Source organism: Nuphar pumila, chromosome 16, assembly GCF_984573655.1.
Source record: "Nuphar pumila chromosome 16, dmNupPumi1.hap1.1, whole genome shotgun sequence".
Taxonomy (NCBI): domain Eukaryota; kingdom Viridiplantae; phylum Streptophyta; class Magnoliopsida; order Nymphaeales; family Nymphaeaceae; genus Nuphar; species Nuphar pumila.
In genome coordinates, this window is record NC_143264.1 from 84,578,327 (window position 1) to 84,639,993 (window position 61,667).

The following is a 61,667-nucleotide window of genomic DNA, read 5'->3' on the forward strand; positions in this document are numbered from 1 at the left end:
TTGAAGTGCATTAAGAAAAATAGGCATCCAATTTCGTAACAAAGAGGTCTAGTCAGTTCTTACTACATTTACTCAAAATGTTACTACATTTTTTAACTCATTCGTAAGTTGCCTGATGCTTTTAGGTATGTGAGATTTATTAAAGAAGCTACCAAAAGATCATCTCCAAGATAATTCACAAAAATAATAAAAATAAAGTAAAATACGATATACCAAGAGTCTCCAATTATTCTGTTTTTAAACAACAGTAGTATCATCCAATATCTATAAGAATGCATACAAGATCAACGACCCTGGAGGCAATGAACAATCAAGAAAGTTGATGGGTTACTACTTTTACCTTGCAGCAGGAGAATCATACACGACAGAAGCCTGCGTATGTCCATCAATTATAAAGTTGTTACTATAAAAAGAGCTAGATGCTTCTGATTTCTGTTGGACACTACTATCTGAAGAAACCCCAGCAGTGAAAACTTCATTGCACAACGCGATGGCTTCCTTTAGTTCACTTACTACCCTGCCCATATTTGGCCTTTCCATCCCCTTATCTTGAGTGCACTCTAGTGCCAATTCTGCTACCTTCCAGAATGAACCGGCATGATCATACCTCCCATAAAGGTTTGGATCTGCAATTTTCACATGATCGCCTTTCATAAGGTTAGGACGCACCTGCATAATTCAAATATGATTAGCACCAACTGCTAGCAATCGAGAATCATAAATCAAACATCCAACAGTCATAACGTTTAACTATGAAATTGTCAAATAGTAATTTGTAATTTGAAAGAGGTGTTTTAGATTTTCAAAAAGAGACCTTGCTTGCTGAAAGGATGCAACTTTATGTCTCTTTGAAATTTACGAAAAGGTATTAGGTTTCTTTTGAAAAAGTGTAAATATATATTTTTTGGGCTCTATATAAAGCCTTCTGTTGGATCATATTTCAGATCACATCATTTTACAATCAACATCATGACATAAATCAATATATAAATCAACATGATAATCACGATTAACAGTCGATCAAAATATGAACAGAGAGCAAACATGTCAATTTTCACATAATACCAAAATCCAGACAAAAGCAAATAACCAAACAGATGCATAGAACATAATAGAAACAACAAAAACATATTAATATTATGTAATAAGCTAAGGCGTATGAAAGTACTTTCCCTTAGAGAAGATTCACCCCCACGTACGGTGCAAATAGGGTTCAGCGTCCTTCTCCCAAGATACAATAGCCTCAACAATTCAGATCGGTACACTCCGATGATCGATCGTCCTTCGAAGACAACCTCTCAGAACCACTGTTGCAGAAAACCCCTTTCTAGGAAAACTCAGGAGAACGAGAGAGAAAGATAGCAGGAGAGAGAGAGAGAGAAACGAAGAGTCAGGCGACTTCATATGTGTCTGTAACCCTAGCCTTAACCATATTTTTATAACCCACGAACGATTACAAAAACGTGAAAGAGAGTCGTTACGGAATACGAGGGGTCGTGACCCGTTAACATATTTATCCGTTAACCATTTCTCATAGCCCATAATCTAATCCAAATAAAAGACAAAAAAACAGGGCAAAAAGATCATTGGACTTTGATTGGATATGACCCTAAAGGGCCAATTACCCGAACCTGGCTCGGCTCGGTACGGTGCGGCGCGGTGGGCGATCGAGCGTGTGTGTGTGTGTGGTAGTCATCCCACTCTTTTGTTCTTTGAAACAAGTGTAAGAGCTCCCATGTAGGTTATAAAGCCCACAACATTCTTGAAACTCTTCAATATGGGACTATTCCACATCATCAAGTCCAAACTTACTTTAAAAAAGAAGTGGTCCCCATTGTTTTCCATTATTTGAATTTCCTCTTCTTTTCTTCTTACACCCAACATTCTCCTACAGATTCAAAAATTGAAAACATGAGGAAACCAAGATGCAAGATGGAGTAATCTACAGCAGGACATATCATGCTTTCAGTAATGGTGCCTTTCAGTTTGAACCACTACCTTAGTTGACCAACTTTACCCCCACATGAATGAAGTGAACTAAAGACTTGAACTTGAACCTTTGATGTAGAAGTGCCCATTAACAACACGATAAAGGTTCTGATTGTAATATTTAGGGGCGGCGTATTAAAGGTCATGCGCTCGAATCCTATTTCATGAGTGACTTCAGGAATAACCCAATTCTTTAAACTGCAGCCAAACAATCACACTCACATAGGTGGGCTTCTCCAGAGATGCACTGCTAACATCTCGCCTAGAAGGCTTTGAATTCATTCAGAGTTTTCACTCTTCCTTAACTTACAGTTACAACACCTTTCCAGAGTAATCAGAGGAACATACACAGATACATAGTATCACATTAAGAAGGTGCTATCTAGTTCACCCTACAACTTGTTATTATCACATTGAACCTACTTTGTGGGATCTCCACTCAGATAGGTTGGGTTGCTATTGTAGATGAATTACTGATGGGTTTCAGTCTCATCCTCTTTCTGAATTTCATGACTAATGACTTATCTAGTTCTTTTGTTAATGGATCAGTTGTGTTCTCTTTGGATCCAATATAGTCCACAACAGCCACTAACTGAGACACCAATTCCCTTATAGATTTTATTCTGACTTAGATGTGTCTTCTCAACTTTTGATTATATTTTATGCTTTTGATTTTTGCAATTATGACCATATTGTCACAATGTACAGATATTACAGGAATTTGTTTGCTCATTAAAGAAAGTTTCTCAAGAGGTCTCTTTAACCACTCAGCTTCCATTCATGTGATATCTAAAGCACAAAGCTCAGCCTTAAAAGTAGACTGTGACAAGATAGTCTGTTTTACTGATCTCCAGGTGACTGCGCTGCCACCCAAGGTAAATACATACCCTGTTACACCATAACTCCTAGAGTTCATGGCTATCCAGTTCCCATCACTATATCCCTCAAGTACAACAGAGAATCTCTTGTAATGCAAACTCAAGGAAATAGTTTCTTTCAAGTATCTAAGTACCCTGTCTAATGCCTTCCAATGAGTGCGATTTGGACAACTTGTGTATCTACTTGATTTTGTCACAGAGAACAAAATATCCGGTCTCGTGCAATTTGCAAGATACATCAAACTTCCAATAATCCGGGAATACCTTAATTGAGACACATGTACACCAGTCATATTCTTATAAAGAGGAATAGAAAGGTCATATAAAGTTGCTACAGATCTCTCTTGGTTATAACCAAATTTCTCAAGTACTTTCTCAACATAATGAGATTGAGAAATAACTATACCATCAGCTGAACGAGTTAGCTTTAAGCCTAAGATCACATTTGCAATACCCATATCCTTCATATCAAATTTACTACCAAGAAACAACTTTGTCTCATTCATAATTCCCATATTGGAACTAAACAATAGAATATCATTTACATACATGCATAAAATAATACATGCATCACTTTTAACTTCGTAATAAACACATTTATCAGATTCATTGACAACAAAGCCAAATGATAAAATAACATTATTAAAGTTTTCATGCCATTGTTTAGTGGCTTGTTTTAGTCCATATAATGACTTAACAAGTCTACAAACTTTATTTTCATTACCAGGAGTCACATAACCCTCAGGTTGATCCATATAGATCTCTTCTTCAAGATTGCCATGCAAGAAAGCGGTCTTCACGTCCATTTGATAGACTCAGAGATTATAAATGAAAGCCAGTGCAATAAGCAACATAATTATAGTCATCCGAGTAACCAAATAATAGGTGTCAAAATAATCTATTCCCTCCTTTTGTTTGAACCCCTTGACAACCAGCCTCGCCTTGTATTTATCAATGAATTCATCTGGTTTTAACTTCTTAAAGATCCATTTGCACCCAATAGTAGAACTACCACGAGGAAGGTCAACCAATTTTCAAGTGTCATTAGAGACAATAGAGTTCATTTCACTCTTTATGGCTTTTTTCGAATGCCTTGCTTTGGGTGAAGTCATTGCATCTTGGAAAGTGGGAGGATCATCCTCGATAAGGTAAGTGATATAATCACTTCCCAAATCCTTGGTAATCTATGGTCTCTTGCTCATTGATTTAACCACTTCCTTAGACTCAATTGGTCTGGAGTGGGAACAAGAAGACTCAACCTTTACATCTGTCATCCTTTCTACATGTTCGAGAATGAAACCAGAAGTTGAAGGTATATCTAAAGAAGAAAGATTCTGAGGTATACCAACTTTCATGGAAAATACATCCTCAAAGAATGTAGCTTCTCGAAGCTCAACAATAGAGTTTACATCTATACCAGATATCTAGAGGGAAAGTCGGTCACTGAACAAGCACACGAGTTTCTGTTGTTGCTCCACAGTTTGACTGAGGCTTATATGAAACCTCCTGAGAAGTTTCAAGTTATGACCATCATCAAAAAAAATTCTAAGTCTTGGGTAGACTTTGGTATGTCTCTCAAGCACCGTAGAGGGAAGATCTCCCTGGATGATCTTATGGTAGCCATAGCCATTGAAGAAGAGCATAGGAGTCAGAAACAGGTTGTTATGCCAACTGAACAATTTAAAGTGAACATGATGATCGGATCTTTTAAAGCCAAGAGACAAAAACCGAAATCTGCAATGAAAAACCAATTTAAACCTAAGACCAAAATCTAGAAGAAGGCAAAGAACAAACTGTGGGCAGGTTGGGCACTGGGATAAGGAATGTCCTTCCAAGAAGGCCAAGGCTCATGAGACCACAGATGGAATGTCTCAAGTCAATATGGTGACTGAGGTTGTTGGGACCAGTACTTGGTTTGTTTCTGTTAACCCACAAATCTATCATGTTTATGAGCCAACTGAGTGGTTGGTTGACACTGAGGCTAATATGCACGTTTGTGCTGATAAGTTTGTCTTTGTCTCATACTAGGCTGCTGCAGGCAGATCCGTGACTATGGACAATTCAACGACTGCAAAGGTGTTAGGGATTAGATGCATGGATTTGAAGTTTCTTTCATGACGAGTTCTATCTTTACACAGAGTGCACCATGTGCTTGTATTTAGAAAGAACATTTTAAGTGGTTCATGTCTAGTTAGAGAGGGTTATGAATTCAATTTTAAATGTAATAAAGTTGTTATTTTGCATTCTGGAACATTTATTGGCAAGGGTATTTAGATGATGGTTTGCTTAAACTTCGAGTTGAACATGTTTGCAGTAATAAATTAGAGAATGATGCTTTGTTTGATTCATTGTCTAATATTGCTTATAATATAGACTCATCTGACTGGTGGCAGAATAGATTAGGTCATATGAATTTCAATTCTGTGAAACGTATGATAAACTTGAAGATGATTCCTGAGCATTCCATAGATAAAACTAAAAAATATGAAATTTGTGTGCAAGCAAAACAATGTAAGAAACCATTCCATACAATTGTTAGAGATTCTGAAATATTGGATCTGGTGCACACAGATATCTGTGAGTTTAATGGAGTGTTAATTAGAAATCATAAAAAGTATTTTATCACTTTTATAGATGATGACACTAAATACTGTTATGTGTATCTGCTAAAATCAAAAGATGAAGCTTTTGATAAGTTTCTTATTTTTAAGAATGAAGTAGAAATACAAACTGGTAGAAACTTAAAAGATTGAGGTCTGATAGAGAGGGAGAATATACATCTAACAAACTTGATGAATATTGCAAATCTGTTGACATAGTTCATGAGTTTACTACTTCATATTCTTCTCAATCTAATGAGATTGTAGAAAGGAAGAATAGAACCCTAACAGACATGATAAATGCTCTACTTGGGAGTTTTGGATTACCTACCTATATATGGGAGGATACTCTGAATACGACTTGCCATATTCTGAATAGAGTTTCTCAGAAGCACAAGGATAGTAGCCCTTTTGAACTCTAGAGAAATAGGAAATCTAACTTGAAATTCCTTAAAGTGTGGGGGTGCCTTGCAAAGGTACTTGTCTCAAAACACAACAGAAAGAAGCTGGGTTCTAAAACTGTAGATGTTGTCTTTTGGGGTTATGTAGAGAACAACTATGCCTACAAGTTCTTAATAATTAAGTCTCGATATTTCAGAAACTTGGCAATCGAGTACTTCTCAAGACCTTGGTCTTCGGTATTGTACTTTTTGTCAAGTTCATCCCATAGAGCTTTAGCAGTGGTAGACGAGAAACAGTATACATCGAACAAAGTGTTGAACAGAGCTAATAGAATGCAACCACGGCATATACCGTCATTCTCTTTCCACTCTACAACCGCATTAACCACAGTAGGATCATGGTCAGTCTCAGAAACTGAAGGGCATTCGAGTTCCAGAACAGATAGCAGACCTATCGTCATGAACCGGATTTTCATGCATTGTTGCCAACACTTAAAATTTTGATCGATGATTTTTTCAGGCATACCAGACATGTTCACTTTCGGTATAAACCTTGATACAATCGACATGCTTAGAATCTTTTCTAAGACTGTTGGATCATATTTCAGATCACATCGTTTCACAATCAACATCATGACATAAATCAGTATATGAATCAATATGATAATCACGATTAACAGTTGATCAAAACATGAACAAGGAGCAAACATGTCGATTTCCACATAATACCAAAATCCAGACAAAGACAAATAAACAAACAGATGCATAGAACATAAGAGAAACAACAAAAACATGTTAATATTATGTAATAGGCTAAGGCGTACGAAAGTACTCCCCTTAGAGAAGATTCGCCCCCACATACGGTGCAAATAGGGTCTGGCGTCCTTTCCCCAGGACACAATAGCCTCGATGATCCGGATCGGTGCACTCCGACGATCAATCATCCTTCGAAGACAACCTCTCAAAACCACTGTTGCAGAAAACCCCTTTCTGGGAAAACTCAGGAGAACAAGAGAGAAAGATAGCAGTAGGGAGAGAGAAAAATGAAGAGTCAGGCGACTTCGTATGTGTCTGTAACCCCAACCCTAACCACGTTTTTATAACCCACGAACGGTTACAAAATCATGGAAGAGACCCATTACGGAATACGAGGGGTCGTGACCCATTAACGGATTTATCCGTTACCCATTGCTCATAATCCATAATCTAATGCAAATAAAAGACAGAAAATGGGGCAAAAAGATCATTGGACTTTGATTGAATATGGCTTTAAAGGGTCAATTACCCGAACCTGAGCCTGGCCCAGCCCAGCGCGGCGTGTGTGTGTGTGTGTGGTAGTCATCCCACTCCCTTGTTCTTTGGAACAAGTGTAAGAGCTTCCATGTAGGTTATAAAGCCCACAACATCCTTGAAACTTTTCAATATGGTACTATTCCACATCATCAAGTCCAAACATACTCCAAAAAAGGAGTGGTCTCCATTGTTTTCCATTATTTGAATTCCCTCTTCTCTTCTTCTTACACCGAACACCTTCATCCTTCTTGTATTAGTATGCAACCTCATCTCATTTGCTCAATAAAATATTACTTCTTTTTTAGTGCATTTGTGTGTAAGTGAGAGAAAAACTTTTAAGTTCCTCTTTTTCTCAACCTTATTTTTGTTGGCTATAGTCATATTTTGTTGCATCAATTAGGGTATTCAAAACCCAACAAGTGATATTAGAGCCAGGTTGAAGGAGACCACACTTACATCTAAATCATGGCAGAAAAATTGAACAATTATGTCGCCAATCTCTCCCAACTCTAACTGCCCGTGTTTGATAGTGAAGGCTATGATTTTTTGGTGTCTTAAAATGAAGACTATATTTGCCTCACAAGAGCTTTGGGAGATTGTTCATGGCGGTTACGAAGAACCAACTGATGATGCAATTCTTACATTATGGACCGCTCCAAAACAAAAAATTTTTAAGGATAACAAGAAGAAGGATATAAAAATACTTCTATATATCCAACTTGGGGTAAGCAATGCTATCTTTTCCCGAATCATGAATACAAGTTCATCTAAAGAAGCTTGGGATATTTTAAAGAATGAATTCCAAGGCTCGGAGAAGATTATCTCCATCAAACTTCAAGCACTGTGGAGAGATTTTGATACATTGTCTATGAAAGACAATGAATCCATTCAAAAGATTTTTACCAGAGTTGTTGGGATTATCACTCAAATAAAAAGTTATGATGATAAAATTAAGGAGAAAAAAATAGTTAATTTTTTTTTAAAAGTTTGTCATCGAAGTACGATTATGTCATAGCAGCAATAGAAGAGTCAAAAGATTTATCAACTCTATAATTACAAGAATTGATGGGATCCCTCGAGGCACATGAGAAGCGGATTGGAAGGACCGAATCTCAAGTGATTAAGCATGCACTCCAAACAAATCTCAATATAGATGAAGAAAAAGAAGGCTTCAAAAGAAGACCTTATTTTTTAAAAGAAAGAAATCAAAAGTTCCTCAAAGGTCGCAACAAAGAAAAAAATTATTCTAGTCAACCAAGACAGTTTAAGCAGTCAGAAAAATACTGTCATGTCTGCAAAAAATCTGGACATGAGTCTAGAGAATGCCAATTCAAATGTACAAGATGTTGAATACCAAATTACTCTCAAAAGGATTGTTGGTTTCAAGAAAAGTATGAAGCCAATTTCTCAAAAAAAAAAAATGAGAAAGATCAAATTGTCTTCTCTTGCATGAACGTTGGGCAAAAACCAAATGATATATGTATGTAGATAGTGGTTGTAGCAACCACATGACTGAAAATAAAAAGTGTTTCGTCAAACTCGATGAAACTATCACCTCCAAAGTAAGAATGAGAGATCAAAAATCTCAAAATGTTAAAGGCAAATGAGTCATAACAGTCAAAACTAAATCAGGTCAAACCAAATTCATTCATGATGTTTATTATGTACTTGGTTTAGCACAAAACTTTTAAAGTACTGGTCAATTAATGAAAAGGGGTACTTAGTAAACTCCAATAATGACCAATATACTATTGTTGACAAAAATAGTCCGCAAACAATAGCCAAAGTGAATATGACTGTAAATAAAGTCTTTTTCTTAACTATGAGTTCATGTGAAGGACAAGTACTAAAGGTTGAAAGTTTAGATGTCACTACAAGAAAACTGTGGATTAGCGATGGGCACTATCCATTGCTAAATTGTTTAGCGATAGATTGACGATGGATTAATGATAGATAGCATCCATCGAAAATTTTTGGTCGCTAATTAGTGACAGAACTTATCTGTTGCTACTTTCGTCATAAATTTGCGATAGATTAGCGACGTACATGATCCACCGCGAGTCCGTTGCTAAATAAGTATAGATTTGGTTTTGTGATAGACATTATTCGTCGCTAAATTTAAAAAAAAAAAATTGCTCCCTATCGGGTGGTATTCTGACAGCAATAGGCCGGACTTGTACCGCACCACACAGGCGTTGCATAGGGTCTTAGACCCGAGCGGCCCGACCCACCACTACAGGGTCTTCTGCATAGAACTGGCGTGCTCTTCGACGCCCTCTCAACCTGGTTCCCCGCTTGTCCAGCCTGGCCCGCCACTGCAAAGAAAAGCAAAAGCCGTATCTCATCCATAGAGAAAATATGCAAAGAAAACCAAGGAAACACAAGATCCGCTTAACTTACCCGATCAAAAATCACTCAAAAGTGAAGTTGCATTCTGATAAAAAAGACACCGAAGATCTGACGAAGACGAAATAGAGTGAGATCAAGCTTTTTCGAAAAAGGAGACAACGACAATGAGGATGATGATGATACAACTGGACATCACAATAGAAAAGGAGCTAGCATGTGAAGCGCAGCTACGGATTGCTCGTTATTCTGATGAGAGTTCTCCCTTTCGACGAACCTCGGTGACCTTAGATTTCGACCATCATCTGCAAGGCTTCTCGAAGAAGTTGAACGATCTGAAAGAGAAACACGTCGTTCGGCACTTTAATCGAACGACTTTTGGGTCGGTTTAAATTTCGCACAAGGAGAGAGGGAAAATTTCGTGCCCTAGATGGGTCGATTTAAATTGAAAAGTAGCGACAGATTAGCAACAGATTTTTTTTTACGCTAATTAGGGATAGAAAAATTCCCTCTCTAATTAGCGACAGATTAACGATGGAAAAATTCTCTTGCTAATTAGCATTTTTTCTTGTAATGTTTGGTGACGAAAAAATGCCATCGCTAATTCGTTGTGACTTAGCGACAGAAAACTTTTCGTCGCTAAGTTGCGACAGAGTTTGAGACATAATTTTTTCACCGTGAATCCATCGCTAATTAGCGATGGATTCGCGATAATTTTTTTTTCATTGCTAATTTTGCAAATATTTTGAATGTTAGCGTCGGAGAGTTTTCTCTTGCTACTCCGTCGCAAAATTGCGATGGAAAAAATCCGTCACAAATTTTCATCGCTAATTAGCATTTTTCTTGTAGTGTGTATCAAATCTTTGGCATTTAAGATTTGGACATTTAAATGATCAAAGTTTGAAATTGTTGAAGCAAAAAAATATGGTGATTAGGCTTCCTTATATCGATGGAAAAAATAAAATATGTGAAAGTTGTATATATGACAAATTTCATAGACTTAGGTTCTCAAATTCATCTTAGAAGGTGAAGTGTCCTCTTGAATTGGTTTATGCAGACATTTGTGGACTGATGCAGACAGAATCTCGTAATGGAAGAAAGTATTCTTTACTCTTCATTGACGACTTCAGCAAAAGGATGTGGATATACTTTCTCCAGCAAAAGTCAAAAGCATTCTCCATTTTCAAAGAATTTAAAGCCTATATGGAAAATGAGAGTGGGTTCAAATTAAAAAGATTAAGGACTGACAGCGGAGGAGAATTTACATCCAATGAATTTTAGAGCTATTGCAAAATCTACAGTATCAAAAGGCAACTAAGTGCTGCAAAAACATCACAACAAAATGGTGTCATAGAGCGACGAAATCACACTATTATTGCAATGGCAAGGAGCATGTTAAAAAAAAAGAATCTTCCAACCAGTTTTAGGCTGAAGCCGTGAACACAACAGTGTATATTTTGAATAGAGCTTCACTAAGTCTATTCACAACAAAACTCCGTATGAAGCATGGTACAAACACAAACCAAAAGTAAGTCATTTTAAAGTTTTTGGTTATGTTGTTTATTGCAAAATTCTTTCTCAAAATAGAGAAAAATTTGTTAAGAAGGGAGAAAGGTTCATTTGTTGGTTATAGTGATACTTCAAATGCCTATCACCTAGTTAACCTAAATACAAAGGAGTTGGTTATCTCAAGAGATGTAATTTTTGATAAAAAAAGTGAATGGGATTGGGAACACACTCAATAGAAGCACCTCAACAAGAGACAAATTTGACTATGTCAGACACTTCTACAAGCAAAGAACATATGGATCCAATGGACTCAAGTGATTTAGAATCAGATACTCCTCATAGAAAGGTTAGATCTCTTGCATATATATATGCTTCTTGTCATATGACATTGTTTTCATTTGAATCTCAAAATTATGAAGAAGCCATTAAAAATGATATTTGGAAAACTACCATAAATCAAGATATTTCTGCAATTGAGAAAAATCATACATGGGAATTGGTAGATAGGCCAAAAGAAAAAGATATGGTTGGTCTAAAATAGATTTTTAAAACCAAATTCAATGAAGATGGCTCAATTCAAAAGCACAAAGCTCGACTTGTAGCAAAAGACTATTCCTGAAAATTTGGAGTAGACTTTAATGAAACTTTTGTTTCAGTTGTGAGAATGAAGACAATTCAAGTTGTGCTAGCCATCTCTACTGAGTTGAAAGTTCTTGTATATTAGTTGGATATAAAATCTGTCTTTCTTAATGGAGAACTCAAAAAAGAGGTATATGTTGAGCAATCTCTTGGCTTTAAGAATGAATGATATGAAGAAAAAGTTTATAAGTTAAAGAAAGATTTATATGGCTTAAAGCAAGCACCGTGAGCAATATGAAAATAGATCAATATTTTCAAAAGAAAGAATTTCAATTAAGCCCAAGCGAACCATCTCTATATGTAAAGAGGAGAAGATTTTCTAGTTGTTTGCTTATATGTGGATGATTTGATCACTATTTTTGCAAAGGTAGTGAATGGTCCATACCCATGCCCAAATGGTCCTACTGGCCTCTTACCACCTTAAAGCAACCACTTTAGATTTACTAAAATGAGATTTTTCGTTGACAATAAAATGTTTTGCACTGTATTAAAGCATTTGAAAAATGGAAATAAACCCAATCGACATCCAGTTAAACATTGATAAAGTTTCCAAAGAAAACGCTACTCTATTTTATCCAATCTTAAATTCTTAAAAAATACAATTTAGTTCATAAAAGTTAACAAAGCACAAATAAAAAAAACGATGACACAAAAATAAACAAAATGATCAAACCACATGTCCAGTACTTCCACGAATTGGAAGTTTGAATAATATAGCCTTTAATATGTTAAAGCAAAATGGACAAAAACCAAGGGCGGATTGTGCACGGAGGGGGGGGCTCAAGCCCCTCCTAAAGTTTTGAAAAATTTCTATCGAAGTGGGAAATTTTTCAATCTAGCATAGATCTATGATTTTTTTTTATGATTGAGGGTATGGATTTAGATTTTTTTTCAGATTTCATGAACATTTAATTAGGGTTTTAAGGTTTTTTGAACTAATTTTCTTTTCAATTAGCATTAAGCACAACACCTAAAGTTTTGAAAATTTTCAACCGAAGTGGAAAAATTTTCAATTAACATAGATCTATGATTTCTTTTAGGATTGAGGGTATTGATTTAGAATTTTTTTCAGATTTCATGAACATTTAATTAGAGTTTTAAGGTTTTTTGTGCTGTTTTTCTATTCAATTAGCATTAAACCTGATTATAATAATGACTGTTTTATAATAAATATTTTTTAAAACAATTGTTAGTATAATTTATTAGTAATTATTTTTAAAAAATTTACTATGCATTTTTTGCCCACCATAATTTAGATTCTTGGCTCCGCCACTGACAAAAACAATGATCAAACCATATGCTCACTACTTCCACGATTTGAATATTTGGTATATGGCCTTTAATATGTTAAGTAGTATAATATACACAAATTACATATATAATCCAGATCAATAGTAAGCAAACGGGAATTACTGACAGATCATTAATGAACATCGTCAAAAGTAACTGGCAGTAAAGCAACAAATATATCCAATAAAATGGCAGTAGCTGAAAAAAAAACCAAGAAAAACAAGTTTCTACGTTAATAAGATCAACAACCTTACACCCTATTTTTGTAGCTAAAGTTGTCAAATTAAGAAAAAAAATGAAAATCTGCTCATTTCTTTTCCATGTCCTACTTTCAATGTGTTATTATTCAAAAGCAATTCAGGGAATCAATCCTATTGATTCTCCATGATCAAGCATTGAAGCACGTCATAATTAATGCAGTTTGGCAATAGACTTTTCACTTTTGGAGACCTTCTGGAATTCTAGTAAAAAGAGAAAAGGTGCTAAACGTAATAGCATAAACAAATTACTGGACTGAAATATTTGGTTAAATTCATACCCAATCGGTAATATGAATTCTCTCGTATGATGGTTCAACAACAATATGCTGTTTCCCGGAAATGAGTTCCAGAAGTACAACACCGAAACTGTATACATCACTTTTTTCATTCAGCTGACTGGTGGAGGAATATCTGCAGCAAAACAAAGAAAGTCTATTGGCAATTTGGCAGAACAAAGGACAAAACAAGTATGAACAACCAGGAGTGCACGTCACCATGTGTTGGGACGTTGCAAGTTCGAACCCAAAATGGTATGGTTGTATAACTGGTAGGGTCCTGCCCCCCTACCCCACGGAACAACGGCGGACCGACAGGCATGGACGCACCATAAAAAAAAATTTGTTTTGGTTTTTGGGTGTGTGGACAGTGCATCCTGTCCTGTCTGCAGGCAGTACAGGACAGGACGTGCTGTCCCTGTCTATGACCGTCCGCTATTCAAACACCCCCAGTAACAGGGCACTCTAACAACATGAGATATTATTGTAAGTGATTTTCTGGATGATCAGAAGCCTGTATAAAAGAAAAGCGGGGAAATAAACTGCTACCACTGAATCCAAGAGATTCACCATTGTTCCAATAAAAAAAATTTAAAAGACAAAAAAAGGGATTGGCCCAAAAACTACATTTAATGAGGCTGAGAAAAAAATTGGAGGTTTTGTACACTCGAATTAATCATATGGAATAACGAAGACTGCTTCTGTCATTAGAGAAGTGCCGACTCTTCTCTTACATGCGAACTATATACTAACTTAAAAACTCCAATGGCTACCATTTTCATCAAATTTATTGCAAGTTTCTGTGACGTTGACAAAAAATATCAAGGCAAATTTTACTTGAAGGAAAGAAATAGCACTCACTGTGGGTCCAGATAACCAGGGGTGCCAACAACAACGGTAGATATATAGGTAGTACCATCAGGCATACCAGTCTTTGACATACCAAAATCTGCAATTTTGGCTTCAAAGCTATCGGTTAAGAGAATGTTGGTGCTCTTCACATCTCTGTGAATGATGGCAGGTTTGCACCCTGAATGTAGGTAGTCCAATGCTGATTCATAAATCAATGATGAGAGAGAGACAGAGATTGTGTGTCCAATCATGATTCATATGGAAGGTTTGCACCTGATGAGTAATTAGTCCAATCCTGATTCATTAATCAATGATGAGAGAGAGAGAGAGAAAGAGACCTTGAGCAGCATTGAGAGCTATTTGAAGCCTTTGATTCCAATCTAGATTAACTTGTGTATGTCCTGAAAGGAGACCGTTAGTCTCTGAAAAACAACTTTTCCATCATGTTGCTAAAATAGGTCATAGAAATTATAAATTTCAAGAACATACCATATCACTCAACTTCAACACATGAATAAAATGTCCCCAAAGTTGTAGAAGTGATGAAATACACCACTTTGGTTATGTATTTCTGACTTTCTCAAGAAAATTACCTTGGCCTACTATACTTCGCTTAAATAGTCAGTAGTTTTCCTTGTATATTCCTGATTAGCTATATTTTTATGCTTAACATTACATTCCGTGTTACACTTTTCATCTTATACTGCAAACGAATGAATTTTGTTCTACAAAATTTGCTTATTTAAAAAAATGTCACAAATACCTGCGAGAAATCGCAAGGGAATATCTTGGGATATTTTATAAGTTTGTTTTCTCCAGAAAATCTCATCTTAGAAAATTCTAGCAATTAACAAAAAATAAAGTGCAAAAGATTCAAATCAAAGGGATCACAGAAAATAAAATTAAAAAAACTATATTATGTACCGTTCTCAAGAAATTCCAGCAAGGGTATATCTTGAGATATTTAAAAAAAATTATTTCTCAAGGAACTCTCAGAAAATTCTCAACATATCTTTAAAAAAATAAAAAAGTATTCAAATAAAAGGAATTACAAAAATAAGTTAAACATAACAAATCTTAACATAATAGTCACAAAGAGTATTGGTGTGGGATTGGTCGGATGGTCAAATATCTAATTCAGTAAGCAATAGTTTAGATCCAATATCTTTGTAAATGTTGTTATGGTTGAGAGAGAGAGAGAGAGAGAGAGATCAGCTGACTCACAGAACTGTCATGTCAATAACTCAAAAGCCAAAAACAACCATGTCAGTTACTTTTTCATTTTCTTTTTATTATAGTCTGACTGGGTGCTGTCCATCGTTTGGATTAGAACACAAGGCAGCTCCAAAACTCCAGTCATCATATTTAACCCAACACCATGGAATCCATGCATAAATAAAAGAACATACATAGCCACACCAAGTGAATAAATATTTGAAATAAAAAAACCTGCCTAGCAGGTATTTTATCAAGCTTTCTCTGCACCTTTTGAAATTCTGTATTATTGGTGGTCAATGATACCAGCAATATGGGAATGATTTCAGAAAAGGAAGTTACTTGACATCATAATCACAAATCTCGTTCTTGGGATATCCTCGTCCAAGAAATTTCTCAGGATTTTTTTTTGAGAGGGATATCGGGATATTTAAAAAAAAACGAGTTTTCCCCAGAAAATTTTCGGAAAAATCTTGGCAAGATGAAAAACAAAAACAAAAACAAATATATTGAGAGAGAGAGGTTGGTTTAAACAAATGCAATGGGGTGTTTAATTGCATTATACCATACCACCACTTCAATGGGACTATTAGAATAGCCCCATATCGAAGGAAGTGGCGGAGGGATGACCCTCAGATTATAAAAAGGTGGGTGCCTCCTTCTTTGCAGTGTACAGGACTCCCTCCCCCAGTGGGCTTGCCAGCATTCAATGCTTTACAGCATTTAATGCATATTGCATAGGCGTAGTTTGCACCTTCTTATTGCTTTTTTAGAAAAAAATGCGATACAATTGCGTGATATTTAATGCAAGTGATTTTCAAAATGTCGTATTTTAACAGTTGAAATTTCTTTTTTCAATTATGTCACTATTTTTATGCTAAATTGAACATGTCTATCAAGTTAGTGCCCGAGAAGGATAAAAAGGTGTGCAGGCTTAAAAGGACCGAAATTGAGATGCTAAATGTGAACTCCAAGTAATCTGCCTACAGTGTACATGGAGAAGGTCCTCAAGATGCGTTCAGTCTTGGAGTGTAATCTCCATCTTGTTGGCTATGGGATGGGTGAGCATCTTCTATTGTAATCACCATCTCATCCGATTTCTTATCGCACAGTACTGTTTAGTGACTTCTCGTCACTTTGCTATGTAATTCTTTCGATTCGAATTAAATCTATGAAATATTTTTCTTTCAAGAAAAAAATACCTCACCGATATTTATGACTATGGTTGACATGAACACAGTGTCATCAAGTTCGGCTAGAGAAGTTGACCACCAAAAGCACTTAAGGACTGGCATGACATCTGGATTGTTGATATTGTACAAGACTTTATTAGCAAGGAATGTTGAAAAAGAGCTAAAAGAAAAAAGTGCCCAAGACATGACACTTACAAGCAAAATGTTCAAAATATCTGGGCACATACTCCAATGTCTACCATGTAAATTATAACAGCTAGAAAAAAGCTAATAAATGAGTGATATTTGCCATATTCAATTTAATTCTCAAATCTATTTAGATCTTTTATATTGACTACATCACATGTATACTCGTACATTTGTTTGGAATTCTTATCCCAAACTATGAACAGAAAGTTCCATGAAAATGGCCGGATCACATATCCCATGTTCCTGTATAATATAGCATACTGTTCTTCACTCCTTTCAAACAAGTGCAATGATGTAAGAGTTTGCTCCAGGGGTTTCAATTTATGCTTGAGGCATCAAAAAGCTAATAACATCTGCCAGCAGCCTCCATGTCATATTGTAGCATTAGGACAGAGGTGATTGTAAGACCACAATACAGAATTAAATGTCCAAAAGATAGATCTAATTCCTATGGACATCCAATTCTGATAGGAGTTCAAATACAAGATCCATCGGTGTTATTGGCTTGCGTGATGTATGTTTTCTTGATAGCATCATGGAAACGAACTACACACTAAAATAAACCAAATGACAAAGATTAACGTGCATGAAGTGCTTACCTGATAAAGTTTCTCGAAGATTTCCGCGTGGAATGTACTCATATATCAAAATCATGTTTTCACCTTCATCACAGTATCCAAGAAATGATACAAGATTTCTGTGGTGAATTCTTGAGAGCAGATCAACCTACAAAAGAAGCTGCTTGATATCACTCATTTGAGGACAGAAGTTCATAAACAGCAAATAGAAGACGATGCAGCCATCACCTCAGTGTAGAATTCCTTAGAGCCTTGCCTGGATGTATGCGAAAGAACTTTAACAGCCACATCCTGACGATCATGTAAACGCCCATAGAAAACAGGGCCATAACCTCCTTCACCGATTTTCTGACTAAAATTTTTGGTCATCTGGACAACTTCTGAGTATGTGAATACTTGACAACTGTTGGACTTGTCTACTCTCTTTCGGCCTAAAGTTGGTTCTTTACATGCAAAAACCATAAAAGGAAGATGGAAGTTGTAAACCAGAGTATGACCATAGCAGTGTGTACGTAATTAGAGGATATAAAATTTAATGCCAGTGTGGCAATTTGAAAATGAAACACTTACGAGCTACATTTCTTTTCTTCAACTTTACAGCAATAATTAGAGAAGCTACCAAGAAGAATGATACTAAAGCTGCTGACACGCTCGTGCCAATAATGAAACTCTTATTGTTTTTCTTCCGATGATGGACGTCGCAGACACCCGATGAGCAAAGCTCTGCGTTGCCCGAAATACTGCATCCAAGAAGAGATCCCTTTTAAAAAAAAATCAAATCATTATGATGAGAAAGTTCCCCCCCCCACACACACACACACACGCGAAGGCTTTCACTGAGTTGAGAATCAATGCCCATTCCCATATAAAGCCTTTCATTTACATGGGAATGAAACAAACAAGCCTTAATGTGCAAGCCCCACAAGGCCTTCCCTTGCATAGTTGTTTCCAAGCGGTAATGTGCAAGCCCCACTTTCATTCGGAGTGAAGCAAATAACAAAAAAAGAAGGTTTTTTTCTGCAAATTGCTCCCAGCCTTTAGTCAACTTGTACAATAGTCCCTGCCTTATTGCAATCGGTTCCCGCATTTCTTGCCATTATTAAAATTGATTCTTCTGTCAACAGCTGTTAGTTTAACCATTAACTGGTCACCAAAATTCCCCTCGTCTGACATTTTTTCCTCGGCCACCAACCTCTCTTGTTTCCTTCTTGTGTAGCATGGCTGGAAAGCCATAAGTGACGATGTGCTACCTCTCTAATAACCACTCTCATCTCACCCTTCCTCTTTCAAGTGTGGCGTAGTTAATCAATTAGTTTTTGTAAATCTCTCGATAAGGATAATAAAAAAAAGGAGCAGGGGTGAACTTTAATCCTGTTTTGCCTCTCTCTCTCTCTCTCTCTCTCTCTCTCTGCTTTTTTCTTCTTCTTTCCTTCCTCCCCTCAGCCACTGTATTTCTGTTTGCAGGGTCAGAACATCAGATTGAAGGACTCAATGTAGTAGAACACGAGAGAGTACCTAAGAAAATACGATATACAAATGTGCAATTCTGTGTCATCAACATGTAGTATTTCTGATTAAACAAATATACAAATGTGCATAAAGTTATTTCCATGGTTATATTGCATTCATGTGCAATATCCCAATTGGGCTGGTGATTACTGTAAACTATCATCTTCTCATTTCATAAGGGTAGAACCGTCAATTTTCCTGTCGTTTATCGGTTACTGTCAGAGAAACTAACGTCTGTTAACCTTGAGACTAATTTGCAAAGGTTAAGTAAAAGGCAGGGACTGATTTGCAGAATGACTATTTTGCAAATTGGCAGGCAAAGACCAATTTACTAAAAAATCCCTGAAAAAAAACGTGAAACTAGTGCGACTTTGAAAAGTGCCCCTATTAAAAGAGGCATAAATTGCAGAAATATAAAAAAACGTTGTAAAATGTGTGTGTGGTAATTTATACATAGTCGCCTACCATATGGAAAAGTTATGTTTAGCTGCATGGATATTAATTAATTTCCAGTTGCAATGTGTGTTGACGCAACATATTGGCAATTTTCTGAAGCGTGAGAGAGCATCTTTAGTTTCTTGACGCAACGTTTTGATGGCATTCTTGTGATTTATGCATGAGTTGTAACATATCTTAATTAGGGTTATGTGAAATATTATATGTGAGGGATAATTAGCCATCCCTAATGTCGTAGCCAGTCCTTGAAGATCTCATTGCTTCTAGTTGTTTTGATCAAATCTAACCTCCTAGAAGGATTTAGCATGATAGATTTGATGGAAAAGACCCTTAAATTGCATTTCTTAATGAAAAATAGGATTTTCAAATCATAAACTTTGTATTTTTAAGGCATTTGATTTTTGAATTGCCGATGAATCCTGAACATGTCCGACTTTGGCAATCCAAATGTGGATCTTAAATAAAAGATCACATGTATATGGTCGGATTTGATAAAAAACTAGTCATCAAAAACTACTTGTGCTAAATGGGGAAGCTCACTTCGAAAGCAGGAAACTCCTTGCTCCTTCAAAAGGAGAGGAAGCTTTGGGAAAAACCTTTTACTAAATATGAGAAACCCAATTATCTTTAGTAAGAAGTCCACTTCCTCCTTTTCTTCAAAATTGTTTTTCTTTTGCTTTTTTAAAGTGTCTCTCTTGCTTCTTATCCTTTCTCCGAAGCAGGTTATATGTTCCCCCCCCGAGCAGGGCAATTAGCTACATCTCATGTTCGGGGGGTCCCAAAGAGCACCGCGTATGTAAGCATGTGCGTCTCGTATCCCCATGTTTGTCAGCATTAATTAGCGTTGGAGTTTGATGCGATTGCAAAGACTTAAGTACCCTCTCCTCCATTGGTGCAAAAAAAAATGACGATTCTAGAAAAGGAGTGGTTGTAAAGACTTAAGTGCCCCGAAGATAATTATTTAAGACCCAGTCTCTGCACTGCAGGATTATCCGAGAAAAAAATCTCCTCTGGAGGAGGCCATGAACATCAACCCTCTCACTCTCACTCTCCCTTCTCTTTCTGCTTCTGTGCACATCCAGCAGAAGATCCTACATTGCTCCATCAAGCACCGACTGACCTGCACATTGACTGTTGTGGAGCCTGATTCAGAGTTTTTACCCTTACAGGAGGAGGGTTTGGGGGCTCCTCCCAGCGTGGGTAGCATCATTCAACTAAATGAGTTGTAGATCCTGATTCAGAGTTTTTACCCTTACAGGAGAGGGGTCTGGGGGCTCCTCCCAGCGTGGGTAGCATCATTCAACTTGAAGAGTTGTGGAGTCTGATTTAGAGTTTTTACCCTTACAGAAAGGGGGGTTTGAGGGCTCCTCCCAGCGTGAGTAGCATCATTCAACTTGAAGAGTTGTGGAGTCTGATTCAGAGTTTTTACCCTTACAGAAGGGGGGTCTGAGGGCTCCTCCCAGCGTGGGTAGCATCATTCAACTTGATGAGTTGTGGAGCTTGATTTAGAGTTTTTGCCTTTATAGGAGGAGGGTTTGGGGGTTCCTCCCAGCGTGGATAGCATCGTTCAACTTGATTCGTTGTGGAGCCTGATTCAGAGTTTTTGCCTTTACAGGAGGGGGGTTTGGGGGCTCCTCCCAGTGTGGGTAGCATCATTCAACTTGATTCGTTGTGGAGCCTGATTTAGAGTTTTTGCCCTTATAGGAGGGGGGTCTGGGGGCTCCCCTCTGGCACGGGTCCCAGGTGTCGTGGTCAAAAAATGCACAAGGTGTCATGGTGAGAAAGACATATGTTTGTTCCAAGTAAGGTTGGAAGAAATCAATGGAAAATCCAACAAGGAGCATGCTAGAATCAAGATGTGGATGTCAAGCGAGAATGGTGTTGTGCAACTCAAATAACACAGAATAATAGGGGTCTGGTTTTTAGTTAAAATAGGGAATGAAATGACAATAGAAATCACTTAAAATTTACAAGAATAAACTAGACTCAATAACGAAAACACCATTTTTTACGGATTTGGAATATGATCTCCGGTTAGGGAGATATGACCCTGACAAGTTGGTCCTAATTCGGGTAGCGATTTACAACGATTTGCTTACTGAATAACACTACAAATCGCTATACTGATTTGCGGAAGATACTACAAATCGTTATAGTAAGATCCAACAACACTATAAATCGCTGTGGGGCTCGTTGAAGACCCAAAAATACTATAAATCACTATAGTGATTTGAGGAAGACACTACAAATCGCTGTTGAAAAGCTGAATAACACTATAAATCGTTGTGGGGCTCGTTGAAGACCCGAAAATACTACAAATCACTGTATGAAAGCCAGATAATACTACAAATCGCTGTTAGAAGGCCCCAAAAAAATTTGGTCCGAAGGGCGCTGCCCCCCGAGCCTCCTGCCAGGGGATCCGCGCCGGGGGAGACCCCCCGGACCCCCCTCCTATAAGGGCAAAAACTCTAAATCAGGCTCCACAACTCATCAAGTTGAATGATGTTACCCACGCTGGGAGGAGCCCCCAAACCCCCTCCTGTAAGGGCAAAAACTATGAATCAGGCTCCACAACTCATCAAGTTGATTGATGCTACAATCAGTGTGCAGGTCAGTCGGTGTTTGATGGAGCAATGTAGGATCATCTGTTGGATGTGCACAGAAGTAGAGAGAGAGTGAGAGGGTTGATGTTCATGGCCTTCTCTAGGGAGAACTCTTTGCCTCCCTTGATTTCTTCTCTAGAGAGAGAGAGGGTTTTACAATGTTTTACGGAGAAAGAAGAAGACTTTGAAGAGTCAACATCATCCTCGACTTTCTGGATGGAGGACATGTTTGTCCTTTTTTTGAACTGTTTGTTTTTTCTTTTTTGAATGAAGGGCATTTTTGTCATTTCTCAAACCATCGCTTTAAGAGAAGAATAGCAAGAAAGGGTACTGAAGTCTTTGCAACCACACCAGACTCCAATGCTAAGTGATGTCAACATACACGGGAATATGAGCCCCATGTGCTTGTACATGTGGTGCTCATTCAGACCCCTGAACACAGACGTGGGATTCAGTGAATCATGGGGGAGAACATACTCTCCTTTCTCATTCGCTTTTACTCAACTTTCTACTTTTTTCATATTTAATAATTTTATTTTTTTTTATAACAAACTTACCTGATGGTTATATATTTGTGTTCATGTCATTTTTTTTATTTCCTTTCGCCCATGCTTTATATTGTTTTTTATGCCCTTCCTTTTTCATTTTTCATGTAAATAATCACTTCACAATGACATCCCGCTTCCCGCTTCCCACTTCATACTACTTTTTTAACACTTGCTTCCCTGCTTTGGCTTTAACTATGATAAAAGCACTTGCAACAGTGAGATATTAGAGAGAGGGCATGCTGACAGGGATGGCTTGGTGGATGACTGGATCCTGTTCCGTGTGATAGCCCCTCATGTAGAAATAGAGATCAGTTTATTAAATAGGAGTTGGATAACTGAAGCATCTTTCAGGCCAAATAAACTATCCTGTGGGAACTAGAGAGCAATAGCAACAACTTGGAAAGTTGTGAAGAGAATAACCTCAATGTAAGGCTTCCACTTTCGATTTTACGGAGAAGAGCATCAGGCACTGAACCATTGAGATTATTATCTGACAAATTTCTGGATATTAACAAGGCAACAAAGGTAAGTAAACCGAGCATGTAACAAATAAGTCTTAAACATATAATTAAATGTAAAATTAGCTCTCAAATGGAACTGTATCAGATACCGCCAAAAAAGAAAGAAAATGTAGAAGCCAACTTACAACTCGCTCAACCGTGGTAGATTAGCAAGAAAGCCCGGTATGCTGCCCGTCAGGTTGTTTCCTGCCAAATTTCTAGGAACACAAAATCAGGAAATGTTAGCCATTTAATAGGTGAAAATAGATTGTCTGAAGATTAGATGTTTTACTCACAAACTAACAATGGCGGTAAGATTGGCCAAACTTTTGGGGATCTGACCACTTAATCCACTGTTTGATAAATCCCTGCAAAAATTAATTAGCCACCATCAGAGCATGCTTCATATAAACAAAGACTTTGCACTTGTGAAACTGATTATAGTTTCGTATAGGCAAGCATACAGTGAACTAATCCTTGGGGATGTATCGTTGCTGCAAACCAACCCTTCCCAAGCATAGCCTAGAGGTAGACAAGGATCTCCTGTCCAGGCCTTGGTGATTTGATACTTGTTCATAATATCCACAAGAGAGCTGGCTGCACATTAACGAATATTTAGCAAAATATTGGGTCCTAGACGTACGTACAATTTGCTTTCATGAAAAAGTGTAGGTTGAATCACATTCATAACTCAAACTCTACCCACCATCTCCATCATCGGTCAGAGAACTGGATAATTTCGTTACAGTATAAAGCTCAATGGCGTTTATGATTGGAGAAAGCGTAGATATTTCGGTTGGATTAAGCCGCACAATGTTGTTCTGAGATTGGTAGATGTTGGTGGAGCACACATTTGCAGCTTTTAGATATGAAGGTGTCATGGGTCCATACAAATATTTGGAATCCAATGTGATGTCAAATTCTCTGGTTTCGTTGGCCTTGAGTTCTTGTAATTCTGCAAAATGTATGCACATGTACAAATAGGCACCGTCAGGTAAATTTGTTTGATGCCATCGTATTCCTCTACTGGAGTTTGGATTGACATGAGCAGTTTGCATCACGACTGATGGTGGCATATATGCATCAGTTGCAGAAGAAACAGAGAGTGAGGTGCTAATGGGGGTAATGGGGGTCGAGGGTGCAGCAGAGATCCAAAAACGATCAAAAACATCATCTGGGTACCTGGATACACAACCATAGTTCACACACAGATAAGCTCATTCACCAAAAGTTCACAAGTACCCTTCTTAAAAGAGAAATTCATGAAGGTACTACTGATATCGACGGAGAAAAGAAAAATGAAAATAACTATATTACCCTTAAAAAATAATGGTATTTCATAATATATTCACAAATATTGCAACGTTCATCGCATACCCACCCATTGGTTCTTATTTTAATTTGTGGTATTGATTTTAGATGGTTTGTAGAGATTTTTAAGAGGACAAGGATTTAGGAATTTTGGATTTTTACATTTTAAATTCGTACATTCATTATGATAGGTTAAATTGGTTTGACCATAACACCTTATTTAAGTGTCAAATTGAGGTAATTTTTTATTTGTTAAAAAATAAATATCATTAACTTTAATTCATCTTTTAAATATAAACATATTTTAATATTTAAGTAATAAAAAACACATTCACCTTATTTAAAAAATAAGATTTTGGTTGGACAAGTCACCTTATTTTTGTATTACTTTTTACTTTGATATTGTATTGACCCGACTTTTGTCAGGATCAAAATATAATTGAAGATTTGTCTTATAAAAGACTAAAAATATTTTGTTTTTGTAAAAAAAATAAATTTATATAAAACTATTATAAGCAAAATTGAGATATTAATTCACCATCATCCGTTACCACCATTATCACTATTATCATTATGGCCATTACTACTACCACTATCTTCACCGTTATCATTACCACAATCACCACAAGAAAAATGCCAATTAGCGACGGATTTTTTCCGTCATCACTTAGCGACGGATGTAGTGACGGAAACTTATTCGTCGCTAAGATCTGTAATATTGACGGATGTAGTGACGGAAAACTTCCGTCGCTAAGTAGCGACAGATTAGCGACGACCCATTTTTGTCGCAACACACTCGAGGATTAGCGACGAATTTAGCGACAAATAGTTTTCCATCTCTACTTAGCGACGACGTTAGCGACATAAATATTCCGTCGCTAAGGGGGCATATAAATTTATGATGGAATTGCGACAGAATTAATCTGTCGCTAATTTTCGCATAAATCCCTAATTAGAGCCACTTTTCCTCTTTCCTTTTTCGTCTTTCGCACGACGCCATCCTCCGCCGCCCGGCGCACTCCCCGGCCTGCCGGCTGCCGCCCGACGCACTCCCCGGCCCGCCGGCCACCGCCCGTCGCTCCCCGCTCCGCCGCCCGACCCGTCGCCCCCCGATCCGCCGTCCGTCGCCCCCCGCCTGCCGCAAGTAAATCCCAGTTTTTTTTTTACCTACGACAGGGTGGGCGCCTGCCGCAGGTTTTGTTTTTTTCGGCAGGGGGTCGACCCCCCTACCTAGTTTTTTTTTTCGGCAGGGGGTCGACCCCCTGCCTAGTTTGTTTTTCCCGGCAGGGGGTCGCGACCCCCTGCCGCTTTTTGTTTTTTCAGGCAGGGGTCGACCCCCTGCCTCGTTTGTTTTTTCCGGCAGGGGGGGCGACCCCCTGCCTTGTTTTATTTTTTCTGGCAGAGGGTCGACCCCCCTGCCTCGTTGTTTTATTCGGGCAAGGGGTCGCCTCCCCCTCCCTCTTTTCCGGCAGGGGGTCACCCTCCTGCCACTCATTTTTTTTCTTCGGTAGGGGGTCGACCCCCCAGCCCCGTTGCCACTTTTTTTTTTCGGCAGGGGGGCGACCCCTGCATGGTTTTTTTTTTCTGGCAGAGGGTCGCCCCCGTGCCTCATTTTTTTATTTGGGAAGGGGGTCGCTCCCTACCTCATTTATTTTTTCTAGCAGGGGGGGCGACCCCCTGCGGCGTTTTGTTTTTTCTGGCAGGGGGTCGACCCCCCTGCCTCGTTGTTTAATTATTCGGGCAGGGGGTCGCCCCCTGCTTTTTCGGCAGGGGGTCGCCCTCTTGCCACTCATTTTTTTTCCCGGTAGGGGGTCGACCCCCCTGCCTCGTTGCCACTTTTTTTTCTCAGCAGGGGAGGCGACCACTGCATGGTTTTTTTTTTTTTAGCAGGGGGTCGCCCCCGTGCCTCATTTTTTTATTCGGGCAGGGGGTCACCCTCTGCCTCTTTTTTTTTTCCGGCAAGGGGGCGACCCCTGCCTCGTTTGTTTTTTCCGGCAGGGGTTGCCCCCATGCCTCATTTTTTATTCGGACAGGGGGTCACCCCCCTGTCATTTTTTTATTCGGGTAGGGGGTCGCCCCCCTATCATTTTTTTATTCGGGCATGGGGTCGCCCCCTACTTTTCCGGCAAGGGGGGGGGGGGGGGGGGCTTGCCTCGTTTTTTTTTCGGTAGGGAGTGACTTCATTTCAACACAATGTCTCTGGCAGATTTCTCAACGGAACCCGTTTGTGCCCCGCCACCTGTACTAAGTAAGTGACAAAAACAATGTAAATCGGGTAAATACCTGTGGTGAGTAAATGATGCAAGCGTATCACATGTTATTTAATTTATTGGATGCAACACTTTACTGTTCACACACTCACTTAATTGTTGATATATAGGACTGTTTTGTTAGAGTTTGGAGATCATGCTAAGTATGATTTTAATGTACGAGAATAGAAGTGTTCTTATTTTTTTAGTACGCATTTCATGCTAGGCATGGTAGTAGTTAGCGAGATATTGAAGTGTGTTTGTTGCAGATACATGTTTGACATTTTTTTTATATGAATGATTTTCATGTATTGCATTGTTTGATGTGATTGTATCCATGCTTACATGTAGTTACTTTCAATTTAATTATAACTTCCATGTAAAATTGTATAATAAAAGTATGCTTCAAATTAATGTATCGTGTTATGAATAGTTTGCACATGAAAATATTAAGTTATCAATGCATGCATCATAATTCTTGTGATTGTATGGCATCATATATTGCATGATAAATTTGATATTTTCTTCATCATAGCATTCTGATGGTTCTCTTTTAACTGGTTAGGATACATTTCGTAACATCATACGATAAAATAACTGCAAACCGTGAATGAATGTACCGTAGGATAGTTGACAATGAGTTATCGCATGAATATATGGATGGTGTTGAAAGTTTTATTGAATTTGCAACTGCAAGTGTCAATACAGTGGATCTCACAGGTCGGATTAGGTGTCCCTGCAAGATTTGTAGGAATAATCGATTTGTAGAACCTCATGGCGTTAGACATCACCTATACATGAAGGGTTTTGTCAGTCATTATCAGAATTGAACGTTTCATGGAGAAGAATTTAGAAACAATTTTGATGCACGAGTGAATGTGGTGCACGATAATCCATATATGGATTTGATATTTGATGCCGCAGGAACAGAACTCGGTGCTGCTATGGGTCCTAGTGATGTAAGAACTGGCGTAGATGAAGAATCACCAAACGATGCAGCTAGTAGATTTTATGATTTACTTAGAGATGCTGATGAACCACTTTGGAACGATTGCAAGAGTCACACTATCTTGTCTGCAGTTCTTCAACTAATGAATTTGAAGTCCGAGTATAATTTGATTCAATCATGTTTTGACCGTTTGTGCATGATTGTGAAAAGTATGTTGCCCAAAGATGAGAAATTGCCACAAAATTTCTATCGTGCGAAAGTTATGGTCAATGCTTTAGGTATGGGGTATAAAAAGATATATGCTTGTCTAAATTACTACATGTTGTATTTCAAGGATCAGGAAAACAACATATCATGCTCGTCATGTGGCCATCTTCGGTTCAAGCCAAAGACAAGAGGCAATGGTAGCACGAGATCAAAAGAAGTTTCATACAAGTCGCTCTGCTACTTTCCTATCACTCATAGATTGCAACGATTGTATATGTCTTTAAGGGCAACTAAACACATGATATGGCATGCAAATAAAGTTCGACATGATGAAGACAAGATCACGCATCCTGTTGACGCCGAATCTTGGAAGCACTTTGATCGTACTCATCAGAACTTCGCAATGAAAGCGAGAAATGTTAGACTCGGTCTATGTACAGATGGATTTAATCCATTTGAGGGTAGATCAACTCAATACTCATGTTGGTCAGTATTTGTAACTCCATACAACCTTCCACCAAGCTTGTGTATGAAGCGTCCAAATCTTTTCTTGTCTCTATTAATCCCTGGTTCGACCTCACCTAGCCAAATTCTTGATGTATATTTAAGGCCATTGATTGATGAACTAAAAGTACTGTGAGATAACGGTGTTACCACGTATGATGCCCACAAAAAACAAAATTTCAATATGAAGGTTGTTATTCTATGGACAATCAGTGACTTCCCTGCATATGGTATGTTATTTGGTTGAAGCACACATGGGAGGTTGGCATGTCCGTACTGCATGGAGGATACAAAAACTTTTAGATTGACACATGAAAGGAAGCCTTGCTGGTTTGAGTGTTATCGTCGATTTCTACCCAGCGATCATCCGTTACGACAACAAAGGAATACGTTTCGAGCTGGCACAACTGAAATGGAAGGTTTACCCATAAAATTGTCTGGCATAGAGATTTTAAAAAGATTGCGATACTTTCCAGATGTATTAACAGATGCCCGTAGTCCGACGCCCTTCCTTGGATTTGGAAATGATCACAATTGGACAAAGAAATCTATTTTTTGGGAACTACCATATTGGCCGACCCTATTGATATGACATAATTTGGATGTGATGCATGTGGAGAAAAATGTGTTTGATAATGTGTTTAATACAATAATGAATGTTAAAGGGAAACTAAAGGATAATTTGTAGGCCCGTATAGATTTAAAAGTAATATGTAAAAGACCATAATTGGAACTCAAAGAGTATAATGGCAAAGTACTGAAACCAAAGGCAAGGTACGTGCTTGGACCTGATCAAATAAAGAGGTATGTCAATGGTTGAGGCAGTTGAGATTTCCAGATGGATATGTCTCTAACATTGCACGGGCTGTGAAGATTGACGATGAACAATTATATGGGTTGAAGAGCCATGATTGTCATATCTTTATGCAACGATTAATACCCCTAGCATTTCATGATATGTTAGACAAACCTATATGGGGGGTATTGTCTGAGTTGAGTGAATTTTTTAGAACATTGTGCGCATCGGAAGTCGTAGTATCTGATATAAAGAATCTCGAGGACTCTGTCATCACTACTGTTTGTCTGCTAGAAAAGATTTTTTTTTGCCAGCATTTTTCGATGTTATGGAATATTTGATCATACATTTGCCATATGAACTAAGGGTTGGTGGTCCTGTGCAATATCGGTGGATGTACTCATTTGAAAGGTATATGTTTTCTTATATTTGTCTCTTCAATGACAGATATTTCAAATTTGAAATATATATTTTTGACAGATGCATGTTTGACCTCAAAAAAAAGGTTCGTAATAAAGCAAGAGTAGAATGCTCTATTTGTGAGGCATACACTTTAGAAGAGATTTCAAATTTCTCATTTATATACTTTGAACCTCACATTCCAACATGTTACACATGCCCGCCTCGTAACGATGATAGAGAACAAGTAACTGTAGCTGACAAACTGTCGATATTTCAACCACTTGGGCATGCATTTGGTAGTTGCCGATCAAGACTCTTGACAGATCGAGAGCAAGATGCAGCACACATCTATATATTTTTTAATTGCTCAGCAATCGACCCATACATCGAGTAAGTATATGTAGACGTAACATAATTTTAAATCCTTTTATGTGCTATACGTGCATACATGGTTCGATAATATAAGTATTTGTGGTTTGCAAACGATTTGATATGGAGTTGCGAAGAGAAGTTTCATATCTCACTGATGCAGAAGTACAAAAAGAACGTGAAACTAAGTTTGTGGAGTAGTTGAAAGAGTTGGTAAGGACGCACACATAAATTGTGTACTTGTAAACAACACTAAGTTACTTAATTGGTCGTGATCACAATCATTATTTATGTTTGTGTGTAGGTCCGGCATGGTGATGTTAAAGATCAAGGAATATGTGATTTACAAAATGGTCCGACCAAAGTTATGCAATGTTACAACGAGTACATCGTAAATGGTTACCGATTCCATACAAAAGATTACAGTATAAACAAATCAACGATGAATAGTGGCGTGTGTGTCAAGGGTAGCAGCTACGGTGAAAATGAACATGATTACTACGGTGTTATAGAGGAAATAATGAAGTTGACTTACTTAGGCATAAATAATAGGGTAACTTTATTCAAGTGTCATTGGTTTGATCAAACTGCAACAAGAGTCGACAAAGCCTCAGGCATTGTGGAGGTGAATCATAAATCAAGGTTTGGAACATATGAACCATTCATATTAGCCTCGCAAGCTCAACAAGTTTATTATACTTCATATTCGAGTACAAAAAAGTTAGATAGAAATGAATGGTGGGCAGTTTGCAAGGTGAAGTCCAAACTATACCCTGAGTATGATCAGTTACAAGAAGACAAGTTAACTGAAGAGAGTGATTACTATCAATCAGATGATATCTATGACTTCTCTTATGGTCACGATGTTGTGCATGATATGAATGTCATATCGCCATTGGTCGATGAAACATTCATAGAAGAATGTGATCCAAATGATATACCAAGTGAATGGGCAAACAATGAAAAAGAAGATGAATAAGAAGAAGACCATGAAGAAGAAGAAGAATATGAAAGTCAAACAAATGATGAGGAAGAATTCTTGAGCTAGTGAGCAAAATCTTGTAATACAAACCTCTATTTGAATGCATTACAATGTTTTTAATGTATTGCAATACTTAATGTGAATGATTTGAATGTATAGAAATGTATTGCAATGATTTAAATGTTTTGAATGTATTATTGCAATACTTGATGTGAATGATTTGAATGTATTATTGCATGTATAGAAATGTATTGCCATGATTTGAATATTTTGAATGTATTATTGCAATACTTGATGTGAATGATTTGAAAGTATTATTGCAATACTTGATGTGAATGATTTGAATGTTTTGAATATATAGAAATGTATTGCAATGATTTGAACATTTTGAATGTATTATTGCAATACTTGATTTGCATGATTTGAATGTTTTGAATGTATTATTACAATACATGATGTGAATGATTTGAATGTTTTGAATGTATTATTGCAATACTTGATGTGAATAATTTGAATGATTTGAATGTATTGCAATACTTGATTTAAATTATTTGAATGTATTGAAATACTTGATGTGAATGATTTGAAACAATTTGAATGTATTGCATGGCATTTTTTATTTGTTAGAATATGGTTCATGGAGGTTACAGTGGTCGTTCATCTAGTAGTAGCCAGTCTCAGCCTTCATCTTCATGGGCTCCTTTGATAGGTATATCATTTAACTAATTGGATACTTGATTAGTTGAAATGTGCATTCTGAGAATTTCTAACGTATTTTTTACAGATGATGTTTCGCTTGTACATGACCCACCTACACCAGTTGATCATACAAGTCAGGAGCCAACACAGAATGCAGGGTCTTCTCGATCTAGTACAAGAAGACTCATTCGAATAGTGTATATCGATAATCGACCGTAAGTATTTCGTTTTCACTTATTGCATATCTTATAAATATTGTATATTGATATTTACTGTATACCAATTCATGTGCAACATGAGGTTTGAGCCACAAGAAGTAGTACACGATATTAGGAATTCACTACTTCAACATCTACAAGGACCGGTCGCTCAATGGAAAGACTATCCAAAAGAGGTGATAAACAAATTGTGGTCCTCATTTACGGTATACAGTTGTTTGTCATAGTTAATGTGTTTTATATTTAATTTTTTGTTATAGTCATATCTACTAACATTCTGAAAATACATATAGGCTTTGAATCGCTTCGTAACTACGATGGAGGAACATGATGTAAGGAAGGTGTGGCAGAAGGTGACTGTCAATCAATTTGCAGACATGTTGCACAATATGAAGACTGCAGCAAAAAAAACATCTGACGGAATAGATAATCCACTACAGTGGAAGTGTCATGGCCCTATTACTATCAGGAAAGATTATTGGGAGGGAATGTGCAACAAGTAGGCTGGGGATGCATTTCGAAACCGCTCAGCGAAGGCTACACAAAATCGAGAGAAAATGCCCGAAGCCCATCTACACACTGGTGGATCTAGGACTTTTGGGAGCCACCAGAAGAAAATGGTAACTCATCAATATATATATATATAGTCAATTTTATAAGTATTGTTGCAAACCTGTTAACAAAATCTTTTATCATTTCACTTCGCAGGAAGCAGAAAAAGGAGGCATTGTGCCATACAAGGATGTATTTGTTGAAACACATAAACGTAAGACCACAGAAGAGTTTGTATCAGAGAAGGCGAGAGCGACAACGGTATGTATTTATTTTATTAATAAACATTGTAATAGACAAGTTACTATGAATTACGTTATCACAAATATTGTAATTCTTATTTATTAATTCATATTCTAATCATTACATTGTAGGAGTCATACGAGCAGCAAATGGTACAGCGATATGGCGATGACTCCACTTAGCATCCGCCTTTTGATCCTGCAGCATGAGTGACTGCAACCGGTGAACCCAAAAAAGGTCGTGTGTTCGGGTTTGGGAATCACATGAACACCACACCAGTCGTTGCCTCCTGCAGCCCGGGCCCACAGAGTGCTCCCGCCAGCATCAACTCTCAACGTCCAAATGACCCTGCTATGTCTTGGGATGGTGTTTGTTAGCGTCTTGAGGACAAAATGCAGTACTTTTTAGATGAAGTCATTCTCAACATTGTCCGTAATGAATTGTGCAACTTTTTTCAAGACAGAGGAACTTCGTCTGCATTCAACATGAGCTCCGGTGCCCGACAGGTATACAGTTTTTTTACTGCCTTAGAACACATATGAGCATGATAGAATCACATATGAAGTTTTTTACTGCTTTATAACACATATGAGCATGATAGAATCGTGTATAAAGTTATTTTACTGACTTAGAACACATATTAGCATGATAGAATCACATATAAAGTTTTTTTACTGCCTTAGAACACATATGAGCATGATAGAATCACGTATGAAGTTTTTTTACTGTCTTAGAACACATATGAGCATGATAGAATCACATATAAAGTTTTTTTATTGCTTTATAACGCATATGAGCATGATAAAATCACGTATGAAGTTTTTTTATTGCTTTATAACACATATGAGCATGATAAAATCACGTATAAAGTTTTTTTACTGCCTTAGAGCACATATGAGCATGATAGAATCACATATAAAGTTTTCTTACTAACTTATAACATATATAAGCATGATAGAATCACATATACAGTTTTTTTACTGCCTTAGAGCACATATGAGCATAGTAGAATCACATATACAGTTTTTTTACTGCCTTAGAGTACATATGAGCATGATAAAATCACATATACAGTTTTTTGCCTGCCTTAGAACACATATGAGCATGGTAGAATCACATATACAACTTTTTTACTGCCTTAGAGCACATATGAGCATGGTAGAATAACATATACAGTTTTTTTACTGCCTTAGAACACATATGAGCATGATAGAATCACATATAAAGTTTTTTTACTGCTTTATAACACAGATGTGCATGATAGAATCATGTATAAAGTTTTTTTACTGCCTTAGAACACATATGCGCATGATAGAATCACATATAGAGTAGGCTATATTTCAGTATATTTTGTTTATCAATACTGACATTTCTTTTCTCGTGTAGGTTGTTGGCGATAATCAGCGTAGTGGAGCTGAAGGGACAGATCGAGACACTGAACAAGTGGACCCACAAAATCTTGGCGATGATTAGATTTATGTGTTGAATTTATTCTACCTTCTTTTTGTTTCAAAAATGTAAATGTGAAATTGTAAATAATTAGAACTTGCGAATTCTATGGTGGATCGATTAATTGTTTCAGTTTCCTTTTATATGTATTTTGATGTGTATTTTATTTTTTATTCACAGGAAATATAAATTGTACAGGAAATATAAATTGTATCACGAGAATTTTTTTCTCGATATTCAATTTTCAAATATTTTTTAAATTTTTTTTCTTTTTTGCAACGGATTAGCGACGAATATGTCCGTCGCTATTTAATATTACCGTTGAATGTAGCGACGGCTGTAAATCTGTCGCCAAACCGAAGTCGTCGTTCAGTGACGACAGCCTTGCGACGAATTTTGTCATTCGTTATTCCGTCGCAATTTAGCGACGAAACTGGCGACAGATACAGTCTGTCGCTACTTAGCGACGGAATGGGCGACGGATATATGCTGTCGCTTATTATCCGATGCTAATCCGTCGCTAAGCTATTTAGCGATGGATTAGCGTCGGATTAACGACGGATTTAGGTCGTCGCTAATCCGCTGGTTTGTTGTAGTGAATTACCACCACTACCATTGTCATCGCCATCATTATCATCCAACCCAATCTAATTCGAGTTCGGGTTCGGGTTCGGGTTCGGGTACAACTAGAAATTGCGAACCCATATGAGTTAACGGGTTCGAGTATGTATTGGGTCAAGTATAAACCCGGTCAGGTCTTTAGTAGACCAATTTTGATTCATGTCAGATTTAGGCTTGAATATGAATAAAAAAAGTAGACCCATATAGGTTAATGGGTTCGGGTTTGAGCTCGGGTCTTGATATGATCGGTATTCTAAACCTATTTACCTGTCAATAAAAAATATGTAAATTAATAAAACCAATTGTTTATTAAGAAGATTATATGCTAACAAAATACAAGCTTAATAACTCTTCTAAATAATGTCAAAATCTAAATATAAAAAAAATACATTTACGCTAACCAAACATTTTAAATTAAAATAAAAAACCAACTATATATCATATTCAAAATATATCAAATTCAATGAGTTTTCAAGTATTATTCTTTAACTTTAATCTTATAATTTTCATGACAAAAGGGCAATAAAAAAGTATATGCACAAATGAATTAAAGTTTAGATTATTAAAATACAATGCATATTAATTCTAAGTTTATGAACATCTTTGAGCATACCCAACCTAGTTACACCCTTAATAAAGTCAATATGCTGGATAGGGATCGGGCGCAATTGTTCTCAATATCAGGCCGAGCACTCGATTGCTTTCTCACACCGTACGGAAATGGGATTTGGAGCCCTACATTTTTTCCTTGTCTTGCACTAACCTGAAAAGAGTGAGAAATTTGAAAATATGAAAGGGATATATAGGAATAGGAAAGTAGACGAATTGGGATCAGGTGCAATCACATTGCGTTTGTGTAATGTGCCACTGATTACCCTCCATTATGATCTGCTGTTGGGCCCTACTCTGACAAGCTGCACACCAGCAAATGAGGATGATATTGTGGAGCGGCAGATTGCCTTTGTGCAGTGTGATTGCAACTGATCTGGCCTCGATACCCGTAAGGGCTCCAATAGGTCAGCTTAAGGCTTCCAGATCAAAGGAAGTCGAGAGTTGGAAGAGTTTTACATTGTCAATACGGACATGAATCCGGAGTCAATGTGACACCTTTCCGCCTGTAACTGGATGTTCAAACTATAGCCGCAGTTTTTCCATGTTAAAGAAAAAAATTTAATAAAAAAACAAAGAGTACGATATGATGGGTTGGCCTGGTATGGTGCCAGTTCATGATAGGAAAGGTAAAACATCTCATGCACCCGAAAATCTGACAGATAGTAGGGGCGCGTTTGACTTGACGGGCGTAACAGTAGCGCCGGCAGGACTCTGCTTTTGCATGGGCTCCACGGGCATCCTTGTGTCCACACAAAGGCGGGACAAGGGAGCGCTGTTGGAGCATCCCACGGATGCTGAAACAGTGTCTGCTGCTGTTCCGCCACCCCCCAATGGAACGTGGCATCCAGACACAGTTCCACCCTTGCAAAAAAAAAAAAAAATTGATGCACGTGGACAGAGCGGGACAGCGCATCCATGCACACCCCTGCCCAGTATGAGACAGGACAGGGCGTCCCTATCTAGGCACATGAAACGGCCCCTAATTAAGGGTATGATCCCCTGTCCCAGGGAGGATTTAGAACACTGCTGTCGCTGGGAACACCAGCTAAAAAATGCTGGACACGGCGGAGGTGCATAATGTCACAAGTTGCGTCCGTTTCACGGTGAAACACCATTCCACCTTCACCTCCTGTTACATTGAGAACAGGATGGGGGAAGACTTATATATATATATCTTATTTCTTTCTCTTCTTCTTTGTTCTTCTCTCTTTCTTTTTTCTTTCTTTTTTTCTTTTTCATTCTTAGCTTTTTTCGTTTTTTTTCTCTCCTTAGGGTTTTTTCATTGATTTTTCTTAAGGCTTTTGTTATTTAATTTTATTAATTAGCACTTTTATTATTTAATTTTATTAGGGCTTTCCTTTGATTTGATCAGGGCTTTGAATAAAACATTTTCAATTAAGGTTTTAGATATTTAATTTGATTAAGACTTATTTTCTTTGATTTTCTTTGATTAAGGTTTTGAATTAAATTTCTTTAATTAGGGCTTTTGATACTTAATTTGATTAGGGCTTTTCTTGTATTTGATTAGAGTTATTTTTTTTATCTTCTTTCAATAAGGCTTTTTATATTTAATTTTATAGTTTAGTTATAGTTTTTTTGATTTATGATTTATTTTTCTTGTAGTTTATGTTTTTTTGGTTTATTTATGATTTATTTCTTGCATTTTAAGGTTTTATGATTTATTTATAATTTTTGCATTTATATATAAAAAATATATAAAATTCTTATTTTTTCAAATTACCTAAAATTTAATACATTTTTTTGTACTTGAATCCAGTTTGAGATCCATATTTGAGGCTAAAATCCATAATTTTTTTGATAAACTTTCATAATTAGATGCAATATGCTACTCATTAATTCATTTATATATTAAAAAATTATCAATTCTTATTTGTTTTCAAATTACCTAAATTTTAAATATTTTTAAGTTTTTAGATCACACTCGTATGGTTGGGTGGATAGAGTCGATTCAAAACTAAATTATCCAACCCATTATTCATAGGTATCCAAGCTGTCATAAAAACCAAACACTTACATATGGAACACAACTTCTTGTTCAATCGAAACTAACTTTGGACGTTGGACGTAGTTGTTACGGAACAAACATGACAAGCGTTCTGTCTGTTTTACTAAGCTGTTCCGTCCAATCTTGGACAAGCCATCAAACATGCCCTAAAGGATGCAACCAAATTCAACTGAAAACAATATTTCACAGAGTAACAGACCTGGAGAAGCTTCCGGACTGTGATTGGAAATACAATCTACGCCAAGTATGCAAAGCCAATGTTCCATTAACAACAGGATAAATAGCATCCCCCACTATAGGCCGAAGCTCCAAGGCAGATATGAAAGGTGCACGAGTACTTGTTGTTTTGCAGAGGCAAACATGGAAATAACTCCTCGTAGGCATAACTATGAATTCATACTCATACGAATCTGTAGCTGAAGCAGTCACTGTTTTGACAAAGGTGACTCCCAAATACAAGTCGAACTGAGGGAAAGAGCCCAATCCATCGTAGTTCCCATATAAGAACGAAATCCGAATTAAATACTTAGTTCCCGGAGTGACTGGCTGCAGCGTGTAACAATTCCTCTTTCCCTTTGGGAAACTCCTAAGTTGGTGGAGGCGTTTCGGCATTCCGTTCATAGAAGGGTCAGAGAAGTTGACAGTTCCAATTTCCCCAAATTTCATAAACTTGGAATCAGACACATAGGTGATTCCGGTGGTACTATCTACATAACTTTCTTCCAGACTGCCACAGTCGATGCTTATGAATCCTGCACGTTTTTTAATGAAAAAAGCTCAGAACATAAGGACTCCATTGAACTCTATTTCAAACTTAATACACCTCCAGGTTACTTGAATATCTTAATTCAAATTATTTGACGAAAAAAAATATAAAAAATTTTTGGCGATGGAAAAATTGCAGGCCCATATTTCTAATATGCATCACATTTTGATCAATTTCTCATAATACAAGCGCATAAAAGAAGAAAGATAACATCTACTTCCAACAATTTCACTTCTAAGTTCTATCTCAGCATCATCTAGGATACAACCTTAAGAATATGGGACGCAATATAAAAGAGAGATATTCACATAATTCATAACGGAATTCAAACTCTAGTTAACAATCATAAACCACTAATTTGTGTAATCTTTCTTCTATAGAATTCCAGATTATACGCTAATTCTTATTTTCACTCATTAATATCATATGGAAACTTCCCTCCTGGCTCCCCCACCAAAGAAAGGCAAAAGAAAAAAGAAAAAGAAACCAACTTATTACATTTCGCCAAATTTGTGAGCCGAGTATAAAAGAAAATATATCCATTATCCGGAGTCTGAAAAAAAAAAAAGAGTATAAAAGAATGATATCAATGAAGAAACTGGAGTCTGATTGTTTATGGATATCTGGAGTCTCTTCTTTTTCTCTCTCTCAAAAAAAAGAAGAGAAACAAAATATATTCATAATCAGACTTTCATGTTGTTGATGTCAGATGCTATAATTCCTTTGGCTTATCCAGAACTGGCACAGCCAGGACAGGCGGAGAAGCGAGAAAAAGGCTTCCACTGAATTGAATACATTCCATTAAACACCTTACCCTCGAAACCTAATCCTGGATCCCCAGGCCAAATCATCGCATCATCAAGAAAGAATTGTAGGGGGTGGGATTCCAAGAGTTTACCTGAAGGCTGCCCTCGGGCAAGTAACAGATGAAGTCCCCAAAAGAGGGAGCAGAGGATCACCGGAAGCATTGCTCTGGTCTCTGAGATCAGAAATCTCACAAAGCCGAAGATCAAGCGCGGCACTCGAATCCATGCCCTCTCTCTTTTATAGGGTTCCTTTCAATTTAAAATCTCCCGACGAAATTGAATTGAAAAAAACAAATGCTTGGAATTTTGATCGGGATTTCTCTTGTAGGGGTCAATGGCTCTGTCAATGATAACGATGGAAATTAGACCTCAACAAGTCCGGTTTATCATCTATTATCGTTCTTATTACATTTTGAGGGTTGTATATTTTGATAAAGATACGAGTGTTAACCACTGAGGTGGTATCCCGTGTGGTAAGCGGGGTCCTGTGCAGGATCGAATCCTTCCCACACATGGGTTCTGGTAGGGGTCCGCCTATAACCTCCGCTTGCCTTAAAAAAAAAAAATCTGGTACATTGTATGCGGTTGATTTTTCACCCCCACAAAATCTGACATACGCCTCTGAAAAAAATGACTGATAGGGGCACTCTGCCACCTACTCAACGATGCTCTTAAGTATGTGTCCATCACCAACCTCAAATCTAGGAAGATGTCAGCATCAAGCTATCTCGAGAATTCCAGGGGTCCAACCTGACACCATAGGTCTCTACATGCTCTGTCAGTCACCCTTGACGATGCATAACCGGTTTCGATACAGTCGTGCTAGAAATCTGCATTAATATTTAGAACGTCAAACAGATCCATTATCCATATGAGCATCTTGAACTGCATCTGGAAGTGGTGACCGCTCTGCCGAACGATCCAGAGGTACATCAGATGGCCTTTAATCTCAATGGGCTACTCTTGGGGCATGTGTATGCTGCCGAATTTGCACCTGCTACAATGCAGGGCATAGATCTGAACTGAACCAAGGTTTTGACGGGTTCCAATAATAAGGTTTGGGTCATATTGGATAGGCTTAGGTGGGAAGCTTATAGGACGCAGGGGTGGCTATAGGTAGGTCTGGGGTTGGGTAGGATGGTATAGTGTTTGGGTGGTGTTTGGTCCATCGTTGGAGTAGCCAGGAAATTGGGCTGGGTAAAGATTGAGTTGGATCAGGAACATCATGAATCGTCATACCCAAATCAGTATAGGTCGGATACTGGATCAGGTTTTGAGGGTAAAAGTTCTGGTTATTACCCAATCGAGATCAAAAATTATATTGGGTTTGGTCTTGACCTGGTTCGGGTTGGAACTGGAGCTTCGTCTAGGTCCCATTAGGTTCAGTTTGGGTTTGGGTTTAAGCTATTGGACTAGGGCCAAAAATAAGTGGTGAGGCCTTGCCAGAGGGATTTGAACCCTGTGCAATACCGAAATAAGGCAACTAGTGGATTTTGGGTCAAACCTAGACCTAGAACACCTGAAACTGGATTCTAGACTTGAAAATTGGCATGCAACACAGTTTGGGTGTTGAATCGGTTTAGAGAACTGACTTCCCCCAATAACCATCAGGTGGGACTCCACTAGTGTTTGAAAACCATAGATGGATCTCTCCTTCCGCTTGAGTAGGTGGCAGAGTGCCCCTATCAGACAACAGTAAAGGGCCCGCTGGTGGTGGGAAGGGAGTGAAAGATTCTGTGAAAGAACTTGCCGCAGATATGAAGACTCTATTATCTTGACTACTGAATTAAATGTTGTTCAACAAAAAAATGACTGGTTTGAACGACAATTGAGGAATATCTCGATTGGTGAAGTAATGGCATATGTTGGTCTACATATTAAGTTGCCTGAGCTGCAAAGCACTCGGAACTCTAGAGATCTCAAGAACTTTATTTACTTGATGAACCAGTACCTCGAGGTTGTGGGTATAACAGAAGGTGCATATTTGTTGCACACTACAACAATGTACCTTACGTATGATGTTGTACTTTGGTGAAAACACTGCAAAACCGATGTTGAGTGTGGGCGTCCTGTTGTAAATTTGCAAGTGAATCTCAAGAATGAATTGCATAACTTCTTTTTGTTGAAGAACACTACAAGAAAAATGTTAATTAGCAACAGAAATTTATGACGGATTATTTTTGTCACAAATTTACGATGGATTAGCTAGAGAAAATTAGGCGTCGCTAAAATTGAAATTAGTTGTAGAACTAGCGATGGAAAATATTTTGTCTCAAAATCCATTGCTAATTAGCGACAAAAATATTCTATTGCAAACTCCGTCACTAATTAGCGACAGATGAGCGGTAAAATTTTTATGTCGCTAATCCGTCGCTACTTTTCGATTTAAACCGGCCTATCTAGGGCGCAAAATTCTCCCTCGCTCTCTCCCCCTTTCCCCCGTAAAAGACGCCCTAATCGAGCCTTCTCCCCCCCCACCACCACCACCATTTCATTTTGTTCTTTCATTGCCGTCGTGATGCCTCCTCCCTTCCCCTTGTCCGCCATGACACCTCCTCCCCTTCCCCTTATCCACTATTGCCTGCACTATTTCATTTTCGGATTTTTTTTTACAACGTAGCTCCATCACCAGATGTTCCAGGGGGATCTGCCTGCCACATGCTTCTCACCATCTTCTTTCGAAGTTCCTCTATTTTTTTTTCCTTTTTTCATTCAATATTGTGGGTATAATGGTTCACCTGTTTTGATTTTGATGGTTTTTTTTTGTGGATTTTTATTTTTGTAGCAGAACATTTCAAGGGGTTCTGTCTGTCATCGACTTTTCACCATCATTCTCAACAAAGGTATGTTGTGGAAGTTCTCCTAGTTTTTTTTTTGTTAAATATTATGGGTGTAATGCATCACTCATTTTGATTTTGCTGGACAATTTGTTTCTATTGCTTTTCTCTGTGGATTTTGTGGTGAATTAAGTAGCATTGATTTCTTGTGAATTAATGTATTTTTTTTTTTTGAATTACTGTAGGAAAATGAAGATGGTGTTGACCCTTATCTTTTGTTGGGGTTCTTAATTTATGACATGTGATGAAGCTGAAAGAATGATGGAATGTCCAAATTTGAGTGGTTGGTGGTCTTTTGTGGTGTTTGATACGGTTATGTGAAGGGTGCATATGTTTTCTTTTTATCCATTCATTGAGATGTATAAATTTTCTCTTATTTAGCTATGAGGTTGCTAAAATTGAAAAAACTTGTTTATTACAATTTGAACAAATAAATTGTGTTTTTGTTTGAGGACATTTGGTCTAGTTTCTCAAGCCCTTTTTGGTATAAAATAATTTAAAATGGGGCATCAAAGCATCAGGAAATCACATTAATAACATGTCTTGTTGATGCTTTTATGTTCAGTTTCAATGTCAAAGGTGTATCCAACTATGTATATTAAAAATGTTACAGACCTTGCATTTGATGATATTGCTCCTCAGGACCCTGACTTTACATCAATTCAAGGTGATCAATAAGATCTGCTTCTAAGCCTCAAGGAAGTTCCACTGGGCTTGTTGAAATTTGAAAGTTTTTATTTTTATGTATATGGCATGGTCACCTAACTTATAATTCACAATACAGGCTTGGCAGAAGCAGGACTTATCTCAAGCAAACTTTCGTGTGAAGGGGGACAAGATAATTTATATTTTCCCCTGACAGGTAGCTTAATTACTTGGTATCTCATAGATATGGTCCTTGTCAATGTGCATTTCTCGTAATCTGCACATGAAGTTCATAAAACAGGCTAGATGATAAAACAATCTTCTTTTTTCTTTATTGCATAAACTGATATGTCTTTTGGTTCCTAACTTTTTCCTTCCACCCAAAAATGCATTACAGCCCTCTCTCACGTCAAGACCTGGTGAGTTGGAAGATGGAGGTTGAGAAACGTCAGATCCCAGAAGTTGATAAAAAGGTTATTCTTAGTCAATATCTAGTTATTTTAATAGCTCAAATTTTTATGGAGATAGAAAACTTAAGCTTTGCATTACTTGCTTTCAGATGCTTTATCAGCATTCTGGTTTCATTGACATAGATAGAATAAGTCAAGATGCCTGGCCTGCTCTTATGGTTGATATATCTGCTGAAGAACAAGGGATAACAAAACTTGCTTTTGGTATGAAAATATCCATTCAATATTTGTATGTAAGTAAATGTTTCATTCAAACACTAGAAAATACACTTTGACTCTCTTTTTGTTGTCTAAACATAGGTTATACAAGATTATTTCAACCTGATAAACTAGTCACAAAAGTACAAGCTGCTATTGCTCTTGTTGTTGGTAATGCTGCAGAAGTTGTTATCGAAGCCCCATTAACTATTTGAGCCTCTCAAGTTTTGTGTGGTTTTTCTTTCTTCATCCTTCACTTCCACTAAGTAATAGAACATTCAGTGTTGACTATTCTCTGAGAACAACTCTTCCCTGTAAAAATGTTCTTTATGTTTCTTTATTCCATTTTTTGTTAAAGATTTTCTTTTTTTCAGTTACAGCTAAGCATCTACTTTAGTGATATGTAGATTATCATTTTACAACAGTAAATATTTCATGGCCCATTCAATATTCTGTGAAGAAATTTATTTGTCAGTCACAATCACTGTTATATTGAAATATTCTTCTTCCAAAGTGATGATAGACTTCATGAACTAAAGGTGAATGCTCTTTTCCTTTGGGCACTTCCAAGTTTCAGCTTTTTTGGATATGGTTTTGAGTAGGATTACTTATATTAAGATATTAAAAATAGAGAAAACTTTATTATGAAAAGGGATTTTAGTATTTTTTGAAATCATGAATGCAACACGACAACTTTGCAGGCAATAATTGATCATAGTACTGTTGTTAGCAAGGGACATTTAACTATGTATTACTGTGGATCATGTCAACCAGAATATCAGATGATATTGATAGGTGCATGACCAACTTAGGTCATTGAATGTAGAACTATCTGTGTTTGTATCTTCCTCTCTGTGTGCACAGTAACATTATAGTTTAAGGGATAATCACAAATTTTGACTTTTTCTTCAATTCATCATAGTTAATCTAACAACACACCTTTTTATACTTATGTTAGCTGCATTCAATGTGTAGTATTTCAAAAAAAAAATGGTTTTGTATAACGAGAATTTTTTTATCGATATTTATATTTCAATTTTTTTTTAAAATTTTGCGACCGATATATATCCACTGCAAAACCAAATCCGCGTACCTAATCCGTCATAAATTAGCAATAGAAGTAGCGACAAATCAGTTTTGTTGCTAATTAGAGACCAAGAATATGCGACGAACTCTGTCCGTCGCTAATCCATTACTAAACATGATTAGTGACGGATAGCGTCCGTCGCTAATCTACATTTTTCTATTAGTAGAATGAGAGTAGAATTGCCCACAATAAGATGTTGACCCTAAGCATACTGAGTCAATTCATGAGTATGTCAAAGCATTCACCTATGCTAGATATTGAACACTGACCGGTTGTTATATTTCATGGTTTTTTAACATAAAAACATGTTTCTTTGAGGTTTTGAAATTTGGTACATTGTACTCAGTTGATTTTTCAATCTTAGAAAAGCATAATCCAAAGGGCTGTTTCTACTCAAGGGCCAGAAAAAAAATAAAAATATTGTATTTTTTTTTACTAAAGATGCCAAACTTTGAAATTGTGGAATTTGTGCACTTTGAATCCATGGGCCTACTTATTCAGAGGTCTCCGCTTAACCTATTTAATTGTGTTACTAAAAACATGTATCTCAATTATTCATTGATATGACACCCAATAATCCTTTTATCATCTCAAGTGGCACAAATTGCTAGGACTTGTAAACAAACCAAGCTGCTTACTTGCTTGGAACCAAGCTTGAACAAGAAGCTGCTTAGCTTAGCTCTGCTTGCGGAGGTTTGGTAAGCTCGTAATATGTATTTTGTAAGATGTATGACACATATAACGGGGATAATAATTGCTAGCTTCCTGGGTAGAACTCATAAGGTGAGCTTATTTTAATCAAATATGACCCCATGGATGTGTTCAATATGGACAAAATAGCCGGAATTGACCCATGGATCACATTTTTTTGACAAAAAATAAGTTTTTTGATGAATGAAAATCTGGTACATTGTATGCCGTTGATTTTTCACCCCCACAAAATCTGACATACACCTCTGAAAAACATGATCTAGGGGCCGGTTTATATTAAATCACGTACATCATATCCGGAGGGTCAGATGTTCAAACTTTCCTTACCTATGAGGGTAGTTAATTGAAGTGCATTACGAAAAATTATGCATCTAGTGTAATAAGAAAAATATTAGGCAGTTATGTATAAATAGTTTATAGGCTACGCAGTTCTTACAATGATAGTAAGGGTTTTGACGGGCCCTTTTCATATTTTTCTCTCTCTACGATCTCTCTCTAGCCCACCGCCTGCCGAACCACCGATGACCTTCAACCGACAATGGATTCTGGCCATCATCCACGGAGTCGCCGCCGGCCATTCCCTTCATCTGGTCAGCTCCCTCCCTCACCCGAATCCCTCACTCTCTCTCTCTAACCCTCCACTTGCTTGCCATCCCCTACTTCAGGTCTGCTCCCTCCTTCACCCAAATCTCTCTCTCTAACCCTCCACTCGTCGAACCACTTTTATAAGTATTTTTTTGTGTTACTTTCTCAATCAACTTGATTTTAGTTAAAAATTTAGGGTTTTATTTTTTTTAATTAGTATATCCGTGAGTAATGTTTGTTAGGATTTAGGAATTTGATTGCATGCTTGATTTAGGAATTTTAAGGTTCAATGAGTGTGTACACAAGTTGAACGGCTGTAGATGTGTTTTTTTATTAAGGGAGCATAAATTTAGGTGCTTTTAACAATATTAAAAACTTAGATGTATTTTTTTATTATCACCAAAACTTTTAGGTGTATTTGTTGAAAATTTTGCTTCTAAAATTAACGAATTTCTATATCCTCCAATTCGGAAGTTCTTCTGTTATTTATTTTAGTTTATCATTAAGTTGGTCTAGGCGACTTGGTCAAACTTGAGCAAGTTCCAAAGTCAAGAATATGGGGCTACGGGCAGTGGTCTACAAAATACAAGAGAAATTCCAACGAGAGTGATGGCTATTGGAATATGAATCTCGTATAGGGGCAGTGGTCTACATCGAGCTTCGAAAAACTTGACATGATGAGATGAGAGAACATTTGCTACCCTCTTGGGTAAGAAACCCCTTGAAATTAGTAGGGGAGGTTGTTTTAACCAAAATCTGACCTCATGGATGTGTTGGTCAAAATAGTAAGAATCATTTCTTCGATCATAGTTTTTGAACTATTAGGTACATTGTGGGCCATTGATTTTTCAACCATGTATAATCTGAGAAAAGAAAGTTCAGTTTTTATTAAACCCTGAAATGCCAGATGTATAAAAAATTGAAAAAATTAAATATATTACATTGTTTTACTAAAAGTTTTTTTTTTTCACCCGAGAGGGTAGCAAACATTACCACTGAGATAGGGATTATACCAAGTGACAATAGTTGACGTTGCAAATTTTGGCCAGTTCCATATGCATGTCAAATCGTCATCCTTTCTCACCTCATATGCAGACATAGATTGACTGACTTAGAAGATGTGTCCTTTTTTATGTTGAATCTATTGGCTGTCCACTTGCAGAAGAGGTCTAATCCAATATTGGTTGCCATGGCACGATTTCAGGTAACCAGCAACCTCCCATCACAAGCAACGTTGCAATACGCTCTTTACCCAAACGCATGAGTGTCCCTTTTCTCGAAGAAAAGAAATCATCTCATGTTCACATGATCTGGGTTTGAATGTCAAGTGCCGACAAGGCTCTCAAATCAGTTCCACTCATCCCTTATGTCATCTCTATCTCCATACCCTTCCTTTAGATTTGCAAGTTGTTTTGATCAAATCAGACTCCACATGGCATTTAAATCACCAAAATCGGACTTGTATCCTGAACCCATCTATATGGTCAGATTTGATAAAAACAAGTTGCTTCACAAGATTTAAAAGGGTATGAAGACGGGGGGATGACAGAGATAGGGGATGAGTGAAACCGAATTGCCGCTCTTACATGGCTGGGCCAATTGCAAATGAGTCAGGCCTATTAAATGAAAGACTTAAGCCCTGACCCGACCCATGACTTATCTGGCCGACTCTAAACCAAGGTCAAGTGGGCTCGGTATGCATGAAGCCTGGCTCATTATGAGTGAAGTACTTGAAGCCCATTGGGGTAATGATGTTCATCTCGAAATTGCAGCCAGACAATGCTACATGCAGAATAATCCATTTACTTGTGCCACTGAACGCATGTATTACACCGATCATAGATATGGATAGGCACTAATCCTTTCATCAGCAGGGGGTTCTCAAGTGACACAAATTGCTAGGGCTTGTAACGAACCAAGCCGCTTGTAACTTTCTACTCGACGACTAAACTGAGCTCATATTGAGCAAAGCAAGCCGAGCTACAACAGTTCATCAAAGCTCATTTATCAGCATTCGAGCAGCGCTGCATGGTATAGATGCACGTTTGCCTTGTTACCTCTAGGCAAATAGACAGACTTGAGGTTATTTTTCTTCCAAGTCAGAAGTTGCGAGACCTTTGGTTCAAAGATGAGAGTTGGGCAAATAATCCTCTGATCAATCTTTACTTCCTTTTTTTTTGTCAGATGAAATATCTTGAGATCTTAAATCCTCTGAATTCAAAAACTGAGGAATTTAGAAACACTGAAGCTGTTTTGAAATTGGCTGGGTATGTTTTTTGACTTTTTTTTTTACTATAAATTGGCTGGGTACGTTAGCTGTGAGAATGTGAGACTTTGTAAAAAACCAAGCCGTAAAAAAAAAAAAGAAAAACCCATAAATTATGCATTTTGGAAAGTAGCATCCGCTAGTAATTCATTCAACAGACCTCTCACTTTCTTCCATTGGAATATGCAGCTTGGGTGCTCCCAGCTTTCCACAAGAAATGCCCTATTTCCACATGATTCAAGTATTTACTTTGAGAATAAACTTCTTTCCAAACCCTTATTTTTAGTTACACAAAGCTACTCAACTAATCAGCTATTCTCCTAAGTTCAAGTTTTCTATTATCACACCCAGGGGCGTAGCTAGGATTCATGTGAGGGGGGGGCAAACAGGGGTGTAGCAAAAAAAAAATTATTTGTGTGATAGTTGGGGGGTCGGGGGCAGCGCGCCCGAAATTTTTTTTTTTGAGATAAAATAAAAAATGACTACAATTATTAATAAAAATCCATTTCATATGGACAAATCAAACTATTTGCTGCAGTCAGGGCTGGGCTGGGCTAAAAAATGGATAGAAATCTATTTCATATGGAATCAGGGCAGGGCTAGGACTGGATTTAAAAAAAAAAAAATAAAAATTAACTGTTTGGGGAGGCAGGACTGGGCTACAGCCCAGTCCTGCCCCCCCCTAGCTACGCCCCTGATCACACCCTTTAATTTGACCAACTGGACAAGCTCTGATTCACGTAGCCACCATCTATCAAACCTAATGGAAGAGTTTTTTCTTGAAATCAGACCCCCAAGAAACAATTAATGCGCCATGCATGGTCAGAGATGGTCCAAGAATGAAGGGGACACGAGCATCCAATCTAGCCTCTTGAGGCCAAAGACAATGAGCCCATGCCTTTCCCGTCCTTCGTAGGAAAAAGAAGAGAGCGGGTCATTTTGTTTTTTTCGTCGACCAGGATGAACCACGAGTCTTGATCTGGGCCCTACTTGAAAAGGGGGTTTGACGGATGGATCGCTCTGAGTCGTTGCTGAAGTCTTCACGTTCACTAGCAGAGGACAAAAGGCGCAGGCGCAGGTGTATAAAAAGACGAGAACATTCCTGTCTCGCTGTCGTGCAAAAATGTGGATCGTTTTGGCCTTTAAGCGAAAGTTTTCCAAAAAAAAAAAAACAATGATGCTCCTATCGTAATAATGCGTAAATGATCCGTCATGCATACACGCCCACATAAGATTGAAAGGCAAGTCAGATGTGCCATGTCCGTGTGCTTGCATCCACAATATTCACAGCAAACAAATTATACAAAAACCGGCAACTTGTCAGCTATTCACATAAAGGATTAACAATGTCGTCTATAACATTTACGGTGTATGTGGGAGGAGGCCAACCTGGTCTAGTTGGTCAAAGAGAACAAATAATTTGTATATATATATATATATATATATATATATATATATATATATATATATATATTTGATTTGGGTATATATATAAAATTTGAATTTGGGTAAGATCTAATTCAGAATTTGAGAATGAGATCAAGAGGGTCGGCTGAATCTCTCATGATTCTTGATTTCCCGATCAAAACCCGTTTGATAGGTAAAATGAATATTTTGTTTTTGTTCTGTTTTTTTTATAAAGCGAGCATAACTTTTCACTCCGATGCCATATTCAAGTGAATTTTAGGCCAATAGATTTCTCTTCCAAAGAAGAATCTATTAGTTAATGCCAATATATCATACCCCATGAATTGGGATCAAAGTCTAACAGAAAGGCTCGGGAAGTTTATTACACAAAACATGAGATTGAAAATGATGTTTTTAGTGATTTGTGATTTCTGTTTGTGTACAAATCTGAATTTGCAGAAAGACTAAGGCTGAGCCTTAGTTTGAGAATTTGGGCAATTTGATTTAAAGGATAATTCACAAATGACTCTCTAGATAATAAAACACAAGTTATATGTATAATGGCATTTGTATGCTTTGATTTCTGTTGTTCAAGAGTATGCAACATACTTGTGAATAAAAGTATTAGTTGCATGCTTAGAAATGTATGTTTCATGGCTTTTTAAAACAATGCATGTGGAATATGGTACATGTTATATGTTATTATGGTATATTGTTATTTTGTAAAATGTTGGTATATACTATGTTTCATGCCATGGAAGTACTTATTATAATGGTTTAATGCATGTAATATGTTATGAAAAAAGATTTTTGGGCATTAAGGTTATGGGGGTAAAGTTTCAATTTCTAAGAATAGAGGTTTGTTCTGAAAAATACATGCTTGTACCTTGAGAGGGGTCATTATGTCATGACATAAATTATCATGATCGGTCTTTATGATGGATTGTTATCCATAGAATTGTTATAATTGCATGCTAAACACTAGTTAGTGAATGTACATTTAACTTGTATAAAACACTAACATTGAGAAAAAAACAAAAAAGAAGTAAATAATCGGCCTAGGGCAACAATGCAGAAAGAGTTAGGAACTCTACCATAGGGCAACTTGCTTTAGTGATAACAAAATACAAGTATGAGGGTGTAAAACCCGCAAAATTTCGATAATTATCAAATTAAATAAAGGAATAAATCCTTGAAAGTAAATATGATAAAATAATATGGAGTCGATCCAAATGGATCTTGAATCCAAACTGGATAGAATGGATCCAGTATCTGGATTCGGGTACGACAAACAGATTCGGATCCTGGATGGATCCGAAACCCAATTAGAATCCAATTGGATTTTTATGGATCCAAATATGGTCGAATTTCGATCAAGAGACAAAAATCTAGTTAGAAGATTCAGAAGATCTAAAATACAATTCGTAATTGAAATTCGTCGAAAAATCAATTCGTATATAAAAGAATTAAACATGGCCAATAGTGCAACAAGATGAGAAACAGTGTTGTGGTGAGGTGTATTGCCTAGGGATGAGGCAACCCGAGTTCAAATCCCATGAACTACACTCACACAGATATATAAAAAAAAAAGATGGGTCTTTTTGTCAAAAATGTTATTTTTGGAATTTTCGCCAAAACCTTACTAAAGGTTAAATAAATTAATGTTGCAAGAATATGCAACGAAATTCAAAATAGCACACTGGAGGGGCTTGTTACCCCTTGCAAAAGAGGTCCCTAGTTCAAATCCCTTGTGCGCCATGGAGCCTTTTTGCTAAAAACGACTTTGAAAAAAAAACTGTGCCTTTTAAAATTCAACGAAACCTCCTCATTTAAGAAGGGTTTAAATGAGGAAAGGCTGGGCCATCAAAGGGGACGGCTGGACGGTTTCCAAAAAATTGAAACCCAACTGTTTTCCTCTATGGAAAGACCCACTTTCCCATATTTTCAAAATCTGGAAAAGTGGAGGTGAGGGGGTTACAAAAAAAACGTGAATGGTGGACAGTTTCAAAATTTTTAGAAATTAAAAATCATGCTTAAATGAAGGAGATTAATTAGGGAAAGGTGGGCCTTGAGAAAAGAAAACCGTGAACTCATTTTTGGGGCTCCATCATTTTCATCTCTCCCTCTCCTCTCTCAACTCTTCTCTCTCTCACGCCCATCCTCTCTCAGCCCAGCCATGAGACCTACCTGTTTGCTTCCAGCCATTGACACCATTATCCCTCTCTGCCCATCCGTGTGGCTCATCCTTGAGTGTTGTCCTCCACTACTTCCGGCAAGACTCTTGCTTGAAGTCATTCAACGCACCAACGAAGGAAGCGTGGCCACCTCCGGGTTCGATCTTCATCTAGAGGTAAGGGTATTTTATCTATGTGTTTATGTTCAGTGCCCTGTCACACAAATATAGTGCAGCAACCTCCGATTTCATGTATGAGTTTCCCATCTTTACATCCTAATTATAGAAACTGCTTCAGACAAGGGAAAAGTTCCATTGCAAGAACAGACTATCTACAAAGAAATAGAATATGAAAAGTTCTGTCAAATTTAAGATCTGAGTAATAGGTCTATTACCCATTGTTTTGCACTTGGAATAAAATGCCTACAACTAGTAGTAAGACTTGACTATCCATACGATAGAATGAAACTGGACTCCCGTATTAGATATAGCATTGCATCTGGCGCAAATTTTAAACGTGAGGAATATGAGGAGCTTCCTTCAATATGATTATTGAGAAAAATCTTAAAATCATGTTTAATGTATGATAGTCAATTTAGGATTTGATGAGGAAGCTTCTTTTGTGGTCAAATCCATTTTATTATACCGGGATCTCTTTAGGAAGTTTGACATCATTACTTATTGTGTTCATACAGTAATTGCATCTCGCAGATCTGAAAATCATTTTCAATTTGAGACCATAGTATGAGTGCCTGTCTTTGATTTGTTTCATCTCTGATTTATGATACAAGGCTTATACAGTGGATATGTTCTTTCAATATAAGTTGAGTGAATGATGGAATATGAAGATTTTGAGGCATTAACAGATAGAAGCATCTATTTTGTTTTTTTTCTTTCATATTTATGGGTGCCTCGAAAGTAACTATTCTTGTTATACAATGGACGTTGGACCATATAATGGTTGAGCATCGTCCATCTTTACTTTTTATAGAGAACAGGGTTGCATTGTTTTGACTGAAATAAATTTGACATACACAAACTCATTATGTTCCCTATATTGTTGAGCCTATATCCCTTCATACGGTGCAATAGAATTTACTAAAAGTGAATTAAATATCATTTATATGTTGATGAACTAAATAGTCGACTGGGTTGTTCTGCTCGAGTGACATTTAAGAGCTTTTTGCTCTGATAACTTTCACACGTACACCCTTAAAATATACAGTAAAATCCTTTATAGGGACAAAGGGGTTAGGGCACTATTGCATTGTGCATGAGGTCTGACGTTGAATCTGCACTTTATATGTATATAAACAAACAACACGCGTTCATTAAACCTGTATGGTTATTAAGGATGCTACAACATGCATTCTCTTTGACATGAAGTTTTATTAAGGTATGCTTGTTATGCCCTTTGAACTTGGATTTTTATTAAGTTGTATGATAGGCATATTAGATGGAAATTTTACAGGGGACTGATCAGACCTTGGCACACAGGCAGTGCACCTTGCATTGGCTAGACGTTGCAAGCCACTGACGCACTGGCAGTGCAAGGTATCTTGGCTAGGCTTTGCAGGTCTGGGCAACACTATGTTGCTGGTTGATTGGGGGTCTGCCGCAGCCCCAGCTTGCTTGAGGGAAGTTTTTTTTTTTTTGTACACTTAAGATCTTATTTCCTAATTGGAGCATCTTTATGTCACAAATCACAATGTTTTCACCCTTAATGGCTGAAGTGGTTCATTGCAAGATTGAGGCAAACATGGAATTTTGCCTCTTCATCCAATACATCCCTTTTTTTTTTTAGCATAAATATGCAATTCGAGTTTGTTGTTTGCAGTTGTTCTTAATTGTCCTATGCTCAAGGTTCTTCATTTGCAAAAGGTTATACCATCAGAATTTTGTGGTAGTTATGTGTAATATGTGGCTTTCATTGATTGCTGTCCTGTTGGACACCATAGTGTCAAGCGGTGGTAGTAAACAGTGGCAGCAGTTGGCATAACCATGGAGGTGTTGCAAACTGGGTCTACCAACTCTAACAATGGTCTAAAGTTGGCATGTCATTCTGCCCGTATACCACCCACTTACATTTGAAATTTCATAAATTTCATTCATAGATGTCATACCCCCCAACATATGCAAACTTATGGGGATCATATATTAGTCATCACATTAATAAGTGTCTTGCAACTGCGCGAACCTGATAGGATTGTAAACATGGCATTGCACTTGTGATTATTCTACACCAGTATATGCACCTCTGTCAAGGTAGTTATGTTTGAAAAAGAAAGAAAGAAGGAAATTCACTTTGTACAGACATTTGTATTGCATTGGCAATTCACGATAGTATACATGCCACGAGTTGGTCAAAACTCCTCATGGTCCACCTACATTAGTCATGGCAAAGTCACCATAGTGTTCATGATTAAATAGCATGATGAATCACCTTATTATCTGTTTATGAAGAAAATGGTACGTATTGGTAAATGAGCCAAATGAATGGGAGGTTAATGATGTAATATTGTTGTACATTGTTTGGGGCATGGTGGACATAGGAATGTTGAAACCCAGATTAAATGCAGGATTCACTTGTGGTTAAATATATGATTTTGTTATAAAAAAAATAAATATACAAGGGCATGATGATCCACGGCTGAAACTAAGCACGCACATCTCTTGTGGTGTCATATGAGCATTCATGATGCTAATCAATTTGCTTATAAAGTGATTTATGATTTTGTACGTAAGTGTTACGACATGTTTTGTGTGAGGTGATCTATGTTTGTTTTACACAAATTTGCAAAGGACATCTTCATGCCATGATTATGTGAAAACTTAAAGTCGAGCTTGCAGCTTTGAAAAATGCTGACAGGGCCATACGAGCACTTGTGAATTGTTAAAGTGGGTTATGCCATGTTGCGGCATAACCAGTGGGGTACGATATGTATACCCTAGCATAAAAACAAAAGTTAAGATAATGCATATACAAGTACTTGGTTCAGGTTCGTACCAAACTACGAAAAGTTGTATTAGTGCCTATTGCACACTAAGTTAAGAAATGTGCATACCTTGAGATCACCCAGAGTATGGGTTGGGATTTTGGAAATCCCCCGTGGTGCAATGACTCGCACCGAGAAATAAACAAAATATAAAATATGCATATAAAACAAGTGTGGGGTTCTGAGTACATCTGAAAGATGATGTATGTTACTAGACCCAATCAGACAAGAATGAAAATATATGCATACTTAAAATAAAAATAAGGGGGATTCTGGGTATACCTGAAATGGTATATGTTACTGGTTTCCCGGGATACTGGGTATACCTGACAACGGTATATGTTACTGGTTTCCCAGGGCTCTGGGTACACCTGAAGACGGTGTATGTTACCAGACCCATGGTCTACCTTGGAGAGGGTAGATGGTACAACATCCGTGGGACATTATTGTTTTTGTGAGAGCAAGGCGTCTCACCGGTCCCCAGTCCACGGAGTTAGGGGGCCAGGACTACCAATGTGTCCTAGGTGGTAGATCCAAGTCTTCTGCAGAAGTACAGGATGCATCCTAATTCTAGTGCTAGCCATTGGGGAGTACTCTCTCGGTCGTGAACCGTCCCCTTTGGATATCCGTACGGCTCGTCACACGGGTTATAAAATAATAGACCCTCGTGTGGTCTCGGTCCGCTACGATGTCGAATGCCTGTGCGTACCCACAGGGAAATTAACAAGATGAAACATAAAGTTAGTGCATTAAGAAAAATCTTCAAGTAATTGCATACCGCTTGAGGTTGAAAATGTCGGGGTAAACTGTGACTCCTGCAGGGCATGATTCAAATTGGTTTTCCTTTACATGGAAACTGTGATAACTTATGAATGATGTGTTGAACATTGATATTTGTGCTTTATGCACCCTTCACATGAAACACTTTAGTTAAGTCAGGTGTACATCCACATTAGTATTAAAAGTTATTACTTAAATGAATATGGTTTGTGCATATGATGGATCGTGCTTTGATGTTGATGGAATATATCATGAAATGTTCGACTTTATCGACCTGTACATTTATCAATTGTTAAATGGTTATTAGTTCTATCTAAACTTGTTGCACATATACTTGTACACATGACACTGTGCACATTCACATGGATATTATGCTTCTTACTCAGACGTGGTAGTCTGACTCTTTCTGAATTAATGTTTTTCAGGAAACTGTATGACGAGCAATTGTGGTCGTCGCTGCGGACAGTGCTATGTGACCATATCTTCTTCGGATGTCCTGAGGATTTCTGACTTGTAATAAATCATCAAGTTGTAAATGATAACTTGTAGTATTTCAATGCAAGAATTTATTTTACTTAAATGCCTTGAGTCTGTGCTATTACTTGTAACCCTCCCAAATAATTTGAATAAGGATTTAATAAGTTTTCCGCTATTGTTTAGAAAAAAAAAATTTATTCCAAAATTTTCAAGTTAAAAATTTGGGGCGTTACAGAGGGTCAATAACAATGACTCTTTTTCACCAAGATAAAATCTCGCCGCTATTGATAAAGCAATAACGATGAGATTTTTGTCTTCGCTAATTAATATGTAATAGCAAGGACTTAAATATCTTGTCGTTACTACTTTACTACCGTCATGAATCTTGATGTTATTAGATTATTAATAACAACGAGCTAGATATCTCTTGGAATGTCTTGCTTTTTCTCATGTCTCATCGTTATAGGTTTTTAGCGACAGTTATGTCATCATTATAGAGTTTATAAATAATGACAAAATTACCTGTTATTAGATTTTGTCATTAAAACACTTTATGGATATATTTAATGGTCAGAAGATCTCACTGTTATAGATCAATAACGATGACACTCATGTCACCGTTATAGGGTTTTAATATATAACAGTGATAGTTATGCCGTCGCTATAGAGGTTATAAAATAGGTCCAATGAGCCCTTTTCATATTTATCTCTCTTTTTGTGATCTCTCTCTCTAGCCTTCCACCCGATGTTGGATTGTGGTCACCCTCCATGGAGTCATTGTCGACCATTTCCTTCCTTCGGTCTACTCCCTCGCTCTCTCTCTAATCCTCCACCCACTGGACTGCCGCTGCTCATCCCCTCCCTCACCTGAATCCTTCTCTCTCTAACCCTTCCTCCGTCAGACCACCTTTATAGGTATTTTTGTGTTTCTTTTTCAATCAACATTAAACACGATTCCATTATTTCATGCTTGATTTTAGTTAGAATTTTAGGGTTTTATTTTTAATTAGTAGATCTATGAGTGGTTTTTGTTAGGATTTAGGAATTTGATTTCATGCTTGGTTTAGGAATTTTAGGGTTCTATGAGTGTGTACATAAGACAAACGAATGTAGATGTGTTTTTGATTAAGGGAGCATAAATTTAGGTGCTTTTAACAATATTAAAAACTTAGATGTGTTTTTTTATTATCACCAAAACTTTTAGGTGTATTTGTAGAAAATTTTCCTTCTAAAATTAATGAATTTCCATATCTTCCAATTCGGAAGTTCTGCAATTTATTCTAATTTATCTTTAAGTTGGTCTAGGTGACTTTGTCAAACTTGAGCACTTTCTAAAGTCAAGAATGGCGCTACCGGTGGGCTCTTACAAGAGAAATTCCAGCGACAGAGATGGCTCTTGGAATATGAATCTCGTATACAAGTAGTGGTCTACATAGAGCTTCAAAACTTGACATGATAAGATGAAAGAACATTTGCTACCCTCGTGGGTAAGGAACCCCTTACTTGGAACTCTTAGAGGGTGTTTTGACTTCGGATCAGCGGGGCCTTCAAGCATCCGAAAGATGCCAGGGTTGTAAATGACATAGCATTCTTCCTGCTAGAAAATGACGACTCCAGAAAAATGAAGTTATTAAAGTTCTTTTTCTCAAAGAAGTCCCGCTCGGACAGCCCGATACCAAATCTGACTTCATGGATGTGTTTATCATGATCAAAATAGTAAGAATCAATTCTTGGATCATAGTTTTTGGACATGAAAGCTTAAAAATTTGGTACATTGTAGGCTGTTGATCTTTCAACCCTCGTACAATATGACAAAAGAAAGGTCAGTTTCTACTAAACCCTGGAAAGCCAGATGGGTAAAAAAAAAACTGAGAAATAAAAATGTTACATTTTTTTACAGAGGGTTTTTGTACCCACGAGGGTAGCAAACATTACCACTGCGATAGGGATTATACCAATCAAGTGACAATAGTTGATGTTACAAATTTTGGCCAGTTCCATATTCATGCCAAATCGTAATCCTTTCTCTTTGTGAGAACATAATCTTTGGTTATGAATGCAGACATAGATTGACCGACTTAGAAAATGTGTCCTTTCTGATGTTGAATCTATTGTCCGTCCACTTACAGAAGAGGCCTAATCCAATGGTTGCCATGGCATGATTTCAGGTAAGCATCATTAATCACAAGCAACGAGCAACCTCCCATCACAAGCAAAGTTGCAATACGCTCTTTACCCAAACACATGAGCGTCGCTTTTCTCAAAGAAAAGAAATCATCTTATGTCCACATGGTCTGGGTTTGAATGTCAAGTGCCGACCATGCTCTGAAATCAGTTCCACTCATCCCCTATGTCATCTCTATCTTCGTACCCTTCCTTGAGATTTGCAAGTTGTTTTGATTAAATGGGACTCCACAGAAGTGATCTACAACGTTCATTTAATGGATGAAGATTGGCATTTAAATCACCAAAATCAGACTTGTATCCTGAAAACATCTATAGGGTCAGTTTTGATAAAAACAACTTGCATCATAAGATTTAAAAGGATATGAATATAGCATCATCTGGTAATTCATTCAACAGACCTCTCACTTTCTTCCATTGGAATATGCAGCTTGGGTGTTGCCAGCTTTCCACAAGAAATGCCCTATTTCCACATGATGCAAGTATTTACTTTGAGAATCAACTTCTTTCCAAACCCTTATTTTTAGAAGAGAGTAAGTTATAAAAAGCTACTCAACTAATCAGCTATTCGCCGAAGTTCAAGTTTTCTATTATTACATTCAACTGCTTGATTTTTCTTAATTCATTTTAAACAATTTCTCAAGGTTGAAATTTATTTTATTGACCATGTTTGAAAAGAAATTATCTTATGTTTACTTGATAAAGCAGTAGTGACAGAAGGAATTTTAGTCATATTTTTGGTCAACTAAGTGATTTCACGACCAAGCATGTCTCTCAAACAGAAAATGCCAAAAGGGCACGGTCAAATATAATAACCATAATGTTGGGCAGCTTGCTGTAAATAGCTTGAAGCTGCAAGTTTTATCCAGTTCCAGAGACATGGAAAACCGTAACCCACAAAGCCTTCTCCTCAATTGAAAAATGCCAAACTTTGAAATTGTGTAATTTGTGCACTTTGAATCCATGGCCCGGATTATTACACAGGTGTGACGTCCAATTTTTTTTTAAAACTTATTTAAATTTTTTTTTGAAAGGCAAGCACTGCGAAAGACTTTTTCCTTTCTAAAATCCTTTTTAAGATCCAATTTAAAGGAACCCTTATTCATCAATATAAAACACCAATCTCAATGCAACAACTCCTAAATTATTAAATAATAGCTGTAATAAAATGTTCAAAAAATTGAGGCCTTACAATCTACTTTTTCAAAAAATGTCTTCAAAATTTGATCATACCAAATCGTCAAATGAAAGAACTACTAAAATATAGTTAAACACGTTTTCATGCGTAATCTGATTAAATAATTTAACCTCAAAAATCAATACTTATCACTTCAAAAATATTTTTTTTTCGCAAATCAATACGTATCCTCATAATCCGTATATGATACAATTCTTCAAAAACCTTAACATTTTTTCAAAAATCATTCAAATCTTCTGGAAGCTCATCCATATATATATAACAATGTGAGCTATATAACCGATCAATCATATCACAATCATAATCATACTTATGTGTGGCAGAATATAGGCTCTAGGCTGGTTTTGGATTGCACTTTTAAATCAGTTGTGACACTCATTTTTTTTCAAAACTTATTTTAAAATTTATTTTTTTGAAAGGCAAGTACAACGAAAGACCTTTTTCTTTTTAAAACCTTTTTAAGATCCAATTTCAACAAGGAACCCTTATTCATTAATATAAAACACCAATCCCAATGCAACAACTCTTAAATTATTAAATAATAGTTGTAATAAAAGGTCCAAAAATTTGGGGGCGTTATGAGAAGTCTCCGCTTAACCCATTAATTGTGCTACTAAAAACGTGTATTTCAATTTATTAATATGGACACCCAATAATCCTATCATCTTCTCAAGTGGCACAAGTTTCTAGGGCTTTTAAAGCAACTTGTTTATGCTCGATAACGAACTTGCGAGAACCAAGCGTGAACAAGAAGCCGCTTAGCTTAGCTCTGCTTGCGGAGGTTTGGTAAGCTCGTAACACTTATTTTGTAAGATCTATGACATATATAATGGGGATAATAATTGCTAGCTTCCAGGGTAGAACACATAAGAATAGCTTATTTTGACCCAATCTGACCTCATGGATGTGTTCAATATGAACACAATAGCAGGAATTGACCCCTGGATCACATTTTTTGACAAAAAAAAATAAGATTTTTGATGAATGAAAATCTGGCACAAGGTATGCCGTTGAAGTTAAACCCCCACAAAATCTGACATACACCTCTGAAAAATATGATCTAGGGACCGGTTTATATTAAATCATGTCCATCACATCAGGAGGGTCAGATGTGCAAACTTTCTTTTAATTAAAAATTTATAGTTTTTTACTTGGGGTTTCCTTACCTATGAGCGTAGTTAATTGAAAGGGATTACGAAAAATTATGCATCTAAGTGTAATAACAAAAATATTAGGTAGCTATGTATAAATAGTTTATAGGCTACGCAGTTCTTACAATATTTACTTAACAATATTATTTTTTATTTTTTACTCATCTATGTCAGTTGCATTACTTTGATTTGATTATAGTTTTTTTATTTGATTTTTTTTATTAGGGCTTTGAATCAAATTTTTTAAATTAGAGATTTTTATAGGTAATTTGATTAGAGATTTTCTTTTATTTGATTAGAGTTTTTTCTTTGATTTTCTTTGGTTTGGTCTTTGAATCAAATTTTTGTAATGAAGAATTTTTATTGTTAATTTGATTAGGTTTTTTCTTTGATTTGCTTAGGATTTTTTTTCTTTAATTTTCATTGATTAGGGCTTTGAATCAAATTTCTTAAATTTGAATTTTTTATAGTTAATTTGATTAGGACTTTTCTTTTATTTGATGATGACTTTTTTATTTGATTTTCTTTGATTAGTGGCTGAATTAGGGTTTTTTTATATTTAGTTTTATGGTTTATTTTTATTTTAGTTTAGTGTTTTCTAATTTATTTATGATTTATTTTCTTGTATTTTAGGATTTTAAGATTTATTTATGGTTTATATATATATATATATTAATTTTTATTTCTCTCAAATTACACAAATTTTAAACATTTTTTGATACTTGAATCCAGTTTGAGATCCATATTTGGGTCTAAAATCCATGATTTTTTTTTATAAACTTACATAATTACATCCTATTTGATACCCCTAGCATGGATTGCACAACTGAATGGTCAATACTACCCAAGTGTTATTAAAAATGTTATAAACTTACATAATTACATCCTATTTGATACCCCTGTCATGGATTGCACAACTGAAAGGTCAATACTACCCAAGTGTTATTAAAAATGTTAATCGTCAACATCATATATTTCCTTCTATTTGATTTATGTATTGCATCTAACGCTTTAAAAAGTCAATAATTACAATGTGCTTCTTAAAGAAGATATATAAATGTGGGCTAACATGCTACCAAATGTGGGCTCATAAGCTTGAAAGGCAAAGTTTTCGGAAAGAGGGCGAAAAGTCCTTCAAAATCAGCCAAACTGTTCCATGATGCAGGCTTGAGCATCAGGCCGGTCTCACCAATATCCATTTTTATCAATACTACTTATTTTCATCTGACAAGGGTGCCACCCATCTGTTAAGGGAAACTTATTAATGTCACTAAGTTGATGGGAAGACATGAGTTTGAAGCCCATGGAGGAGCGTCCCTTATCATAAACTCAAAGTTGGGTGTACTTCCCATTGAGCAAGGGGCACCACAAGGGTTTAATCAACTAGAAGCATGCCTGTGATTGTGATTAGTCACTATTGGGGGGGGGGGGGGGGTCATTGGCCTGGCAAACGAAAATAAAATAGTCGGACATTCAGGTTTAAGTTTTTCTTTTTTTATTATGTGTGCTATCTTACATTGGGATCTAAATGGATCAGGTTTCGGATCTCAAAATACATTGGTGAGTCAAGTTGGTTTAGGTCAAAAACAGCCAAATTTGCAAAAATGTCTTCCTAAAT

The 61,667-nt window shown here is 37.0% G+C and overlaps 1 protein-coding gene across 4 annotated transcripts; it reads right to left on the bottom strand.

The window, feature by feature from the left end:
- Positions 1-201: 201 nt before the first annotated feature.
- LOC149813930 (putative LRR receptor-like serine/threonine-protein kinase At1g05700) lies at positions 202-39,110 on the bottom strand. Of its 4 annotated transcripts, XM_089991634.1 has the most exons (15): positions 38,977-39,110; positions 37,512-38,064; positions 23,830-24,305; positions 23,588-23,720; positions 23,420-23,491; positions 23,270-23,341; positions 23,044-23,124; positions 18,078-18,247; positions 17,736-17,950; positions 17,529-17,655; positions 16,755-16,847; positions 14,671-14,733; positions 14,342-14,531; positions 13,484-13,616; positions 202-669 (listed from the first exon to the last, which is right to left on the bottom strand). In XM_089991634.1, the coding sequence occupies exons 1-15, from the start codon at positions 39,044-39,046 to the stop codon at positions 337-339; spliced, it is 2,781 nt and encodes a 926-aa protein (XP_089847760.1). In that variant the 5' UTR covers positions 39,047-39,110; the 3' UTR covers positions 202-336. The 4 variants fall into 4 exon arrangements, with proteins under 4 accessions (XP_089847760.1, XP_089847763.1, XP_089847762.1 ...); XM_089991637.1 differs by lacking the exon at positions 23,830-24,305 and having other exon boundaries at positions 23,588-23,716; XM_089991636.1 differs by lacking the exon at positions 16,755-16,847.
- Between the last annotated feature and the right edge of the window lie 22,557 nt (positions 39,111-61,667).

What these genes read in the sequence shown, in the direction of transcription:
- LOC149813930 (XM_089991634.1), bottom strand. Translation starts at nt 39,046, where the DNA reads ATGCTTCCGGTGATCCTCTGCTCCCTCTTTTGGGGACTTCATCTGTTA. An exon ending in TCCCCAAGGATTAGTTCACT is followed by an intron (nt 23,492 to 23,587) that starts GTATGCTTGCCT and finishes TAATTTTTGCAG; the next exon opens with GGATTTATCAAACAGTGGAT. An exon ending in GAATTCATATTACCGATTGG is followed by an intron (nt 670 to 13,483) that starts GTATGAATTTAA and finishes TGAATTATGCAG; the next exon opens with GTGCGTCCTAACCTTATGAA.